This window comes from Mirounga leonina, unplaced genomic scaffold, assembly GCF_011800145.1.
Source record: "Mirounga leonina isolate KUSES-001 unplaced genomic scaffold, KU_Mleo_1.0 Mir_177, whole genome shotgun sequence".
Lineage (NCBI taxonomy): Eukaryota > Metazoa > Chordata > Mammalia > Carnivora > Phocidae > Mirounga > Mirounga leonina.
Genome location: NW_023270459.1, coordinates 6906618 through 6978706, shown reverse-complemented (window position 1 = coordinate 6978706; position 72089 = coordinate 6906618). Strand labels below are relative to the sequence as shown.

The following is a 72089-nucleotide window of genomic DNA, read 5'->3' as shown; positions in this document are numbered from 1 at the left end:
ATTTAAAGCCCAGGAGTAAGCAGGACACTTGGGAGTTTGGCTTGGGGCAAACTGAGCCAGAGGGGGTGGAGCAAAGAGTAAGGAGTCAGAATTCAGGAACAAAGGCATTTGACTTCAGTAATCCTGATTATAGATGAAAAGTCATCCTGTATAAAAGCACTAGGAAAGTAGGAATTTTCTTCTGCAGGAGATAGAGAAAGCGCCATCTCCAGAAGAAGTAGTCTGTCCATGGACTCTCTATTGTTTGTCCAAATCTTAAAACCAAGCCAAAGTGATCCTGAGCATGCTCAATGAAGATCCATTAAATCCTACCACTTACCTTGAAAAGTCTGTGGCTTTCCTCCCCACATTCCTCCTACCTCTTTCCGGAAAACTGCACATTAGCTTTGATACCAACAAGTGCTCAGTCATGTGTGTCACTGCTCCTTTTGCAATGGGACACTTGCTGGGTAAAATAGCTCACCTTCAAACCTCCTTGCCACAAGGTCAAGGCAAGGAAACTGGTGATCACAGTCTCTGTGGAAGATGAATCTTGGTGCTCCGAGTTTCAGTGAGAACTGCACAGAGCTAATCAGAACCACCGGGCTCCTCAGAGGGAAATGATAAAAGCTATACTCCATCAATGTACGAAACTTCAGTGACAATAATAAAAGGGTTGGGTGGCAATAATAACTAGTGTTTTTGACTTACAATGAAAATTAAAGGCCTTCTTAGCTTGGAGAAGAAGACAGGAAAGAATATGTATGCACACGTATACATACGTGTTTGTGTTATGTGCATACATGTACAAGAGCATTGTGTGTGTGTGTGTGTGTGTGTGTGTGACACCTTCAAAGTACCAGAAGCCAAACCATCCATTGATTTTCTGACAAGGTGCATGGTCCCTTTAAATTACCAAAAACAGAAAGATGACCATGAGCTGGAAAATATTGTCAGGAAGCTCAGGAAGTGCATACCCAGCCTCCCTGAGCGCCTGATTCAACTCACATTAGCAATTGATCACAGTGAAATTTCTGATCCCAGCACAGCAAAACAATCCTCCCAAGCACTGTGGCCCCTTAGGCCAAGCCCAGAAGTTGCAGAGCTCATTGGTTTTACACCAACATGTGCACATTGAAAAGTTGCTCCCCGAAGAGCCATGAATTGTTTTTACATGTTTTGTGATCTAATGTCTGTGGTCTAATATTTCAGGCAAATACAGTCACTTTCCAAAAGAGGATATTTCCCCAATGTCTCTCTCAAAGAACCCAGTATTAGCAAGCCATTTGGGACTTATCTTTTGTTTGGTGATGTGTTTGCGAGATGATTCCATAACATATAAAATAAGCTTTATCAAGGCAATATGTGGCTTTGTGAAAATTGACAGACAAGAGCTGCCCTAGAGTCCAACACAGAGGACTGGGTTACAGCCAGACTCCCAGCTCCAAGAGCATCCAGGGGGCAGGTCAATTCTGAAATTTATAAATACATATAACTGCCCATGCCATTCGAAGAACTCATCTTGTTAGACCACTTCACACAAATATTGTCCAACATAGTCAGCCCCCTCAAATGGATGCTGTCACCAAAATTAAATCAATACTTCTTGTGAAAGATGAATAAGTATCTAATAATCAACTTATTTGAGATTCACAATGCTGGTTGCTATTACCAAAAGACATTTTTCAATTATTTACATTTGACTATACATTACTTTGATCTTTGTATCAGTTGCATTTGGATAAAATTTGAGCTTCTAATTTAATTTTGTTTTGGATTTCCTATGACATATCCATTTATGCCAATTGCCCAAGAGGAAAAGACCATCGGTAATAACAGTAGTTATGGAAAACACTTATTGAGCACTTGTAACATGGCAGACTCGGCTCAAGCCATCCCTGGGATTGTCTACTTTAATCTTCAGACAAGTCTACAAGGAAGCCATGATTGGTATCCCCATTGTAGGGATGATGAACTGGGTCTGAGACATTAAGTGACTTACCCCAGGATTTGACCCAGCCAGTCTGACTTGAGAGCCCTGCTTCCAACCACTACTTGGCTCCACTTCTTAGCAGCACGAGTAATTCCAAGCGGAGATGTCTTTAAGATTCCTTTCTACTCTGAGTTAGCCAATAATCAGAGGGTCATACTAGAATGGACCTAACAGATGACCAGTCCCCAAATAAGGTCAAAGTCACTTCTCTGTACTGTTTGCAGTGCTTCAGTTTCCCTCTGTCTAGGATGTTTGCCCCTTCTCTAGGAGTGTTGTGTAAGAAATGACGCAGCAGTCCACCTTATTCTTTAGACAAAGGGTATTTTCTGAGTGAGAATAAAGGGGGAGGAAAGGAACACGTGTGTGTGGTATGGCATGCGGATGAGGAGTGCCTGTGCAGAACTCCCAGCTCATCATCTATTAACTATGTGTTCTTGGTAAGGGTCAAGCCTCTGCACCTCAGTATTTTTATCCGTAATATGGGGATGGTCATAATTCCTCTGCAACATGGGTAAGGGGGAGGGTTATAAGAAATAACACATGGAAAGCACTCACCAAGCACCTGATATAGAGGAAGTGCTCAGTTCTGTTATATGAGCCATGATCACCCACTGAGACCCCCATCCCCACACCCTGCATGACGCCTGCTACGAGGCTTTGTTTACACACTTTCCTTCTCCACCAGCCTGGGTTGTGTCTCATTCATCTCAGGATCTCCAGCCCCCAATACAGTTCCCAATCCACCACTGGTCTGTTGAGTGAGTGAATGGTTCCATATATGCACTTATTCCAATGCCTGCTCACCAAAGAGATGAAGTAATTGAGGTTCAGAGAGGCCAAGCTTCTAATTGTGGCAGAGCTGAAAGGGGGGATCCAAGCCTCTTGACTTCCACCCCAGTGCCTGCCCACTACAGCAGAGTGCCTCAACTTGGCATTTTCTTAAAAAGGTTTAATCAAGGGGCACCTGGGTGGCTCAGTTGGTTGAGTGCCAGAGTCTGTTTTGGCTCAGGTCATGATCTCAGTTGAAGGAGATCCAGCCCTGCATCGGACTCCATGCTCATCGGAGAGTCTCCTTGAGATTCCCCCTCTCCCTCTGCCTTTCTGCCCCACCTCTTGCATTAGTGCCCTTGCATTCTCGCTCTACAAAATAAACAAATAAATTTTAAAAAAAAGTTTAATCAAAGACCAAGACCAAAGCTATAACTAGAACATCATTAATGTTATCAACTAGGGACACATTCAGAATCTACTTCTCCAACTTCGTATAACTTATATGTCAGTTATATAATCCACGGCATAAAAATGAAAAAAAAAAAGTTGCAAAAACATAGGCCCAAACATTCTTAGTGTCTTGCATCTTAAGTAATTATACAGTAATACTATGATAACCTAATAGCAATTGACAAGACTAAAATGCATAGTAATCATGTATTGTACCTGATACAAGCAATAGTATATCACCTAATATCCTGCCTTTTACACAACTATTTCATTATTTGGAAGCTCCCTGGTAATGAATATGCTATTTAGCAGCTTTTTTTAATTTGCATGTTTCTCTTATAGTGATTCTTCAATAAATTTTTCTGTCTTCCTTCATATACAAGTTTCATTATTCCTCATTATTTAAGAAAACAACCACATTCTCCTTTCCCGAAAGGATACCATATATTAGATGACCTTCCTATATAAAATCATAAATGAAAAAGAGCCAGACACCTGCAGGAAAATAAGTCATCAGACAATAGGGACCTAAATACAGTTGGGCAGACTTAAGGCATTACAGTATAGTTCAAGTCTAAAAAAGAATACTTGACAATTCAAGGAATCAAAAGAGGATTTAGTTTTACCAGAGCAGGAGACGAATCCCAGCTTGTGCACAATTTATCACCGATTTCTTCATTTTGTTGTTTTAAACATGCTTTTAAGACATACTGGATAACTAGTAAAAATTGTATACAATGCAAATGACATTTCAGATAAGTTTTATTGACTTAATGCTCCAATAATAAAATTATAACAATCAGTATTATTCTGATTTATTGCAATTTTTACTTTCACTTTGTAAGGGACTTGGTGCATCACAGAATTGAATGTAATGTTGCTGCCACCTCAAGGTCACTCACTGAAAATGAGGTGGCTCACTTCAGTCCAATGCACTAAAGCAAGTAAGTAACTGAGGGCTTTAAGGATGAAAATATCACATTGTGGTCATGTCACAGTAAATCTAAACTTATATTTTCAATGAAACAATGGGTTTTATATGCCATTTGCAATGGAAACAGCTCCAGGAATGGGAGGATGCCATTGTGAGTACCAGGTCTGCAAGAGGAAAGGCTCTTCTATCACAGTCCAGGGGAAGAAATGTCAATTCATCAACTGTAGAGGCATCTGTGCATAACGGGCATATTGACGGGGCATAATCCAGACACAGTGGTTTCTTTAGAAAAAGAAATAGTCCTGGAGTTTATTTTTCTTCCATAAAGCTCACTTGGCTCTTTTCCTCTCCTTCTTAAATCTTTCCCAGCTGGTGACCTCTATGAACCTGAGTCTCTTCCAAATGGATTTATCAAAACTACCCTTAGCATGAACAAACAGTTTACAGAGAAGGAAATGCCAATGAGCCGACTCACTCAGAGAGATACATGTTTTGCCTAACAGATTGTCAAAGATCAACTTTTGATCACACTGGTTTGGCAAGGTGGTATGTAAATTAGAAGAGAGGGAAATGTGGTGATATTTTTCAAATCTTAAACTGCATGTACCCTCTGACCAGCAATCCCCTTTCTAAAAATTTATTTTTCAGATATATACAGACATGGACACAAAGATGTCTATACAAGGAAATTTATTACAGCAAAAGATCGGAAACAAACTAAACGTCCATCAACAGAAGACTTGTAAAGTAAATTATAGTAAATCCATAAAATAGAACATTGTGCAGTCTTTAAGATCAACAAGGCATCTCTATACATACCAATATGGCATGATTTCCAACATCATATGGTTGAGTAGAGGGAAAAAAAAGCAATGTGCAAAATAGTGTGTATCGTATGCTTTGTGTGTATGTATTTGCCTAGAATCTCTTTGTAAAAAATACAATAAACCATTAACAATGGTTCCCTCGTGGAAGAGTTGGGGGGCTAGTAACAGGAGCAGGGGAGACGATTTTCACTGTATACCGATTTTGTCTTGAATTTTATACTGTATATATGTATTAACTACTTTAAATGTGTAAATAAAATTAAAATGTTTTAAAAGCTGCTTCAGATTGCCTTTCAAAGGAAAAATCAAAACCAGTGAGGAAAGACAAAGGAGGCCCCCAGGGGAGGAGGGAGGGAAGAAGGGAGCCCCGAGGGAAGGGCGGTTAAGGGAAGGTGCGCTGGGGCCAGGGGCTTGCTGGTTTCCCTGCTTTGATCCAGCCCAAACCTGCATTCCTTCTCTGGTCTCCTCGTACCTTTCAGTCTCCTCTAACCCTTTAGATAATTCTCATTTCAATTTCTCTGTGATTCCTTGGATTCTGTCTGTCTCTTTCTAGGGACCCTCTGCCCCCATAGTCCCCAACTTGAGGAGGATGAGAGCCAGCCCTCCTGCTCCTGGTGCCAGCACGTGGCTGGGCTTGCCAGGTCCACGCTGTGTGCACTCGAGGTACACAACGTGAAGAAGCAGCATTGCGATGAACAGCCCCAGCAGCCATCTGCCCTCTACTGGAACTCAAAGTTCAGCAGAGAATTGTGGGCATTCAGCTCCTTCCCTACGCCCAGGTACCACAACGATGAACTCTCTATCTGCCCACTAAACAGCACTGGCCAGGATGCAGAAGAAACACATTTGGGATGGAGTCTGGAAACCTGGAGATATTCCATAGTCTGGGAGAAGGCAATGGGGTGGGGAGTCCACCTGCTAGTTCTCGGATATGGACTGGGGTCACCCAGTACTAACTGGCTGGCTACATTGAAGCTCAGTAGAGGTAGTGTGGAGGGCCTAGCTTAGAGAGAGGGAGGCAAAGAAAGGAAGTGGGTGTCTCCAGCTGTTGAGCTTCATGCCTTTATTGGATTTAATTTGCCTTTCCCTTTTCCTTCTTTTATGAAAACAAACCTCTTGCTATTTTTAAAACTCCTTTCAATGACAAATCATTAATAGGGAAGCCTGAATTCTATTTGACATTGTTTAATCATTCAAATTTCATCAAACATCCATCAAAACACTAAGCCACGGAGTGGCAGCATTTTAAAAGCATGCCCGTTTCCCATCCAGACCCACATGTGGGCTGGCTAGCTTTCTTTTGGTGATAATTTGAAATGCTACGGTTTAAAAGATCGGGAGTGTTCCTGCACTGACCCAGTGAATTTTACAAACTTTACCCATTTTGAAAAGACACCATCAGGTTTTTTTTTGTATCCAGAGGTTATGGAAAATTTAGAGGCGAAATGATAAACAGGGGTTATATAAACAGGGATGCTGTATGGAAATCCCCCTCCCCTGTCCTCACAGAAACACATGGAGAAAAGAGGAACACGCTTAACCCTGCTGCACCGTGTGAGAGGGACCCACCAGGAAGGAAGGTGGTGCGGGACCTGGGCTCACATCTACCCTGTGATCCCCCACGGTGGCCCCACCTCACTGTCCTTCACATGCCTGAGGTCCTTCGGCTTCAAAAGTCTCTAGCATTCATTCTGAGATAAACGGTGAAGGCAGAGAAGGAAGTGAAAATGGAAAGAAATGGAAACAAGAGTTCGGAAAGCTTAAGTCAAGCCTGGGCCCCGCCAGAGTCAGGAAAGAAGCTTCCATTGTCTTCCCTCCCTCCCTCCCTTCTTCCCCTTCCTGGGGTTCTACACAGATAGGAATTAAGCGGGCCATTTTACTGAGTATTTTTGTTTCCAGATCCCTTCCTCCATCTTCTGTGTAATTACCTGCAATCAACTCAAATATATAAATAGATACATTTAAAAATACCCCCACCTCATTAGGTGTTCCCAACTTGGTTTCAAGGTGGCATTCTAGAAATCCAAGATTTCCTGAGGACACGAGACCTGTCATGGGTTGAGGAGGAAAGGGAGCAGATCTGGTCTCAGGAAGCTGAGCCCTTAACCAAGTGAGCCAGCATGGTGACTGTGGAATTAGGGTCCCTGGGAGAAGGGAAAGGCTCCTGAAGACAGAACTTGGGGTTGAGGGAAGGAATTCTCTAGAAGGGAGGAACTGAAGTCAAGGACTCCTTGGTGAGGCACTGACCCCATCAGCCAGGAAATCCAAGGTGAGGCCTGTCATAAATAACACTGCGGATCACAGATCTGACGTGTGGGCCCCCTGCTGACTACATCCCAGCCTTGCACAAAAGTGGATTGGACAGGACTAATTACTGCAACTGTTGACGTTGTGGGGTTTTGAAGACTTTTATTCAGCATTTAAGAGACTTACAGGAAATCTCCAGGCAGTTAAGGCAAGGGGCTGAGTGTGTCTTTCAGCTGGCTCAAAGCCAAGCATTTGGAGGGTAACTTTAATTCCTGGGATATGGAGTCATACAGTCAGGAAGTAGGCCTGACCCTAGGAAGGTCAGTGTCGTGGCCAACTACCCTGGGCTCAATTTAGAGACATAACTATGGCAACGACTGTGCCCAATCGGTTATTAGAGGAGATTTATTGACGGATATGCTTGAATAGCAGAGCCATTAATTGCAATTACCAGACAAGACACTTTGTTCATCTCGGGGAACTGGATGCCAAAACGCCCTAACAACTTTAAAATCCCATTTGCTCTTGGGCTCTCACCTGGCATCACCACACCTGCTTCAGCCTCCCAATACCAAAAGGGAGAGGAGAAGGGGTTTAGCTTGATATGGCACCAGCTGCAGAAACTGGCAAGTGCTGGGCGCCAGGGCCTGAGCTGTAGGCACCTCTTGCAGCCCCCACAACACCCTTCACAAAAGTGGGGGCGGACTGCACGAGCAGACATGCCTGTAATTTTCTTCAAGACTCGCCGGGTTGCCTCGTGGCCTTCCTGAGCTGGGTGTAGCTCAGCCTGGGCTCTTTCACTTTGCGCTCCCCCAATTCCTGGATTTCATCCTTCTGGTCTTCCTCCGGGCAGGCCCTCATGAACACGCCATTTCTCAAAAACAGTGACTGACTCCCACTCCCCGTGCCTTCTACCCTCCCACTGCTCTCTCCCCTTCCTCGTGCTGTGGCCATGCTACTTACTGGTCTGCCTGATTGCCTGTCTGCTTCCATCTCCCTCACTCAATTCCAAGGTCTACAAGAAGAGAGATCTGGTCTGCCCTTCCCACCGCCATGTTCCTAGTGCCTAGCACAGCCCCTGGCACGCAGTAGATTCACCCAAGAAGTATTTGTTGAATGAATAAATGGAGACGATATATTCTGCTCAGAGGTTGTGCTGAGAGGGTCCTCCTCTCTTCAACTAGATAATGTCCCTGAAAGCAGAGATGCTCCCCTTAGCATCTTACTCAGCACCGCGTACACCTTAGATGCTTTAGAACTTACCCAAGTGAACGAGAGAGCTTGCAAACCACAAATCTAATCCATGCATCAGAATAGGCAAAAGCACATCTCCTACCACTTCTCAAGGAATCATCATAGCCAACATGGAAATAGTGCTTTCTGCAGGGGCACCGTTCAAAGGTCAGGAATTGGGGCACAGAGAAGTAAAGTGATGTGCCCAAGGTCACACAGCTAAGTAAGTGATGGAGTCAGGGAGGAGATGTAGGCAGTCCAGCCCAGACTCTGAGCTCCCTGTTATGCCATTTCTCTTGACTTTAAAATCTAGGATAAATACAAAAAAATAATTAGAAAGATACCCCATGGGAAGTCTCTGGGCACTAACACTACGTTTCCTTGAGTTGACACCTATTTTTCATTCAAACTAGATTACAAATTACAAACCTCTGCTCCAAATCAAGATGTCACTTGATAATCTTTCCCTTATAGATTAAACATCAAGACTATACTTAACCTGAGGATAGCAAGGCAAATGATTCAGAAAATTCTTTCTGTGAGGGAGTGGAATGCAGTTCTTCCCTAGAGCTGAGAAGGCAAGCCCATCTGGGGCTCTGCCTGGGTTTGGATTACGAGAATGCTCAGCTAACACAGATGAATTTCCCCATCGATGCAAAACTGGCCATACCAGGGGCCCTTTTCTTCTACATCATTTCAGCGTTAATGTGCAGGAGGACCTTTGATTAATGAGACTACTGAAAGAACTGGAACCTTCTATACTCAACATTGAGGCCCGGTAACATAATGTGAAGTGTTCATTTAAATCAAAATGGGCTGAGGAACCCAAAGCACCACAAGAATCTCAGTCACCTAAGACAGACTCCACTACACTCATCATTCATTCACTTATTCATTCATTCATTCATTGTTTCTTCATTGGCATCTACTAGCACCAGGCACCACACCAACACGTCAGATGACCTCACCGAATTTGCCATTTATGGAAGGGGGTTGACGTGAACGCAACATCCACACAGATCAACTATAGCTATGGTAAGAGCTGCAGTCAAAGGGCACGAGGCACCAAAGAGAGGGCAAATGCATTTCACCTGTCACGGAGGTCAGGGAAGGCTTGCCTGAGACACTGGCTCTTTGCCAAGACCAGGAGAGGACAGGGAAGAGGTAGGAGGACACCAGGCTTGGTGCAGCTGGGAAACCAAAAAACACCCCTGAGAATGGGGGGCTGTGAGGGACTGAGGCTGGGGCAGCGGCCGGGAACATCAGGTCGGACCCCCAAGGCTGGATAAAGGTCTGGATCTTTGTTAGAAGCCGTTGGAGATCTAGGGCACCGCCGGAAAGGAAAAGAACCAAGGACTGTCAGAAGGTTCCACTGACAGCCCAGGGAATGCATCACTTCTGTTCGCTCTACTCACTTAAGGCAGGAAACGCAGTGGAGACACTAAGAGAGAAAAGAAAAGGTCAACAGCAAGGGTTGAAACAAAAAGGGTTTTCCGGCCCATCTTCACATCATCAGAAAGTTAAACGGCGGGTGGGGCATTGTATCCCCACAGGGGGACAGTTAGGACTCACTACCCTCCGGCCACCCTGTACAGTTCTGCAAACCAGAAACGACCCTCACAGCTTGGTAACATTGAGGGTCAACTCATACTCAACCAGAATTTTTCCAATGTGTTCATAGATGTTTTCATGTATAATTTATTTCCTATTAACATGTATGTTTGGTGTCCCTTAAATAAATTGTTTTTCATGGGCTTAACCTATGTATATTGCCTTGTAGGTCCCTCTCATTCCCACCTGAACCCCAGTAGGACACATGCAAACTACACACACACACACACACACACACACACGAGTGTACCCAGAAGGTGCTCAATCAATACTGTTAGTTGACTGACTAACTGACAACAGACCAAAGGCTGCAAAAACCTGACAATTAAAGCCATAAAGTCGAGAGAATGATCCAGCCCTCACTTAAAAAAAATCTGGTAAACGGGGCACCTGGGGGGCACAGTCGGTTAAGCATCCAACTCTTGATTTCAGCTCAGGTCATGATCCCAGAGTCATGAGATTGGGCCCTGCATCGGCTCCATGCTCAGCCCAGAGTCTGATTGAGAGTCTCTCTGCCTCTCCCTCTGCCCCTCCCACTTATGCACGCACTCTCTCTCTCTCTCTCTCTCTCTAAAATAAATAAATAAATCTTTAAAAAATATATTAAAAGAATCTGGTAAAAATATAGGGTAGAGATGAGGTGAACTGTCAAAGACTCCTTCCACTGGCTCATCAAAGAATGGGAACAGAAAAAGCTGGAAGGAGCTAAAACCTGGGGCCCCAGCCCCTCCCCATGCAGGGAAGGCAATTCTGTCTTCCACAGGGAAAAGTGGAACACAGTGTATTTCTGGTTAAAAGGTCAGGGAGGGGAATGAATATATAAATGAGTATATTAAGCAAAATGAGAGGTTTTGCAATTTTAGAAGAAAAGTAGGTTTCTTAGATGACAGCAGAAACCACTTCCAGATTTTTCTTTTCTCTGATCCATCAATGTTGCCCTAGCCATCAGCCAAGTTCACACAGTCCAGACATTTTGGATTGAATCAACATCATTTTGGATTGAATCAACATGTTAGCACCCTCATTCTTCAAAATGCAGAGGCTATATATCTAAGATTAAACCTGTAGAAACCAACCCCTAGATGTCATTGTTGCTGCTGAAATATCAAATCTTTGAGTCTTTGAAATTTTAAATCTGAAGAGATAGCAGTGTTAATCTGAATAAGCCACTTAAATAATGCAAATTCAATTCACTTTCAATTTTTCAAAGCCAAGTCCAAAGTCTTCTGGACTTCTTAACCAAAATGTAACTAAATCTTAGGGTGTTAGCACGCATTCCGTTGCCAAGAAAATCCGCGTTTAGGAAAAATAGGCTTAAAACCCACGTAGTCATATGTGACATGACTAACTGGGCTCACATCAACTTCTACAACTGATGAGCTGATTTTAGAGTAGCTGGATGATTCTGGCCTCTTCTTTCCGTGTGTCCCCCGACTTCTGTGCTTGACTCTGTTATTGGTGCTGGAGCCAAGAGCTGTCTGTGCTTCCCACTGAGGGTGCACTGAGTGAACAGAGATGCTCACTGGCCCTCCACTTCACACCCTGTTTCCAATTTGCCTTGAATGCAACATGTTCTTCATTCAGTGTCCCTTGTCTCTGTCTCTCCCTTCCCATTTAGTATCATTCCAATCTGAACCTTTGCAACAATAATACTTATTGTTTACTAATCATTTACTAGGGGTCAGGTGTATCAGGGTTTCCTATGCATTCTGTCCTTTAAACTTTTCAACACCCCTGTGAAATAGGTGTCACTATCCCCATTTTACAGATGAAGTAACAGAGGCACAGAGAGGTTAAGTAACTTGCCCTAGCTCACACAGCTAGTGAACACTTAATAGGTTTTGAAGTTCAGGGTGAAACCCAGGGTACAGCCTGGATTCTTAGGGCTTCTCTGAAGCCAGCTCTCAGGTCCCTAACTGGATGCTGTCTTTCTTCTCTCTCCCAAGCCCTTGGTTCTCAATCTCATGCGGGATCTTCCCAAAAGACGGCTCTCGAGTAGCTCCTCAAATAAAGTCCACACCTAGGAGTGTGTCTGCTGAATGAAGTCACTTTTTTCCATTCAATCAATGAATGGGTATTGAGTGTACCTATATTCCAAGCCCTATTCTAAGCCAGGGGGGGAATATCAATGAACAAGACTAACAAGCTCCCTGGGCTCTTGGAACTCATTCTCCACCAGGGTAGACAGATGGTAAAGCAGGGATTACATATGTAATTAATGACCACAGAGCTCAGTCCACAAAGATGTGTGAAATAAGACAAACGGAGTCCCTAACACAGGGCCCTGGCCCAGGAAGGCCCTCGACAGATGCTCGATGCCTGCCTGTGCCTGGGCAGCCCCGGCCCCAGTGTGCCTTTCTAGCCAAAGCTCTCCCTGCTCCCCACTGCAAGCCCCCCATACCAGGCAGAGCTGTCTCCATGACCCAGACAGATGCCCTGCATCCACTCCCACTTCACACCTCCATTCATGTTGGTCCATTTCCTTCCACACACTAAGCGGATCCATTCAGAAACTTAGCTCAGCCAGCTTTTTCCCTCCCATCAGCTGGTCATGGGGATCTCCTTCCGTGTGGCCCGGATGCAAGAGAGGTGGATGACGTGGGAGTCTTGCTACCTGCTCAGGAAGCTCACTCCACTCGTGCCTGATTCTGAAGGTGCCACTTCCAACTCACAACGGATTGCAACTGGGCCTTCCCAACCTTACGACTTGCTGGAGCTTCATGGCCAGAAAGGGCATAAAAACCACAGCATGGACGATCTCTGGGAGCCACACACATTTTCCCTTTCTTTTCTCGCTATTGTTTCTTTGTCAATGAAAGAAGCCTCCCACGGGGCGCCTGGGTAGCTCAGTTGGTTAAGTGACTGCCTTCGGCTCAGGTCATGATCCTGGAGTCCCGGGATCGAGTCCCGCATCGGGCTCCCTGCTTGGCGGGGAGTCTGCTTCTCCCTCTGACCCTCCTCCCTCTCATGCTCTCTGTCTCTCATTCTCTCTGTCTCAAATAAATAAATAAAATCTTTAAAAAAAAAAAAAAAGAAGCCTCCCGCAAGGTCAAAAACTAAGCAATGTTTTTTATGCTTGGTTTCCCATGGTATGTGAGGAGCTTGGAGCTGGAAGACCCTCAAAGGGGGATGACTTGCTATCTATGGGTGTCCATTTACTGACGTCTTCAGGAAGCAAGAAGAGGAGCTCTCAGCCAGCTAATGATCATGCCAGTGGCCTCTCCTAGTCTATCACCTCAAAAGGATCTGTCAAAATAACAAAGGACACACTTTCCGGTCACAGGATTACCCCTTAGCCAGGCCCTCCTGGTTTGATTAGCAGTTACTTTTCCTCTTAGTGTCCTTCTTCATCTTCTTCTCCTTCTTTTCATTTTCTTCCTCTGCCCCTCTCATCAATAAAGGTCACTGCGTTAAGGAAATCGCTTCCCTGAGAAGAATTTAACAGTATCCTATTATAATCACGTTGTCCTGCTCAGAAGCAGGTGGTATTACCTGTCAGCGGGGTTTTGGACGTTGCAAATAGCTGCCACCCACCTCAGCTGAGGCTCCCAGGCAGATAAAGTGACCAAAGGAGACAGCCCTCCGGAGGCCTCAGAATCTCATTTCCATTCCCCTTGTGGAAAAGAGACTGACTTTATTGACAAAGACGACTGAAAATTGCTTGAGCGTTCCAATAACCAGTCTGCGTTGAAGCAGAGAGACAGTCTGGCGGAGGCGAGCTCCCTGCTCCGCGGCAGCTCCACTGAGCCACGCTGTGCCGCCGCCTGTGCATATGCAGACCAGACTGGAAGGAGCCTCCCGACGTCCTCAAAAGCAGCCCCTCTTCACCTCCACTCCCAGCCTGCTGTTGCCTTTCCTGGATCCCAACCATAAGTCAACATGAATTCAGGGAATCTCTGCCAGAAACCAAACTCGTAGGCTGATTTGGGGCCCAGAGGTCGGACCTGGGTGAGCTGGACAAGGCTAATGTCCCACTTCCCACGGGAGTGCTCTGTGGCTTGACTGCACCTTCCAGGTAAGCCACTAGGTGTCCCCACCATGGATTCCTGTCCTTATTCCCAGGTCCTGCATACAAGCCAGTCCCAGGGGCTAAGGGAAGCCTACACAGAATTCCACCTGGAATGCGGGGCTGCCTTAGGTGCTAGGACGGTCTGAGCTCCTCGCAGGCCTCTTCTAAACCAGTCGGTGGCTCAGACCCCAAACAGCTGAGCTGAAAGTAAGTATGAGCAATGTTAGCTGGAGTAGCCCCTAACTCTCACAACGGGTGCCCCCTCTAATCCGTCCTAGCCATCACTGGCCATTGGGTATCCTTCTGGCTTTATTCAGGTCCTCGGTAAGAAATATATTAATATGTGGGCCTCATAGCACCAGAGATTTTAGATGTCAATGCGCTGCGGAAATAATGTAGGTCTGTGGCTTTTAGCAGAGAATGAATGACAGATAGATAATTTATGATGATTCTCGAGATCTGAACTGTAATTATGAAGTATTTCTAGGTGTATATTCAGGATGCAAAGTGTAAGGAACCTAGAGCTAATGTTAATTTATTACTGACAGCTGTATGTATAATAATATATCATGTCTTTTAATCTTACATGCCTTCTGACTTACATCAAGCAATCCTTTCATTCATTAATAAAATCAAGCCTTGCCATTATTCTTAATGATAAAGTCGCATTTTGAATCTGGAGGGCTCCTATAATTAAACTCTGTACTTCCATATACCAGACATCTGAAGCTCAAAAAAAAAAAAAAGATAAATTGAATGAACTTCTTGTTTTACAGGCAGGATGAAAAAACATCAGAAAGATGGAGCCCACCTGCTCACAGTCCCACTGGAGCTAAACAGAAAGTCGGGGGAAATGTTTGTGTTTATCTTCTCAGTTCACACCACTACTCTTCTTTTTTTCTCTCCTTTTAGTCCCCCTCCCCCCTCCTGCCACCCCTCCACCATCTTTCCTTTTTTGAGGCAGTATATTCAAAGGATATTTTTTTAAAGGTCAAGATAAAAATTACAACTAAAAGAAATACAGGCTAACATGTCTCCTCCAATTTTCCATGCTGTGCCAAAGACTTACACGATTAATCCTGTCAAAGGAAATCTAATCTAATCTTATTACACCAAAGACAAGGTGTCCTTTATAAGTATCGTGGCTGGGAACAAGTTGGTCTTCTCAAGTTTCGACTGGTTCAGTGTCTCATTTAGTTTACAGCCAGTCATCACCGTGGCAACTCACTCACTGCACTGCCCTTAGCGTTCCCAAAATTTAAACAGGGTTCTTGTTGAAGTCATCAAGCACATACCACGTATTATCAGACTCCCTGGTCATTTTAGAAGATACAGACCCATGATACTTGTAGAAGCAAAACTTTTAACCTCATCCACTAATTAATGATCACAAAGTGGAATAATGAGATACGTGGAGATAGGGATCCAGCCATCTCTCATCTGGAGACAGAATCAGATTCCAGTGAGTAGGTGCAAGAGAACTGAGTAAGCAAATTTCCTATATGTGACACTAAATCTTACTATGACCAGTTAATTAAATCATGATAAATAACATTCTGTGGCAAGTGGAAGGCGCTCAGAAGAGTTCAGTGGGATGACCACAAACTCAGTGGCTCAAGGACATTCACTACATCTGAGTGTCTCTGCATTCCTCTGACTTAAAAATATTTACTGTAATTCTCTGGAGAACTCTCGTACAGGAAAGAAAAATACTGAGGTTTTGCTCCACCGGCTTTTTGAAGTTGCTAATGTTTTCCTATTGGTTCTGGGTCTTCTACCTTCTCTGTCTTCAGGAATGAAGGTTCTAATTCATTAACATCACTATCTGACTGGTTTCTTTCTATTGGTTCTGCCTCTTCCTGTTACCTCAGTGTAGGGAGGAGGAATGTCAGTCAGCAGGGGCCATGCCATGCTGCAGTAACAAACAGCTCCAAGGGTCAGTGACTTCCTCACCCTTCATATCCATGGTGGGACAGCTGGGGGCCTGGCTCACCGTTGATACTCTAAGATGGGGGCTGACGGGATGGCCACCATTTTGAACATTGCCAGTCATCAAGTCAGCAGCAGGAAGACAGTACTCTGGAAGCAACGTCACTGGCGATCAAATACTCCAGGATGGAGATGACACCTCCACCACACACAATTCATGAGCCAGGACCAGTCACAGGCCACACCTCAGAGCCAGGAAGAGGGCCAGGAAGTTTTATCTAACGTTGTCCTGCAAGAGGGACGTTGGAAAATAACGGTGTATTCCACAGAATTCTTCAGAATTCTACAGAAACTTCAGACAGGTAAGCTTATCTTCTTTCTCTTGTTGAGAAGTCCCTTATTTTCCCTAGATCACAATTTCTCCACTTTGTTTTTGCCCTCTTTCCTGATCAAATAATTCTCTGACTTCTATCCACTTTCAGATTCATGTACATTACAGTTATTACTAAATTTTCTCTTCAGATAGCTATAAACTAGGATTATTCATATAGCGCAAAAAAAGGAAAGAAATTTGCACATTGTTCTCGTTTTCTCCTTTTCGTGTATTTCTGGTTTTCCTTATTTTTTTTTCCTTCCCCTCTTCCAGGGTCATCTCCTGCTCAATCTCTTTTCTTGAAAAAAACTGTTCAACACTTTATTTCTCCTTCTTCTTAGCTATTTGGTCCAACTGGCAAAGGAGTCTGTAGATTAGCAGAAATCTAACTTTCCTGGTTTCCTAACCCCCCCAATTCAGGTGAATTTGTATCCTGAGATACAGTAAGGAGAATTACTGACCTGTCTGAAAGGTTCCTAAGTTTTGCTAGATATTTCTCCCACTTGATAATTGAGAGCCCAGCCTGCTGCAAAGACTTCTAAATATATCTGGAAGTCCCCCAAGGGCTATCTCAATGAACAAGTCCAATCCATTACCGTGCAGGGAATCTTAGGTTTGCTCCCTTCCTACTTCTCCTGGCCCACCTACTGAGTCCAGACCCAAACACCCTGCTGTGTAGTTCCTAATGTACCAAAACAGTCCAGCATTCTCTGTGAAGTTGGATGAAGTGCTTCACTCCCTTTGTATTTTACTCTGTTCGCAGGGGAGCAAAACAAGGCTGCTTATAACCCTGGCGTATATGTCATGAATAAAAACAGAGCCAAATGACAAACACCATGGTGCCCTCAGAAACACTGAGGTTGTGTTACCGTGTGGAGCTACCAAGTCAGGCCATAACCCCTACGATGAGTTCTTTCCCTGAAAATCTTCTGTCTTTCAAGCAAATAGATTACCCAGGGCTAGCCCTGCCCCTCACCAGTCACACCTTAAGTCCAGCCACAAACCTAGCTGGGGCCTCTCCATTTTAGCCAAGAATACCACAAAAAAACATAGTCCAATAAGCGCAGGTACAAATTCATAAGCATAGGGCTGAAAAGAGTGCCAGTGCTCATGGTGAAAAGCCAACTGGGGAGGAGATGGAGTGATGAAGCTAGCCCACAGCAGACAGGAGCGACGTGGGAAGACACACCGACTTCTAGGCCTAGGCGACCACTGAGAGGGCAACGTACACGCCTTGGGAGGCCGACGACCCAGACCCGAACCCACCCGGGACCGAGGCTACCCCGCCCCGCCAGGGTACCTTCCTCGCGCCCGCCCAGCCGGAGTGCCCCAGGATGCCCGTGGGCGGGGCCTGAGCATCGCCCCGCCCCGCCGCCCGCCACTCGGGTCACCTGACCTGCCCGCGGCTCACGTGATCCGTCCCCAGCGCCGCCATTTTGGAGCTCCGGATGAGGAGGGGAAAAGCGGGGGAAAAGAGGGAAAACAGCCGGGAGAGAGGTGGGCGAGGACGAGGGCGAGGGCACGGCCGGGCTCTTGGCCGGCCAAAGGAGGCTCGCGGAAGCAGCAGCCGCCGCCCGACCGCAGGTACCGCGCCCCGGGGCCGCCCCTCCGCCCGCAGGTAGCGCCGCCGCCGGCCATGTGCGTCCTCCCCTCAGGCCTCTACCGGCGCCCGCTTCCTGTTCAGCGGGCTAACACCGCCCGGTGCTCGCCACACGCCCCAAGTTCCGCGTCCTCTTCCAGCGCTCTGCGCCGCCCACAGCAAGGCCTGCGGAGACCCCGGGCTTGCCCTGACGAGGGGGGTGGGGGGGAAACCTGCCGCTCTCCGCATACTGTCACCAGCCTGGTCTGCAGGCGGGCCTGCGAGGCGTTGGTTGCTTCCCTCCCTTCTGCAGATGTGAAACTGCTTTAGGCCAGCCGGGATAAAGCTCACGACGGTGTCCTCACCGCATCTCCTGATTGCTGTTCTCACGCCCCATCTCCCCAGCCCTTTAGCCAATTCTTGGTGTAGAAAAAGCTAGTACAGGAAAGCCTCGCCTTCTGCCCCTATTACGAACCTTTTCGGTGAACTGGTGTCCCCAGAGATCACTGAGATCAGTGGGAAAAGCTCCTACCTTTTAAGAGCTGCGGGCATCCGGAGGGAATGGTTTGTGTGGAAGGCCTGGATGATTAATTAGGCGGAGGCCGTCATCCCAGCCCGTAGGCGATCTTTTTAGTTACTGCGGTGGGTTGTAATTTACTATCAGTCTGCATCTCTTTTATCAGGCAATTACAGGATTTATCACCTCCTTGAGCTTGTACTTTCTTCAGTACTCTGCCTTGACTCGGTGTATGGGTTGCGTTATTGATTAAAAGAGAAAGCCTGGCCGTTCATTTCTTTACCTCACTAACTCGTTTAAAATTAACTTCAGGGAAGGGACCAAAGACGTGCTTTCTGCCCTGGCAACGAACTATTAACCACAATCGATAAGGTAGCTGCGTTCTAGGAGAAATGAATAGGCATTATTTGATTTTTGAGATTCAGCCTAGCTAGTATAAGGAACAGTAGCAAAGAAATGTTAAGACCAGGGCAGGAAACTGCATTACAAGATATATAGGTCAATCTACTGTGTCTTCTCTTTTCATGCCCACTGTGCTTGCAGAACTGTTTGAAGTTTGCAGAATCATCCTTTAGATTTATTTTTGGTTAAGATTAAAATAGGAATATACAGTTTATTGTTCCTTATTCATTAGAAAGTGATATCAGTAAAACCAATAGTATTTTGAGTCAATTAGTTAAATTCTGAGCTAAAACAAAATACACAATTATTGGGAGAAGTTTCCAGAGCAGTTTTTTTCTAACTTGTGCAAAATCATAGTCTTCTTGTTAGAGAAATTATGTAAATTTGCATCACATGATTGGGTTGCATGAACATTCCTCTGAATTTCTTTTTGACATAGAATATTGGGAAATTTTTCAGTGCCAAAAGAAATCATTACTTTGTTTCACCAAGAAAGAGAAATGTTTGATACTATATACTTTCATTCTTGGCCACAGCTGAATTCTGAAGATTGATCCAAGGGGGACTGTGTTAATTTCAGGAATTGATTTGAAAGACATTGGCTCTGCCACTTAACAGCCATGTAACCTTGGGTAAGTCGCTTAAACCACACTGAGTGTTTCCTTATGTGTAAAATTGTGTAACACCCACCTGGCCTGTTCCAAAGCGTTATGAAGATCAAACACGCTAACATGTTTGATACAACCTAGCTGTAAGGGGCTGTTACTCTTTTCATTATTGATTCTTTATACATATTTGTTGTCGCTGAGATGTAAGAGGGAAATTGGTGTATTAAGAAAGGGGATTTAGAATCAGATAGGCCTGGATTCCAATTCTTAAGCCAGTTACTACCATACATCTGTGAGCCTCAGATTCCTTACCTGCAAAAAAGAGGCTACTATTACCAGAAATAACATGAATAATACACAAAGTCTACATAGGCACTGCCCCCTGGATGGTGAGCACTTCAAGGGCAAGGATTTCTTCTTACTTACTTTTGTAGTCTCCAGCACTGTGCTTGGCACATTATAGGTGCCCAATAAATGTTAAATCTTAATATTGGTTAATGCTAGTTAGACCTTATGTCTTCACCGTGGCTGCCAAATTAGAATATTCTCTCAGGCTAGATGCCAGCTAAGAAATTGTAGATTATGAAATTCATGTACTTGCGATATTTATACTGTTTTTTCTTAGTGGCAATTAATCAGATGAAGCTAAGGAGTTTTTTTTTTTAAGATTTTATTTATTTATTTATTTATTTGAGAGAGAGAATGACAGAGAGAGAGAGAACATGAGAGGGGGGAGGGTCAGAGGGAGAAGCAGGCTCCTCGCTGAGCAGGGAGCCCGATGCGGGACTCGATCCCGGGACTCCAGGATCATGACCTGAGCCGAAGGCAGTCGCTTAACCAACTGAGCCACTCAGGCGCCCCGCTAAGGAGATTTTGATTCAAATAAATTATAGCTGACAGTAAGGTAAATCTATAAATAATGTGTAAGCAATCTCGAGGTAATTTTTTATAGACAGTTTACAATTCGGGGACATGAAAGTTCATCCAGTACCAGTCTCTTGTTTTACATCTGGGGAATCTGAATAAAACCCACAGAAACAGTGACTTGCCTAAGGTCACGCAACTAACGGTATTCTAGATCAGAAACTTCTGCCATTTGGCTGGAGCAAAATGTTTTGTATTTTAGAATTGGGATAATCTAGAAGAATAGGAAATTGGCCATACTTCACACAATCTTTGTCTAGTTGGAAAAGAACAAATTCTTCATTTGAAAGAAAAGTTTCTTTATAAAATAGCAAACTGCCTTTGCACACGCACAGAAAATGACAGCCTTTCTCCAGTACCCCTCAGGCCCACAGGAATTGTTCAACTTGATTTTACTTATCCTAACCCTACTCTAGAACTGAAAGGAACTAATTAGATGTACAAAGAAACCAAGCAGTAAATTATAAGGAAAGAAAGATAACTGAAATAATTTGGTTCTTTTCTTGGGAAAGACATTAATTAGAAGCTTTTGCCTGTGGAATACAGGTCTCCCCCACTTCTCAGTTTGCTTTCTGCCACTTTGCTTTTATGAAAGACCCACAATAGTACCTACTTTCTCTAACTGAAAGTACTGAAAGAAACCCGAAGATTTCATTTATACAAAAAAAAAGACAAAAAGTGAAAGTAGTTTTCAATCTTTGTTTTGCAGTGAGCCATTAATAGAGGCAGCACATACCCCAAGCGGCAAGAGTGGCCCCGCCAAGCTCCTTCCCTGCCCGGGAACTGCACTCAGCGTCTCAGCATCAAGGCGGCACAGCTTCGAACTGTGTCTGTGAGCATCTGTGCTTTATCTTGATTTATTTTGTGCATTCTTTAGCAAGGTGTGTCCTGAGGTATCAGGAAAGCCTAAGAGAGGTTATTTTTTGGTTTGGGGAACACGCAAAACTTCTTCCATATAAATTAATGGTAATTCCTTATGCACTTTACATCATTTCGGCTTCTAAAAGATTTCATAGGAAGGTTCTACTTTCGGATAGCCGGGGAAACCTGTCCTGTTGCCTAGGAAAGATTTGAGACTGGGTGGGAAGGATTGTTGAACTTTTCTGGTTGGGGATACAACTTACAGTTACTTATTTGTAACAATTTGGTATATTTTGTCTAATGTTATGTCTAAAGATTCCAAACAAGAAGCTCCCTACTTTGGTGATGCCTCTAGTCTTTCCTCTTTCTGTAAACCTTTCCCGTTCAGCCATATTGATCTTTTCTCTAACCACTAGATAGCAGGTTTATTCTCATTTATGAAAATATAATAATGTTGCGGTTCTTTTCCTTGTCGGTCTTACCCTTGTGTTAACAGAATTCCAGAAGAGCAACTGAAGCACTCTAATTAGGACAATTCAAGGAGGATGTATTTACAAAGTTACTCTTAATAAAGATGTAGGACTTGTATCGGCAAACCACAGGGACAGTGCAGTTACTTGAAGCTAGCAACATCAGGAGAAGGAAGAGGTACCAGAACCAGGAGAGTCTTGTAGAGCCCCCTCGCCTAGAGAGAATGGCCTTCCATTGAGGAACATGGCCAATCCCAGGTGACCTAGAGGGAGGGAATCAAGGACATGAATATCCTGATCTCACTCTGCTACCTCCCTCTGATCGCCTGTCATGGCTCTACATTGGCAACCAGAAACCAGAGGGCATGTTAGTCTAATGATGTAATACCTCCTGGGGAAGAGAGCACAGTGGAGAAAAGGAGACAGTGAGCCCAGAGGGGCAAATGGTTGACCTCTGGCATAGCCGTCTTTTGGAATACAGTGCACCTCTTACCTCTTCAAAAAGTCTTTTCTTACCTTCCTAGACCAAAATTAGCTCTTCAGTTCTTATTAGGATTTGGTCATTGACTGTTGGCCTTCCGACTATTTTACCTTGTATACTGTTTCATTATTTAAAAGCTGTTAATTCTTTTTAACTTCTAAATATGTTTGTCCTATCCAGTCAACCCAGTTTTAAACCATGAGTACTGTGATTTTTTTTCCCATACTGTATTTTGCTTAATGCCTTGTACATAACAATTTTTACTATAACTTTTTATTATGAAAAGTTTTAAACATACAGTAGAAAGAATAGTATAAGGAATTCCTAGATACTCATCACTCAACTTCAATTACAAAATTTACCAATCCTACTGTATCCCCCCTTCCCTCCCCGACCTCCTTGACCATAGTTTTTAAAGTTGCATTTACATTGATCTCTTGAAGGCCATGGATAGTATGCAGATGTTCATAATCCATGTTGTCGTCGTTATTGAGCCACTGGGATTGTATTTGTACTCCTTATTTTCATCTCTTTTTTTTCCCCCCCCAAATTTTACTTCACTTGACATGGAAACCCATATATATGTGCACATGGGTGACCTAAGTGAAATTTTTGTGAAAATTTAAAAGGTTGGGCCTTAAGGTCAGCTTAACTCCCTCCCTGTGTATACTCTATTATGAACTGTTTATCTAACCTTTCTAACAGAGACTTTTGTTTTAACGAGACTTAACTTGTATATTGATTCTGCCATGTGGACTCAAACTGGTTTTTCAGGTGTTTCTTAATGTATTTTATGTTGTCATATCTGTTTTATAGCTGCCATTTCTGTACTTATCCCCAAATGTATGCAGCCTCCAAAATGAGGTACTTACATAAATGTTCAGGGAAAATTGGAGCATCTGCTGCAAATTTCCATTAGCTCTTAATGCCTGAGCAGACACAGCTTTTAAAATCTGAATGTTTTGTCAGTTTCTTTTGTATTAGTCTTTTTCTTCAGATAAGATGAACTCCTTCTCCTCTTCATTTCACTTTCTTTTTAAGGTTACACACTGAAATATCCACAGGGAGCAATTTGCACTGCTCTCTTTCCTATTCTATCATTAAGTAGAAGAGGGATAACATGAATCAACTTTGTAACCCTGTGGGTATGCAGTCTGTTGAGCAAATAGTCACTTGTTAACCTGCAGACTATCAATCAGCCTACATGGATGTCACATTTCATGGAGAAGGAGACCTTAGATCTACAGTAGACCACCAGATCTTGTGCAAGAAATTAAATGTCCAAGGATTCCTGTTATTAACAATTACTTAACCAATTTGCATTTGACAATTGTTATGAAAGAAATAAAGCCTTAAGTGAGTGACCTTAAAGGGAAATCAGTAGTCACAGAAAGAGCCACAGTGCCCTTTGGCCTAAAAATGTGAAACTCTCAGACAGTAAAATGACTTACGAAGTCACAAAGGATTTTCCTAAAGAAACAAATTGTTCCCGTACTGGTCCCTTCTTTAGTGACTTAAGATTGAGTGTAGAGATTTAAAAATACTGATCTTCCTACTTGACAAAGATGGAAAGGAACTCCATAGTCTTTTTAGAGGTAATGCCCTCAGGCTGTTTAAGGGAGAGAGTGGCTAAAGGGCCAGTGGTCTGGGTGCTGGGGTAACAGTCACTGTTGTAATGGCTATAGAATGCATTCCCTGCCATGAGTGCAGTTGGACATGGAAAAGAAAAGAAAGCTGATCACACTGGACAGATTATGGGGGAAGGAGGGAAGAAGTAGTACTAAAGAAACCGAGAATAAAATGTTTGCATTTTTGCCTGATGTGGACCTAGATATAGAAAGTTTGTGTGCCAGAAAGAGCAGAAAATCAGAGAGGAAAAGCCATCACTGTTGCCAAGAGTAGATATGGGAGGACTGGCACCACAGCTGGTCAGAGTGCTGGTAGGGTCTAGCAGGAGTTAGGTTTGATCTTGGCAGGGGCTGAAGGGCCCTTCCATGTTGATTCAGCCACCTGGGGGGAGAGAAGCCATTATTCACCTCCTAAAATAAGAATTCAGAGCCTGCAACTGAAGTTTAAGAATAGTATGGTCTTTGGTCTATAGCTGGTGCCACTAAAAATTTTGCTGGCATTTATTGAATGTTGTGAGTAAGACTCCAGAATGCACCTAAAATGTGGAAAAACAAAACTTGTTGCTGGAAAAAAGCCTAAACTGAAAAATGTGATCCAAGTCAACAAATTAATCTCACTTTGAGCCAAAGGAAATGTTTGAAATGAAAGTACTGCCAGGAAATAGAGGATTCAAGATTTAGGCAGAAAGATATTGTGAGTATTTTTTGTTTTGTAACTTCCTTGGCTGTAATGCATTGCTAGAACTTACAGAGAACCCCTTTTAAGGACTTTGAATATTTAGACCTGAAACGCAACTACGATATCAGTTGTTTTCCTTCTCTGATGCCCCTTTCCCTTTCAGAAAAAAAAAAAAAATACATGCGTATGAATAGTAGTTGACCACTAATATGGCCTCTAGGAAAAAACCACAGCATAGTTTGTGGTTTATCTTCAGGAAGATAAATCGAAGGAAGTAAAAGAAGGAACTAGATCATTGCTTTTATGTAGTTTCGTTTGCATAGTACTTCTCAAAATTCACTCTGCCCTTTGCAAGAGGTTCATGACTATATTTTCATAATTCCAAAGATTTGGGGAGGAAAAAACAAATTTATGATTTTAATAATAAAACTACAATTATACTTGGTATAAGAAGTTGTCTCCCAAGAGTTGTGTCGATCATGTGTTGGCTTTACAGAGTGGTATTTTGTAGTAACTTGAGGTGGTTCCACATGCCCTGGTAATGCCTGTGTTCCTTCAGTCAAGGAATAGGAGTCCTGATTTTGGCATTGGGCAAAAGAGAGGGAGTACTGATTGGGCCCAGTTAGATGTCTAGGGGAAAGAAAGTGAAGAAAAAGGAGATGCAAATTGTTAGTCATTTCCAAAGAAAGAAATGGATGGAAAGATCATCATCAGTCTTGATATAGGGCACTCCAAAGAGAAGTTGTAAACAATTGAAGTCTCTGTTGGGGATAGCCAGGTGTACTGATAACGGAGCTCCCAGGTCAGAGAATACGGAGATTGGCTTAAACTCTTAGGATTAGCTTTGATTTCCTGTAATTACATACCTGGGATACCTATAACCTGGTCATTTCTTTCTGTTTTATATTATCCTTTCTAGATATGGAAGAAAGCAGCAGTGTTGCCATGTTGGTGCCAGATATTGGAGAACAGGAAGCTATATTGACTGCTGAAACGGTCATCAGTTCATCATTGGAAATTGATGAACAAAGAAAAGTTAAAACAGATCCATTGATCCATGTAATCCAGAAGTTAAGCAAGATAGTAGAACATGAAAAGTCACAAAAATGTCTTTTAATTGGGAAAAAGCGCTCACGTTCAAGTGCTACAGCGCACTCTCTTGAAGCCCAGGAACTTTGTGAGATTCCAGCTAAAGTAACCCAGTCACCTGCTGCCGAGATTAGAAGGGCTGAGATGTCACAGATACATTTTACCCCTGGCTCTCTTGCCCAGAATGATGGGAAGGCTATGTCCTACCAGTGTAGCCTTTGCAAGTTTCTGTCGTCATCGTTCTCTGTGTTAAAAGATCATATCAAGCAGCATGGTCAGCAGAATGAAGTGATATTAATGTGCTCAGAGTGCCATATTACATCTAAAAGCCAAGAGGAACTTGAAGCTCATGTGGTAAATGACCACGAAAACGTTGCCAACAGTCGCACTCAGTCCAAAGCCCAACATTGTGTAAGCCCCTCCAACTCTCAGAGACCCACAGAAAGAAAGAATGAAACCACTTCTGATATCGCCTTGAGTGCGGACAGTCTGCAAACTCATACTGCCCAAAATGCATCCGTGAAGGAGATGGGTAAGAGGAAATGGTATGCATATGAACAGTATGGCATGTACCGATGCTTATTTTGTAGTTATACCTGTGGCCAGCAGAGAATGTTGAAAACACATGCTTGGAAGCATGCTGGGGAGGTTGATTGCTCCTATCCAATCTTTGAAAATGAAAACGAGCCCCTAGGCTTGCTGGACTCCTCAGTGGCTGCTGACCCTGGTGGGCTAGATGCAGTAGTCATTGCTATTGGAGACAATGAACTGAGTATCCACAATGGGCCTTCAGTACAAGTGCAGATTTGCAGCTCAGAAACACTATCCTCTTCGTCTCCTTTAGAACAGAGTGCAGAAGGAGGAGTTCATCTTGGTCAGTCAGTTACTCTTGACCCTAACGAGGAAGAAATGCTAGAGGTGATTTCTGATGTGGAGGAGAATCTGATTGCTGATAGTCTACTTTCATCTGCACAGAAGATCATTAGTAGCAGCCCAAATAAAAAAGGTCATGTTAATGTGATCGTGGAGCGTCTGCCAAGTGCTGAAGAAACTCTTTCACAGAAACATTTCCTCATGAATGCTGAAATCGAAGAGGGAAAAAACCTGAGCCCGACAGAATCCCAGATTGGGTGTGAAGGAAGAGATGAAGTTTATCGTGCTGATAAATGTACTGTTGATATTGGGGGGCTGATCATAGGCTGGAGTAGCCCAGAGAAGAAAGACAGTGAGTTAATAAACAAAGGACTGGCTGCTGATGAGAATGCCCCACCAGGCCGAAGAAGAACAAATTCTGAGTCTCTCAGACTACACTCATTAGCTGCAGAAGCCCTCGTGACGATGCCTATAAGAGCTGCAGAACTGACAAGGGCCAACCTCGGGCACTACGGGAATATAAACCTTTTAGATCCAGACACCGGACAAAGGCAAGTAGATAGTACATTGGCAGCATATTCTAAAATGATGTCACCACTCAAAAACTCTGCAGATGGATTAACTACTTTTAACCAAAGCAACTCTACGTTGGTAGCACTCCCGGAGGGTAGGCAGGAATTGTCAGATGGGCAAGTTAAGACAGGCATCAGCATGTCCTTACTGACTGTCATTGAAAAGCTGCGGGAAAGGACAGACCAAAATGCTTCAGATGATGACATTTTGAAAGAGTTGCAGGACAATGCCCAGTGCCAACCCAACAGCGACACGAGCTTGTCGGGAAGCAGTGTGGTGGAATATATCCCCAATGCCGATCGGCCCTACCGTTGCCGCCTTTGTCATTACGCCAGTGGAAACAAGGGCTACATCAAGCAGCACTTGAGAGTCCATCGGCAGAGACAGCCATATCAGTGTCCCATCTGTGAGCACATAGCTGACAACAGCAAAGATCTGGAGAACCACATGATCAACCACTGTAAAGCAAGAATATACCAGTGCAAGCGGTGTGAAGAATCTTTTCATTATAAGGTGAGCATCAGTTATGAAATCACTCCGAGGACCTGAGAATTTTTAGAGCCAGGAGGGAACCCAGTAGAGAGAGCCCAATCACCTCATTTTATAGATAAGGAAACTGAGACCCAGAAAAGTTGGATAATTTGCCCAGGGGATCCCAACTGAATTAGTATTAAAATTGGGACTGAAATCTGGGTCATCAGAATTTCTGGTGTAGGATTGTTTTCCCTGCCTACCGCCTCAACAGTTTCTGTGTTTACTGCTTTAGTTTTAGCGTGGATATCTTTTTTTAAAAATGTGTTGATTTTAAATTACAGGGTAATTATAAGGGAGTGTACAATGGAGGATTATACACACCTTTGATTTACACAAATGTAATCCGACATCTTCAGTGCAAAAAAATAGCTTTTTTTCATCTTCCGTGGCCCCAAAATATAGGTCATTCATTTCAGCGACACAACCAGCCAATAGCAATCTGTGTCATTGCAGGAGGAAAAATAACCTGTGTTGGACTTAATGAAAGACAGCAAAGTGGAAATAGAGCCACATGTGTTGTTTTATGGGCAGTTTAAGGGACTTTCAAGGATTATTTTGACTGCTTTTCATCTTATATGCTACCTTAAAACCAACAACCAGCATGAGATACTGTTTTGGTAAAGGAAACTGGATTAATTGAATCATTAGTTTTGAACTTTTCTTCTCCAGTGTGCCAGTTGACTATTGGGGGTGGGGGGGGGGGAATGTCCTAAGAGGGTAATCAGGATGTAGACTTTTTCCCTCATTTCCCAGAGTTGGGGGCTAGCTGGTAGTAAAAAGGTAATCAGGAATAAAAAAGCCTTTGAGTCTGAGATTCACTGCCTACCTGGATTGCCCTCATGGAATTCTAAAGTGGCCTCAGGCTACTTGACAAGCAGTGCATCCAAACGGGCAGCAAAAGCAAGTTCCAGAAGTTTCTTCAGCTCCTGCATTTTTGATTGGTGGGGGTGGAGGAAGAAGATACCGTGGAGGAGAGGTTCCACTTAGGTCTCTCTTACACATTTAGTTGATATTGAAAGGCAAAAATTAGCAGGAGTCCAGCAGTTACTGTTTGGATTTATTTTTGTAAAAGTATTGGGTTATTCTGAGTTCCCTGCTCTTCCCTCCGCTGGCAGGCCGGTATGTAAGTAAGTATGCACATGCCATTCATAAGCAGGGGATAGCAAGGGATTCCTCTCAGAGTATGCGAGAAGAACTGCCTTTTTGATGAGATTGTGATTTCCCTGGTGTATTTCTTCTCATAAACTGTCAAATAAGTCAGGTAATCTTTTAGCACATTTGATTTTAAAATATTGGTAATGTGTTCTAGGTACTAGGCCGTGAAAGCAATTAACTGCTTCTACAGTCTCTTAGTAACAGTGCAAGTACATTTATTGAAGGTTACATGTGAATATTTCTCAATTTTTTAGAGTCAGCTGAGGAACCATGAGAGAGAGCAACATAGTCTTCCAGATACCTTGTCAGTAGCAAGTTCTAATGAGTCGAGAATTGCCGGTGATACAGCTGATGGAAAATGTGTTCAAGAAGGTATCGTGCATTTTTTTTGTACAGGCTGCATGACCAGCATATGAAGTTTTCATAAAAAGCCCTTAGTTGTCATGTGGGTTAATTTCAGGACTAAAGCTGCATATATTCTCTCTTTTCACACTGCGGAGTGAATCTTACCTGTGTTCCTGAGGATATCCTGAGGTACTGAATGCAATACTGTATTAGTAAGTACTCAGCTTCGACAGTGTGGGTCGATAATAGGTTGAAATTTTATGCTCTCCTGTAAGAGCCAAGTTCCAGCATAAACCCTTGGGTGACATACGAGCAAGCTGGGGAAGCCGCAGCATGGAAAGCAAGCCCTTCCCTCTCTCAGTACCAGTTAACCCACTGAGAACATAGCAGCTTTTGCAGATGACAGGCCCCCACCTCAAACTTTAAGTGAGGCTTCCTGCTGTGATCTTCTTCTTACCCAAGTATGACTGCCAGATTTCATCTGCATTATTTTAAAAAAACACAAAAAAGCACAAGATCTTTTTATGTACTAGTTAGGTACCAGTCGGCCAAGTTTCTGCTAATAGGAATATTAGAATCAAAAGATTTAATTAGAGTTCCATGAAAAGGCGGATGCCACATCCGGAGAATTAGGGATAAAGCGTAATAAACTGTGCTTCCTCGCATCAGCTCTCTTAAATTGATATACTTTAAATGTCTCAAGTGCGATACATAGTGTTTATGGGAAATAAAACATATTGGGGTGACTTTCCTTTTTAGATTTCCTAAGAATTAAAGTTAGAAACAACTGCAGAGTAAAATGTTTTACCATAATGTTTCATTAAATTATACCCCAGAAAGCATAACTGATTCAAGAATGTTTCTGAAAGAACTGATTTTGACACCACTGTAGCACCAAAATTCCCTTGTCAAACAGATGTCATCCCTGTAAAACTATCCAAAACAAAAGGAGTTTATGACATAGCATCTGTTTCTGCAATAGATGGCTGAGCTAAAACAGTTTTGTTTCCTTTTAACAAAATAGCCCTAAGTGCCTCCTTTTATTTTAATTCATTATGTTTCCATATCCCCCTTTAAAGGAGACATTAAAACATTTGATGTCATTGGACCATAAATCCCTAATGAAGGAATAAAGTAAATACTACTCAGTGGCACCACCTGCGGTTAATACTAGTGGTGGAATATGTCTTTTCTAGCACCATCTTCAAAAGCAGTAACTAATAAAACTGTCCAAATGGGTTAACAAATTAGAACTCACAATTTTAATAAAAAAGATTAAAAATGTCAGCTCAGAATTAAAGTAACCAGTTTGAGCTTTACGGCAACAGCATCTGTCCATCATATTCCATTTTACAGCATCTTTTCTTTGTACATTCTACTCTATTTTTGGGGTTAAATATATGGATTTTAAATTGCTTTTGCCATGTCTGTTTTTCCCTCACTTTGCTCCATTTACTTTTCTCTGTCATAGTAGTATAACACTTCAGATGACTGATAACCTCCTGCATACTTATGCTGATACTTTATTAATTCACTATTAGATCTCTGGAAATCTGGTTGTCAGGCCAAGAAACAAGTGTTTAGCTCACAAAGAAGGTCAAAGAAATTCATGTTTTACTAAAACTTCTTCAGCCATTTAGTAAAGTTAATGAACAAGTTGGGGGATGTGTGCCTTAGTGGTCCCCAGCCTCTGCCCACTCTGATGGCACAGATAACTTGGGACATGTTTTTGACTCCGAGACCCAGCGTAATGGTGTTTCAGACATTCGTTCTGCCAAAAGGCATGGAGTGCCCATCCTGAGCTAGCTGCCAGGAGTCCAGTGAAGGCATCAGTGCCTGTAAGGACCGCAGCTGGGGAGGCAGACAGAATTGTACTGACGGGGATGTCAGGCGACGGCACGGGTGCTCTACTAGAGCCACGGCCAAAGCACTTTCATATGGTGCTCCTTTGTGAAATTGAATTAAATCGTTCTTCATTGCAAACATACAGTTCGCGAAGCCCTGGAAGTTCAGCATAAACAAAACACACAGATCTCTGCCCTCAGGGGAGTCTGCAGCTAGGGACAGGTCAGAGATCTGACACAAACATGCAGGTGACACGCAGACTGCGGTGAAGAAAGAATAGAGAGTTCTCTGCTCACTAAGTAAACCATGCTGAAAGGTTCTAGAATTTCCATTTTGTAGATCAGAAAACTGAGTCCTCACAAGATAAATTGCTTTGTCCATGATCACCCTGGTACTAGGTGGAAGAGCAAGGACAAAGCCCAGAGTTTTGAACTTCAAATCTAATATTCTTTCCGTTGGAAACAGTTGCTTGAAGTAGCATGGGCTCTCATTCTGTGCTATGTTAAGTTTTTTCCATCTGTCGTTTTTATTAGTTGTCATTGATCTGTAATATTTCTCACACAAAACCATTATCCAGTATTTCACACTTCATTTTTTCAGGGTTTTTTAAAAAACTGAATTTGGAACAATGCCACTTACAATCAAGTCCGAGTTTTTAACCTACCAATTAAGAGTAATACTTACATTATAATTATGATTAGTGTATATATTAATGTTGTAGACCTACACCAGGAAATTAGGACATTTTTTTCTGCCTGGCAAAAGTAGTTACAGGCAAAAGAAAATTTCAGTTTTAGAAAGCTTAAATTTAACTTAAGGATTTTCTTTGTTTTGTTAAAATTTCAGCGTGGGTTTCTTCTGTGCCACCAATTTTACGATTCCGCACTGTGTGCCTAGTGTTCTACCTAAGCTTCCTTCCTGCTCTGCCTTATTCTCCAGCTTTCCATGCTTGCTTTGTTTCTGAATATAAAGCCGTCAGGCTGTGAATGGCCTGTGGTCTTTGTGCTTACAGAAGACTAAAGAGAGTGTTCAGGAACAGTTTTACATGATCAAGGCATCCAGCTTGTATTTAATCAGGCTTACCCTCATTAAAATTACCCATCCCTGTTGCTGCAGAGTGAGGGTGGTAACATGGCCTCTTTTCCATTGGATCCACGTATTCTGGATTTCAGAGAGTCGTGTATTCACGTTAGTGATAACACTTGTCCTTGTCACTTGCCAGTTTGCTAGTTATGATTATACAACATTATTTAGCACTGAATAATTTGCAGTGGTTTTTCCTTCCATTGTTGCACCAACAGCTGACTTTCAGTTATAAACAAAGGAAACCCACAGGATAAAAAAGCTTTAGTCTTTTTATCTGGAGTTTGTTATGGAGGCTTTGTAGCCGTACTGTATAATATTGTCTTATAGTATTAAATCACAGCTTGTTGGCAAATCACTGTTTCCTTAAGACAGTGTATCCAGTGTCAATTAGATCAACACCTTTCAGATTAACAGTATATCTCTGGTTAACTCAGCTGCTACACAGTCAGCAGGGCAGCTGGCTTCAAGTTTATTATATTTTAGCATTTTGTACAAGGTTATGCAGAAACTAACTCAATGTATCTATGTTTACAGGTCAGGTGATGTTCAGTTTCTATCTGCTGATAGTCCAGTTGCAGGAGAACCTGGAAAGCCATGTTCAAACTTGTTAATTTTATTAAATGAGAAAGCCTTGATTGAAATGTTAATAGTATGTGTTATAAATACTCATTTACAGTGGAAATTATGTCATTTGTATCTAATCAGTGTATGTCGCTAAAGCTCTCCAATCCCTTGCCTAGGGACTAAGTCTTCAGTCCAGAAACAGTATAGATGTGATGTGTGCGATTATACAAGTACAACATACGTCGGTGTTAGAAACCACAGACGAATCCATAACTCTGACAAGCCATACAGGTAAGTGTGATGATCCTAGGGTTTTAATGCTTGTATTAGAATATTTTACAGTAAAGAAAAAAACAAATAATTAAAGATTCATAACACTTGTTTAAACACAAGTTAGGTGCAAAGAAACTCGCTGCTGGTTTCATGAGTGTTGTTTAGTTTGTTCAGGAATATGAACTTTAAGCTTGAGTCTTAGGACAACTATATTTCATCTAGTTGAAATATAGGAAGATACCTACATCTGTCAGTTTGATGTTCTCGGTTTCACGTGGGTATAAATTATCATAGTAATCTTCAGTGCTTAGAGTACATTTCAGTAATTTGGTGGTTTAACTACTCCATATTCCAACAAAAGATGCTTAAAAACTTAAAAGCAATAAAATTCCCCATGAAAGACTCTTTTTGAAAATTAAGCTATCATTTAATTTAATTTCGTTACTTGATTTTTCACAAAAGCCAAGTCTAATACTTCTTTTCAGGAAATAAAGACATTCTCCCATGAGAGACGATGGACTCTGAGAAACAAACTGAGGGTTCTAGAGGGGAGGGGGTGGGAGGATGGGTTAGCCTGGTGATGGGTATTAAAGAGGGCACGTTCTGAATGGAGCACTGGGTGTTATGCACAAACAATGAATCATGGAACACTTCATCTAAAACTAATGATGTAATGTATGGGGATTAACATAAGAATAAAAAAATAAAATAAAATAAATATAAAAAAAAGACATTCTCAGGTGATCAAGATAGAAACCATTATTTCTTAAGTACACTTCAGCTCTTGAGAATAAGCTGCGTGTTCATGTAGTAAAGGTACAAACATTTTTGCAGAAGTTTGTCCAGCTGTCACAGAGCAATCTGTTCCACTTGCAGCCGTGACGGAATACCAGGTTCCTGCTCAAAGCTGAGCCCGTCACCATGACTAATTGCGCTAGGCCACGGACATGAACTTTTTTAATGGCTTATCAAAACCTGTTTCGCTTTTTAACTTCTCTCCTCAGTCTTTATATAGGTATGACACAAGTGAGTGTGGGAGATTCCCTTGTATTAGTAGCTAAGTGAAAGCTCGACAGACTGTGCCTGAAAATGCTGTTCTTTGATGCTGTATGTTATTTGTTATTTGATGTTGTATGTCTGTATATGTATGGTTTTAAATTTATAACATTTGTTTAGTTTGCAAACTTATTTATAATCACTCTTCAGACAGTATATTCATTTGCAGAGTCTCATTGCTCTATGGAAGGTGTTTGGCCTTGCCTGGGTGTGTTTGTTTTTATTTCAAACATTTTTAAAACTAGGATCCCTAAGAAAGATTTTTCCCCAGAATACAATGAAGGCCATTAACCATTATTAATAATAATTCCATGCCAGAAATTACAGCTGAGGAGTGATAGGGGGTACTTAGCATGTATCATTTATGATTTACACTAGGAAGTATTTAGAAGAACATGATGGAAACAGGGAACACTAGTTCATCTGATAAGAGGAGAAAGTTTTGCCTTTATATTTTGGGTATCTTTTTTTTTTTTTTTTTTTTAAAGATTTTATATATTTATTTGAGAGAGCAAGAATGAGAGCAAGCACATGAGAGGGGGGAGGGTCAGAGGGAGAAGCAGACTCCCCGCTGAGCAGGGAGCCCGATGCGGGACTCGATCCCGGGACTCCAGGATCATGACCTGAGCCGAAGGCAGTTGCTTAACCGACTGAGCCACCCAAGCGCCCGGGTATCTTTATTTTTAAATGCAATAACATACCGTGCCAAATTCATGTGATCCAGGCAAGAATAAAATAACATTTTTGGGGTCTAGAATTAGACTCTTCATTTAGATTCATTGAGAAGTATTTATTGAACAAATACTATGTTCCAGGAGCTGTGTTAGGCTCTTAGAATTTAGTCATGATAAAAAGGATATTATGCCGGGCGCCTGGGTGGCTCTGTTGGTTGAGCGACTGCCTTCGGCTCAGGTCATGATCCTGGGGTCCCGGGATCGAGTCCCGCATCGGGCTCCCCGCTCAGTGGGGAGCCTGCTTCTCCCTCTGACCCTCTCCCCTCTCATGCTCTCTCTCTCTCTCAAATGAATAAATAAAATCTTCAAAAAAAAAAAAGGGGGGGATATTATGCCTCTTTCATGAAGTTTATAGATAAACAGTAAATAGGTGAACTCTCAAGTATACAATTATGATAAGTTTATGAAAGATTCTGGGTTTATAGGGGAGAGTTCCACATCTACCTGAGTAGATTACTCTTATAGCTTAAAGATGAAATTTGATAGTTTTCGGTGTCCTAGAGTTCATGTTTTCTTATGTTCTTAAAATATTCACAGATTCCTAGGATTGGTTGTGATTGTCCTAGGGTCTTCCTACCAGTGGGCAACGCACGATGAGAACCCTCTTCCTCTTACAACAGAGCGACTTCCGTGTGTTACTTTCCAGGTTTATTCACACTACACTTCGTCACTGGGTTTGGCCTGAGTGCTTACGTCTTAGGAGAAATGTCATATGTCCCCCTCCCTGTAGTTATACCCAACATTTTCTCATAAGTCTTATTTTCAAACTGTCAAATCTTGTGACTCTTTTTTTGACCTTCTTTAAATACTTTAAATCCACATGAGATTGTGAATTAACACACTGTATTCTGGTATGCTTCTAGGACTTTCTCTTCCTTGGCAATACTGCTTGCCTTAAGTTAAGCTAGTTAGCATCACCTTCTTGAGATCTAATTTAATCTAAGTAATCACCATAGTCTTTCTAGCTAATTGCATATATGCTTCATTCAGTTTTGCCACCTGTACACTTACTGGTCAGAGTTTGGGCTTCTTTTCTCAGAATCCATGCCCTACACATTTCTGATTACCTACTTTTTGTTAAGAAACATGCTCACCAGGAGCAATGATGAATTTCTTCCAGAGTTAGAGTGCCTTGTTGCACAACTTCTAGTCTTTGCACAAGGGCAGAACAGGTGCATTGGTATTTTAATGTGCCTGTTAGGTAACAGATTTTCTGCAGTATGTATAACTATTCTCTGCTCTTGCCTTTCCTTTTTATGTTTCCATTCCAGTCCTTCACGGAACCCATTTGTGTGATCTGGGCAGTTCAGCTTCAAGTACTGGTTAAGAGCCCTGGTTCCAGGGGCAGATAGTCCTGGGATTGAATCTGAGCTCTCTGACTTATGCCATTTATTACCTTGGGGAAGCTATTTCACCCTGCTATGCTTGGTCCTGTCTTTTCTAAAATGAGGGTAATTAAGGCACCTTCTTTACAGGACAGGCATGAGGACTAAATTAAATACTATGTGTAACATACTGGCGCAGACTAAGCGCTCAGTAAGTGGTGGCCATCTAATACTCATTGGGCCCAGTTTCAGTCCTCGTCCTCTCACTAATTCATTGCGTAACATCACCTCCCCTACCCCCCCCCCAAAATGCTATTGACCTCTCATTTCAGAAGCAAAGAGTAATCTTGTTTCTGGATAGACAGGCACAGCTTATTTCTTTTACAAGAGAGATGCTACACCCAGGTAGAAATGCTGTCACAGCTGAGGTCCTCGTGCTGTGTTACCTGTCTTAGAGGCAGCCCAGTGTCTTGGGTAGTGCTCATGCTTTAGTTTAGAGCCTCAGGCCTGGGTCACACGCCTATGCCTAGCTGGGTGACCTTGTGGATGTTATTCCAGGCTTAGCCTTACTTTCCCATTTGACCCTGGCGGGAATACTGCCTACCTCATAAAGCTTTGTGAGGACTGAATGAGGTCATATGTATTAAACACACCAGCATGTTTCCTAGTGCGTCAAAGGGACTGGTTTTCTCCTGCTGCTCCTGCGCCTGTATGGTTATCTCGGAAACTCTTGTCCTTGTCACAGAAGGAAGAGAGCTATTTGCCATCCTGTGTGTGAGGACAGGGAAAGATGAAAAAGGCATCATCCCACCCCAGTCCTACCAAATGCAGCAAACTTGGTTTTTCAGTGCTTCATTAAGGAACTTCTGTGTAAACCACATACCTGATGTTTATAACATTGACCCCACAGTTGAAGGGCTCCATTCAGAATTTTCAAATAGAACATCATCCTGTTTAGTTTAATATTGCAGTTTTAGAATTCCCCCTGGTTTACATCCCCCAATATCACTTTTGTGACTGACTGGCTGGAGATGGAAGATGGGATGACAACACATTCTCCTGAAGTTACCAAGTTTCCTTCTAACTGTCTAACATTGAGCTTTTCTCCCTTGGAAACACACTTGAGGGGTACCTGGGTGGCTCAGTCAGTTGAGCATCTTGACTCTTGATTTCAGCTTGGGTCATTATCTCAGGGTTGTGAGATCGAGCCCACGTCGGGCTCTGCACTGGGCATGGAGCCTGCTTAAGATTCTCCCTCTCCCACTGCCCTCCCCCCCCCCAAAAAAATTAAAAATTAAAATAAAAAAATAAACACACTTGTATTGGTCTTTATGTTTTGAAACTACACCATGGCATGGTGAGAGGTGGTAGGGGCAACATGACAAGGAATGGTCTTTGGACTAAAGTACTCGGTACACTACCTGGCGTGTATTAGGTTCTCAGTAAGTATTGACTGATAGTTATCTGTAAACCTCAGTTTTTCTTACCTATGAAATGGCTCTGGTTCTATTAAGTTGATTGTGTTTTGAAAATAAATGTATAGTGGTGTTACTATGCTTTTTCTTCTTAAGGAGAAGAGCTGCCCAGATAGGTATGTAGAATTTTTTGAGTCCAGTTTTAGTACCTAGGCCAAAAATACCCAATATTTCCCTAAATGTTTCAAATATACTTTCAAAGTTAGTTTGTTCAAATCAGGAGCTAAACAAGGTCCAAACATTGCATTTGATTGATAAGGCTCTTAAGTCTTTCTCTCTTTAAAATTTTTAATACTTTATAATTTAAGGTAGTATATATCCTGAAAATTACATAAACTGTAAGTGTACAGCTTGATGGATGGGTCACAAATTAAACTGCTCCTTTTAACTACTCAGACCAAGAAATAAGCCCTTGCCAGTTCCTCTGCGGCGCCGTCTTCTTGGGGCCTTGGGACCTTCCAGGCACTAACAGCCTTTCTCCTCCCCTACTCCCTCACCCTCTACCCCCTAACCATCTTCACTTGGGTCACAACCCTGAGATCAAGACCTGAGCTGCTATCAAGAGTCAGGTGCTTTATCTACATATTCAATGCAATCCCCATCAAAATACCATCCACTTTTTTCAAAGAAATGGAACAAATCATCCTAAAATTTGTATGGAACCAGAAGAGACCCCGCATAGCCAGAGGAATGTTGACAAAGAAAAGCAAAGCTGGCGGCATCACAATTCCGGACTTCTAGCTCTATTACAAAGCTGTCATCATCAAGACAGCATGGTACTCGCACAAAAACAGACACATAGATCAATGGAACAGAATAGAGAGCCCAGAAATGGATCCTCAACTCTATGGTCAACTCATCTTTGACAAAGCAGGAAAGAATGTCCAATGGAACAAAGACAGTCTCTTCAACAAATGGTGTTGGGAAAATTGGATAGCCACATGCAGAAGAATGAAACTGGACCATTTCCTTACACCACACACAAAAATAGACTCCCAATGGTTGAAAGACCTCAATGTGAGACAGGAGTCCATCAACATCCTAAAGGAGAACACAGGCAGCAACCTCTTTGACCTCAGCCGAAGCAACTTCTTCCTAGAAACATTGCCAAAGGCAAGGGAAGCAAGGGCAAAAATGAACTATTGGGACTTCATCAAGATAAAAAGCTTTTGCAAAGCAAAGGAAACAGTCAACAAAACCAAAAGACAACCGACAGAATGGGAGAAGATATTTGCAAATGACATATCAGATAAAGGGCTAGTATCCAAAATCTATAAAGAACTCATCAAACTCAACACCCAAAGAACAAAGAATCCAATCAAGAAATGGGCAGAAGACATGAACAGACATTTTTCCAAAGAAGACATCCAAATGGCCAACAGACACATGAAAAAGTGCTCAATATCGCTCGGCATCAGGGAAATCCAAATCAAAACCTCAATGAGATACCACCTCACACCAGTCAGAATGGCTAAAATTAACAAGTCAGGAAACGACATGTTGGCAGGGATGCGGAGAAAGGGGAACCCTCCTACACTGTTGGTGGGAATGCAAGCTGGTGCAGCCACTCTGGAAAACTGTATGGAGGTTCCTCAAAGAGTTGAAAATAGAGCTACCATATGATCCAGCAATTGCACTACTGGGTATTTACCCCAAAGAGACAAAAGTAGGGATCCGAAGGGGTACGTGCACCCCGATGTTTATAGCAGCAATGTCCACAATAGCCAAACTGTGGAAAGAGCCAAGATGTCCATCAACAGATGAATGGATAAAGAAGATGTGGTGTGTGTGTGTGTGTGTGTGTGTGTATATATATATATATATATATATATATATATATATATATACACAATGGAATATTATGCAGCCATCAAAAGGAATGAGATCTTGCCATTTGCAACGACGTGGATGGAACTGGACGGTATTATGTTGAGTGAAATAAGTCAAACAGAGAAAGACATGTATCATATGATCTCACTGATATGAGGAATTCTTAATTGCAGGAAACAAACTGAGGGTTGCTGGAGTGGGGGGTGGGGTGGGAGGGATGGGGTGACTGGGTGATAGACACTGGGGAGGGTATGTGCTCTGGTAAGCGCTGTGAATTGTGCAAGACTGTTGAATCTCAGATCTGTACCTCTGAAACAAATAATGCAATATATGTTAAGAAAAAAAAAAGAAGAAGGTAGCAGGAGGGGAAGAATGAAGCGGGGGAAATCGGAGGGGTAGATGAACCATGAGAAATGATGGACTCTGAAAAACAAACAGGGTTCTGGAGGGGAGGGGGGTGGGAGGATGGGTTAGCATGGTGGTGGGTATTGAGGAGGGCACATTCTGCATGGAGCACTGGGTGTTATGCACAAACAATGAACACTTCATCTAAAACTAATGATTAATGTATGGGGATTAACATAAGAATAAAAAAAAAAGAGTCAGGTGCTTTAACTGACAGACCCACCCAGGCGTTCAGTTGACTTTTAACATCATAAATTAGTTTTGCCCTTTTTTTGAACTTAATAGAAATGAAATCATACAGTACATATTCTTTTTTTTTTTTTTTTTTTTAAGTTTATTTAAGTAAGCTCTACACCCAGCATGGGGCTGGAACTCACAACCTCAAGATTCTTTTGACTGAGGGCGCCTGGGTGGCTCAGAGGGTTAAGCGTCTGCCTTCAGCTCAGGTCATGATCCCAGGGTCCTGGGATCGAGTCTCTCATCGGGCTCCCTGCTCAGTGGGGAGCCTGCTTCTCCCTCTCCCTCTGCTGCTCGCCATATTGTGCTCTCTCTTTCTCTCTCTCTCTCTGAAAATAAATAAAATATTAAAAAAAAAAAAAGATTCTTTTGACTGCATCAGCCCAACACCCCAGTGCACATTCTTTTATGTCTGGCTTTTTTTAACTCATCATCACTGTGTATAATTTAATGTGGTATAAATGCATTCCTTTTCATTGCTATATGATATTCCATTGTAAGACTAGCAATTTATTCATTCTACTAGTGATATTTGGATTATTGCCATATTTTCCCCTTATTGCAAATAATGCCTTTTGAACATTTATATATATATATATATATATATATATATATATAAGATTTCTTGATTTATTTGAGATAGAGCATGAGCAGGGGCAAGGGGCAGAGGGAGAGGAAGAAGCAGACTCCCCATTGAGCAAGGAGTCCGATGGAGGGGCTCAGTCCCAGGACCCTGGGATCATGACCTGAGCCGAAGGCAGACACTTAACCAGCTGAGCCACCCAGGTGCCCCCGAACATTGTTTTACATGGTTCTCGGTGTATATATAAAACGAGGCCATTTTCATTGGGTTTATGCCTAGGAGCAGAATATCTGGGTAATAGGGCATGCATATATGTTCCACTTTGGTAGATACTCTCAGCAATTATCCAAAATGTACAGTGGCTGTACCAGTCCATATTCTCACCAACACTTCATATTGTTAGTCTTTAATTTTGATCATTCTGGTATATGTGTAGAGGTATGTTATGGTTCTGATTTGCATTTCCCTGATGATTTATGGGGTTGAGTATCTTTTCATTTGTTTGTGTGCTATTGTCTATTTCTTTATTGGGTTGTCTGCCTTTTTCTTACTGATTTGCAGCAGTTCTGTGTTCTGAATACAAGTTCTTTGTTATGTATATTGCTGATATCTTCTAAACTACGGCTTGTTTTTCTGCTCTCTCGGTGATGTTTTTGACAAACTTTAATGTAGTCAAATTTATTAATCTTTTTTTTTATAGTTAGGACTTCTGTGTCCTTATACTCTGAAACTGATGTCAGTGTTTTTGTGAAAATGTGTGCTCATAGAATAATGATTCTGATTTTCAGGGGTGCACATCAGCTGGGTCTAAAATATTGTGTATTTTTGTATTAATGAGCCTAGTTTTCTAATATGGCAATAAAACTAAAAATACCAAAAAAAAAAAAAAAATCCAGGAAAGTTTTAAGCAATGGGAGTGACATTTTGGAATGATGAGGTTACCACTTCAGTCATTGAATAAAACCTGGTCTTTTTATAAATCTAAAAATATTAGAAAGTATAGTAACGGTTAACATTTTTTTAGAACATTTTTCATGGGCCAAGCAGTGTGCTAAGCACTTGATTTTTGTCAGCTCACTTTTAATCCTTATAATAGCCCAGTACTTAGAAATATTACCAATTTCATAGATGTGCAAAGAGGAACTGGGTAGATAAAACTTTCCCCAGGTCTCTCAAGTCTCAGGTATGCCAGAAAACTGTGAGGCCTACCACCACTGCATGCCAAACCACCCCCAATTTAGTGGTACAGAACAGCTGCAGTTTTATTAAGCTCAGGGATTCAGGAAGAGCACTGTAGAAATGGCTTGTCTGTGTTCCATTGGGCCTGGGGCCTTAGCAGCGCAGACTTAAAGGCTAGAGTTGACTCCATCTGAGGGCTCCCTCACCAGTCTAGTGGTTGATGCTGGCTGTTGGCTGGGGCCTCAGCCAGGGCTCTCAGCTGGAACACGTGCACGATTTCTCCATGAGGACATCCCAGCTGTGGTAGTGCCCCAAAGTGAATGAATGCTCAGATTACAAGTAGGCAAGCACTGTATTACCTTTTATGACCTACCCTTAGAAGTCACAGACCATCACTTCCACCAGTTATAGACTTCTTCAGTCTCTCTTAATCTGAAGGCATGTTGAATGAAGTTCAGTCAGTTTTCTTGGCTTGGGGAAAAACTCAAGTCTTTTAAGGAAACATAGCAGATAGTTTAATTTGAAGGAAAACAATATGTTTTGTTTTAAAGGGTTGGACCAAAGGAGTTTGTTTTTCACAGCGGTATAAAGACTTCTTGGGTTCTTCACAAAATTTGGCCACTTCTCTGAACCTTAGTTATTCCTTTGAAAACATAGGAAACAAATGTGGTAAGACAAACCCTACTGCAGAATTTTTTTATCGAAATCTTTTTGTGCATATTCAAATCCTACTCATGTCACTTCAAATCTTGTAGAACATCCAGGTTCTGCTTTCTTCTGCCTAATCCCTCAAGGCAGTTGTTCCTAGTTGAATCAGACCTGGAGTGAGGTCCAAGTAGAATCCAAGACCAGGGAAATAGGGTGTTTGAACCACATTCTTATTTTCCTGGGGTTCTGGGACTAAAGTAACTGACCCACGAGCAATAGAAGAAAGCCTATAGAAAAATTCAGTCTTTGGTTTTTTAGCCAGATCGTGAGAAGCATTGGGTTTTCTTATGTGTGTTTTTTCTTTTTTTTAAGATTTTTTATTTATTTATTTAACAGAATTAGAGAGCACAAGTAGGTGGAGTGGCAGGCAGAGGGAGAGGGAGAAGCAGGCTCCCCGCTGAGGAAGGAGGCCAATGCGGGGCTCGATCCCAGGACCCTGGGATCATGACCTGAGCCGAAGGCAGCCCCTTAACGAACTGAGCGACCCAGGCACCCCGATGATGTGTGTTTTTGTCTACACCAAGCAGTTAACTCAATTCTCAGCAGATACTGACTAGGTGAGGGATCCTACAAATTGAATCTTGGAGATAGCATCAGATCCCACTGGTTAAGGGTTAAGACTGTCCCCACTTCCACGTTGTCACCTGTGCTCCTAACCAACTGACCATAAATCAGAGGTTTGCTAGACCAGCTCACAAAACTCAGGAAACCAGTTTACTTACATTTACCAGTTTTGTTTTGTTTTTTTAAGATTTTATTTATTTATTTGCGAAAGAGAGAATGAGAGAGCACGAGAGGGAAGAGAGTCAGAGGGAGAAGCAGACTCCCTGCTGAGCAGGGAGCCTGATGTGGGACTCGATCCCAGGACTCCAGGATCACGACCTGAGCCGAAGGCAGTCGCTTAACCAACTGAGCCACCTAGGCGCCCACATTTACCAGTTTATTTTGAAGCCTATTATAAAGGATACAGATGAGCAGCCAGATGAGGAGGTTCACAGGGCAAGGCCCCAGAGGGGCAGAACTTCCGTGCCCTCTCTGGGTACCACTCTCCCAGCACTTTCATGTGGTCACCAACCCGGAAGCTCTCAGAACATCCTTTTGGGTTTTTATAGAGTCTTCATTACACAGTCAGGATTGGTTCGATCACCAGCCCCTCTCCTCCCCAGGAAGGAGAGACTGAAAGTTCCAACCTTCCAGTCCCATGGTTGGTTCCTCTGGCAGCCAGCCCCCATCCTTAGGTTACTTGGAAAGGTTCAGAAGGTCGCCTCATTAACATAACAAAAGACACAGTGGGGGTGCCTGGGGGGCTCAGTCAAGCCTCTGCCTTGGGATCAAGCCTGCTTGGCGGGGAGCCTGCTTCTCCTTCCCCCTCTGCCTGCCTGTCTGCCTACTTGTGATCGATCTCTCTGTCAAATAAGTAAATAAAATCTTTAAAAAATAATAAAAATGTCAGCATCTAATATTGTTATAGGAAATACCATAAGACACAAAACATTGTCCAACTTTAAAAAAAAAAAAAGACGGTGATCGCTCTCCTCACTTAGGAAATTCCAGGGGTTTTGGAGCTCTGTGCCAGGAATGGGGACAAAGACCAAATATGTATTTCTTATTAGAAATAACAGTGTCATGGGTTTCTCCATTGGCTTTCTTTTGGTTGCCAAAATAGCTTTCTTGGCAATGGGAAGAAATCTCATTTTTCATACAGATATGGATGTGACTTTAATGGTTGACAGAGAAATAGGGTTCATTCTGGTATTCCAAAGCTTTGGTCCAGCTTTATTCAGAGGCTACACCAGCAATTGATCTGTTAGGGTGTTCGCTTCTTTCCTCATGTCGCACGTATACTTTGCCTTAATAGATGTGAATAATTGAAGTACCAAATGAGATTATTATCAGAGCATCAGGCTGGTCCACTAAAAAAGCAAAACAAAATTGTGATAAGTGATGTCATGTAAATGTGCTCCTGCTATTCTTGTGTCAATAGGGTTTTGTTTTGGGTTTTATTCTTTTTTTTTTTTTTCTCTTCTCCCAGTATATACGGGGTAATTGGAAATAGGGATGTTGATAGTCTGCTGGTAACATGGTTAGAAATGATCTGTTAGACATAGATAGCCCTCTGTTTCAAAACATATTTTTTATGCTTTTTTGAGATACTACATGTATTTTGGTCAGGTTGGTATAGGGTCACCCATTCATTTTCTGACTCGTGGCATTTATACTATGAAGATTAATAAAGGGAAGCTTCACTAGAGTGGAGTTGCAGGTTCATCAGGGGGAGCTCTCACGCCCTGCTACTCATTGTCAGTTGCAGACCCCAGCAGGAAGAGAAGCACACTCTCTCGGAAAAAAAAAATCTCATAGAGATTTACTGACCTTGCAGATGGATACTACTTTACTATCCCAGCAGGAGGAAGAAAGGCTAACCTCCTCACCACCCCTCCCAGCCCCCAACAGCACAGGCAGTGAGAGATGGTCACAGCTCAGCCAATGAGAAGCCACTATGTTTCCAGCTCCCAATTTACCCCAATGGATTTTTTGTTTATAACAGCCTTCCTAACTTCCTGCTTTCCTCTGTAAAAGGGCATCCCTATCCTTTGTTCAGGAGACTTGGTTTTGCCAAAGTTCCTTTGCCCTGGATTGCAGTTCTCTGTTACTCCCAGATAAACCCATTTTTTTCCTGATAAATAACTGGCAGCTTTACTTTTTTTGGGTTAACAATACCTTCATGGGGGCGCCTGGGTGGCTCAGTCTCTGCCTTCAGCTCAGATCAAGCTGAAGGATCGAGCCCCCCATCAGGCTCCCTGCTCAGCGGGAAGCCTGCTTCTCCCTCTCCCATTCCCCCTGCTTGTGTTCCCTCTCTGTCTCTCTCTCTGTCAAATAAATAAAATCTTAAAAAAACAAAAAAACAATACCCTCATGAAAGAAGATAGACAATAAGTAAACAACATAATTTCAGAAAATAAGTGTATAGTAAGCAAGGTGAATAAAACAAGATGATAGTATAATAATAGTTCACTCTCATTTTTGTAAACTAAGAGAATTTGGTTTGCTCCATGGAGTTGTGTAGGGAGAATGCAGAAGGAATGGAAAGTGGGAGAGTAGTGATTTAGCTAAAGGAAACCTGTTCTAATAAAAGCAGGTAGTATAGGTACATTATTTTGAAGTTGACGTTCTATAGTATCCCTCTCCTCTAATCAGTTGAAAATTGTTGTAATAATATTTACCGATTAACCAATATTTTCCCTTTTTTTTCATATTTAGATCTTTCTATGAATATTTACCATTGTGCATGTCCCTTCAGAATAACCTTCCTGCTGACCTAAGGTCGATGCTCCTAGGATTAGGGCTTGGTTATTCCATACACTGCTCTTGCTTTCTCTCTCTCTCTTCCTCTCTTAGATTTTAAGGACTTCATATTAAAAGAAATTGAAGGGGCACCTGGATGGCTCCAGTGGGTTAAGCGTCCAACTCTTGATTTAGGCTTAGGTTATGATTTCAGGGTCTCGAGCTCTGCATCAGGCTCTGCACTGGGTGTGGAGCCTACTTGGGATTCTCTCTCTCCCTTTCCCTCAACCTCCCGCCCGCCCCCCCACATAAGCGCACTCTCTCAGGGAAAAAAAAAAAAGATTTCCATAGTAAAAAATTTTGTTTAAATGGATACTAAATTTCTTTAGATTAAGTTTCAGCAACAACAGTGAAAATATGACTTCTTCTTTGATCCTTTCAAATGGTGAGTGATAATAATAAATTTCCTAATACTGAATTCTCTGTATTCCTAAAATAAGCCTCCCTTCGTCATGGTATATTATTCTTTTAATGCACTGTGGGAATCTCTTTGCCAGCATTTTATTCAGGATAATCTGCATTGATATCCGTAACTGAGATTTGGTATGTAGTTTTTTTTTCAGTTGCCCTTGCCAAGTTTCAGTATCAGTGTGATTCTGACTTTGTAAAAAGACTTTGAACAACTTTTTTAAAAACTTTCTGGAACTTGAAGGCACAACTAATTTGAATACAAAGAAACTGGCTATTTTCTATTGACTTTAGACATTGGACCTGGTAGTCCTTTGAAAAGAATATTGATATTTCATTTCTTTTCCTAATTCCTACTCTAAGTATCTTCTAAAAGAGTGAACGTATACTGGTGCAAACATTAAGAGTTTATGGGCAGTGTTCTCAGTGACTTTTTGCATCAAAAGCCTTAAGTGCCTAAAATTCTTAATATATGACTGTCAACCTTTTTTAATAGTCTTTATTTTTTAAAGCAGTTTGGGATCACTGTAATATTAAGGAGAAGTACAGACTTCCCATATACTCCCAGTCCCACACATTTATAGCCTCTTCCATTATCAACATTCTCCACAGGAGTCATATTTTTCATTACAACTGATGAACCTGCAATGACAAATCACTATCATCCAAAGACCATAGTTTACATTAGGGTTCACTCTTGGTGCTGTACATTCTGTGTGTTTTGAACAAATTTATAATGACATGTATCCACCATTATAGTAATACAGTATCATGCAGAATAGTTTCACAGCCCTAAAAATCCCCTGTGCTCCACCTCTTTGTCATCCCCCCCACACACACACACACACTCCAAACCCCTAGTGACCACTGATCTCTTAACTGATTCCATAGTTGTATAGTGTCACTTCTTCAACTTTGTTCTCCTTCAATATGTGTTGGCTATTCTAGATCTTTTGCCTAGCCATATAAACTTGAGAGGCAAAAACAACAAAATAACTTGCTGGGATTTTTATTGGGATCACATTGAATATATAGATCAAGTTGGGAAGAACTTACATGTTGATGATATTGAGTCCTCCTATCCATGACTATAGAGTATCTCTCCATCTATTTAGATCTTTGATTTCTTTATCAGAGTTTTGTAGTTGTCCTCATAGAGATTTTATACATATTTTGTTAAAATTAAGTATTTCATTTGGGGGGTGCTAATGTAAATGGTATTGTGTTTTTAATTTCAAATACCATCTGTTCATTACAGGAATATAGAAAAGTGATTGACTTTTATGTATATTAACCTTGTATCCTGCAGTCTTGCTATAATTGCTTATTAGTTCCAGGAGTTTTTTGGTCCATTCTTTTGGATTCTCTATATAGACCATAATGTCATCTTCAAAGACAGTTTTTTTTTTCTTTCCCAGTCTGTTTTCTTTTATTTCTTTTTCTTGCCATATTACATTAGCTAGGACTTCAAGTACAGTGTTGAAAAGGAGTGGTGAGAGGGGACATCCATCTCTTGTTCCTAAACTTAGCAGGAAAGCTTCTAGTTTCTCACTGAGTATGGTGTTAGCTGTATGTTTACTGTAGATATTCTTTATCCATTTGAAGAGGTTCCTAGTTTGCTGAAGGTTTTTATCATGAATGAGTGTTGGATTTTGTAAAATGCTTTTTCAGCATCTATTAATAGGATCTTATAATTTTTCTTTACCTGTTAATGAAGTCGATTACATTGATTTTCGAATATTGAACCAGGCTTGTGTACCTGGGATAAATCTCACTTGGTTGTGGTATAGAATTTCTTTTATACATTGTTGGATTCAATTTACTAATATTTTGTTGAGGAACTTTTGCATCTGCATTCATGAGAGGTATTAGACTATAGTTTTGTTTTTTTCTTGTAACGTCTTTGTCTGGTTTGGGTATTAGAGTAATGCCGGCCTCACAGAATGAGTTAAGAAGTATTCCTTCTTCTTCTATCTTCTGAAAGAAATTGTAGAGAATTGGTATAATTTCTTTCTAAATATTTGATAGAATTCACCAGTGAACCCATCTGGACACAGTGCTTTCTTTTTTTGAAGGGTTATTAATTATTGATTTAATTTCTTTTTTTTTTTTCGTTTTATATTATTTTTTTAAGTAGGCTCCATGCACAATGTGGGACTTGAACTCATGACCCTGAGATTAAGAGTCACATGCTCTACCAACCGGGCCAGCCAGGCACTCCACAAATTATTAATTTAATCTCTTTAATAGATACAGGGCCTCTTCAAATTGTCTTCCTTATGTGAGTTTTGGCAGATTGTGTCTTTCAAGGAAAGGTCTGTTTCACCTAGGTTATCAAATTTATGAATATAGAGTTGTTCATATTATTTCTTGATTACCCTTTAATGTCTGTAAGATCTGTGGTGATATCCTCTCTTTCATATCTGATATTAATCACTTGTGTCCTCTCTTACCCTATTAAGTAGCCTGGTTACTTACTGGCTTTTTGATCTTTTCAAAGAACCAGCTCTTGGTTTTGTTGTATTCTCTATTGATTTCCTGATTTCAGTTTCACTGATTTCTGCTCTAATTGTATTGTTTTTTTCCTATTTATTTGGATTTAATATGCTCGGGGTTTTTTTTCTAGTTTCCGAAGGTGAAAACTTAGATGATTGATTTTAGATTTTTCTTTTCTAATATATGCATTCAGTGCTGTCAATTTCCCAAGCACTGCTTTTGCTGGATTCCACACATTTTGATAAATTGCTTTTTCAGTAGTTCAAAATACTATAAAATTTTTCTTCACATTTCTCCTTTGTGTTATTTATAAGTGTGTTGTTTAATCTCCAAATATTTTGAGATTCTCCACTATTTTTGTTATTCTACCTTAATCCCATTGTGGTTTGAGAGCAGACATTGCATGATTTCTCTTCTGTTAAATTTGTCAGGTGTTATGGCCAAAAATGTGATCTGTCTTGGTGAATATTCCATGTGAGTTTGAGAATCTGTATTCTGCTGTTGTTGGGTGAAGTAATCTATAGGTGTCAGTTATATCCAGCTGATTGATGGTGGTATTGAGTTCAATTATGTCTGCTGGATCTATTTATGATATAGAGGTGCTTAAGTTTTCAAGTACAATAGTGGATTCATCTCTTCCTCCTTGCAGTTCTGTCAGTTTTTTTTGTTTTTTTTTTTTTGGTATAATAAAATGTTTATTTAATCCTTTTAAATCTGCAATCTAAGTTAACCATTCAGTTACTTATATCCTCATCAACTCAGATCAATGGTAAAATTAAAGAATGCATACAGACTTTTGATACTAATAAGGCAAATGTGGACTCTAGCAGGGATCTGTTGTTTTTAGCTGCCCACCATCCACTATTCTTATAATTGCACCTGAGTTCCTGTGGTGAACTGCCTGCTCTCCTACTATGGGTCCACGAGGTACACATCTAGTAATCAAGAGTAGTACTTTTCTGTCCTGGTTCACAAATGTGTAATCCCAGGCAGACCAAAGACAATGAGGTCCTGGACTTAGCCAGAACTATTACTCAAGAAGCTCTCATTCCCAGGGGATCAGAAAGCTGGCAGAACATCAGTCTGGAGCTCCTGGTGGCCATCATTTTGCCCGAGAATGAAGTGAACTGAACCCCTCAAAAACAGGTTTTAGAGAGAAGTTTAAAATTACAACTGGGGCACCAGATCTTAAGGCTCAAAACAATAGGGTTTTATCATTGTCAGATTATGATGTTATAACGCCATCTCTGAAAATAAATACACACTTATCCCAGAGTCTCCGAAATCATTTTAGAATCTAACCTCTCTCTAGGAAGTAGCAAAATGAAAGCATTTTTAGTAGTCTGACAAAAGCTGTCCATTATTCTCAACATTAAAAATTGAATGCAATGATTTAAAGAAAAGTAACACATTATTGTTTACCTAATATGTTCAGAATCATGTGGTTTCTAGTGATTAGAATTTCATCATGCTTGGAAAGGAACAGAAGACGGTGGCTGAGAAGCACATCCCCTCATAAAAGACACCTAAACACTATGCTTAGGATGACTAATATTAAGGATTTGAACATAATACAGTTTTCCTCAAAGGAAACAATCTTAGTTTCTAAAGAGCGTTGACTTCTGACATCTCGATTCCTGATTTCAGTGGCTGCACACTGTGTACCTCTGCGTCACACTTAGGACCAGTAAAGTACATGTCAGATAAGAAACTACTCTTCACGCAGTAGTAACAGAAGATACGCTTAAATCCTATGGTGTGAGGCATGGTGGGCCACTCTCCACACAGAGAACACTGTTTGCCGCTGGTGGCTAATGTATTGTCACTATTAGGAGCACCAGGAAGAGGAATACACCATGAAGACAACTTAGCTTTCAACTTCTGGATATTAATAAGTGGTAAGAGCAGAATCAGGAACTCAGCAAAACCATGCCAGAGAAGTTCCCTATTCATATACCCAAAGCCAACTTCACGTATGTTTTGGGGCTTGCAAAATACAGAACGAATGCCTAGGAGACGTTCTGTCAAAGTTGCAAACTTGCCCCTCTGAAGGAAAATCAGGAAATTAATCAGCCCACCTAATTTCAAAAGTCCAACTATGATATTCACACACTGCCTGGCTTTCCCAAATGATGCCAAATGACAGTTTCGAAACAGGTCATAGCAGCGCTCTTCCAGCCACGTCCCACCAGTCGTACACAGAGCATACCACAGCTTCTGATTCTTACTCAGCTTTGGGGAAAAATCATTTTTGTACAAAACGATTGTCCCACGGTGGCATTTTTAGAGTAGACGGTGAATCGCCACAAGAAAAGCCACAAGAACGCTTTCACCTCTGGTTCAAAGTGGGCTAACAGCCCTGGCTTAAATCCATGAAAGCACTGAGAAAACTGGGACCAAACTAGCTGCTCCAGGGCCTTGTTCAGTTCAAGTGCATCCAACTGCCTTATTCTTAGCACTCTGTCCTTTTCGTGTTCTCTTCTCTGGAAGCCATGTCTTCTTTGAAAGTCTCTTTTTCCCCTTCCTACAGCTCCCTCAAAATTTCACAGCTTAGAGCTATGGCAGGGGAGATTTTTGCTGCAAGTTCTGTGAAATCCTTGCCTCATACTAGCCAGGAGCTTATTGACAGGCAGTTAAGGAGGGAGAGGTCTTAGGAGTCTGGGAAACGCCCCTGTTCCACATAACTTTCTGAGACATTCTCTGGGAAGCTTGGTTTCTCCCAACAGAACCTGGATTACCCATGCCTCATACAGTTTTATCCTTTGTTGTTTGGCACATCACGACCGTCTGTCTTAGAGAATTGACCCCCCTTTATCATTATGTAATGCCCCTCTTTTTCCTTGATCACTTTTTTTTATTCTGAAGTCTGCCTTGTCTAAAATGAATATAGTATTCTTTCTTTCAGTTAGTATTAGTGTGGTATATGTATGTCCATCCATCTACTTTTCACCTCTATGTGTATTTAAAATGGGTTTCTTATGGACAACATGTGGTTGATTCTTGTTTTTAATCCACTCCCAACAACCTCTGTCTTTTAATTGGTGTTGTTAGACCACTGATGTTCAAAATTATTGTTGATAACATTGAATTTGTATCTGCCATATTTGTTACTATTTTCTATTTGTTGCCCTTGTTCCTTGTTCCTGTTTTTTTTCTTTTGCTTTTTTTCTGCCGTTTGTGTTTTTGATTGAAGATATGGTATGATTTCATTGTCTTTCCTTTCTTAGCATATCAGTTACACTTCTTTTTTTACTTTTTAGTAGTGGTTTCCCTAGACTTTGGAATATACATTTATAACTAATCCAGATCCACGTAGATAACATTATACCAACTTCATGGGTAGTACAAGTACCTTATAATAAAATAATCCTAATTCTTCTCTCCCGTCCCTTGTATCATTTCTGTCATTAATTTCATTTATACATAAGGGTGTATGTGTGTGTGTGTGTGTACACATATACATAAGCATATGCTATTATTTTGAACAAATTGTTATTAGATCAATTAAGAATAAGAAAAGTGGAAGGTTTTTTAAATCTCCTATGCCTTCTCTGATGCTCTTTCTTTCCGTATGTACATCCAGGTTTCTGGCCTGTATCATTTTCCTTCTTTCTGAGGAACTTTTTTAACATTTCTTGCAAGACTATCTCTTGCTGGTTTGCTGGCTACAGAATTCTAGGTTGGTTGTTTTTTCCCTCAATACTTGAAATATTGCACTCCATTCTCATTTGCCTGGTTTTTGAGAAGTCAGATATAATTCTTACCTTCACTCTTTTATAGGTGAAGTATCTTTATAGGTAAAGTATCTAAAGTAACTAACAAAATAGTTAACCGGCATGATCCCAATTTTACAAATATATGTTATTTTAAGATTGGTAAGCACACATCAAAATGATAATATTGGTTACATCTAGTGGTTAAGCTATAAGTGATTTTTGTTTTCTTTGTATATTTTTGTTTATTTCTAATTTCCTACAGTGAATTTTTGAAATCAGGAAATAAGTTATTTATAGAAATAAAGCAGTTCAGGGGCGCCTAAGTGGCTCAGTCAGTTAAGCATCCGACTCTTGATTTCAGCTCAGGTCATGATCTCAGGGTCATGAGATCATCGAGCCCCACATTGGGCTCTCCACGCTCAGCGGGGAGTCTGCTTGGATTCTCCCTCTCCCTCAGCCCCCCACCCCCACCCTACAAGCTCTCTCACTCTCTCTCTAAAATAAATAAGTCTTTAAAAAAAAAAAAAAAAGGAAAGAGAGCAGTTCATTCAGCACCCAAATCTTGGTTTCTAATACCAATAAAAAGAACAAGAGAAATGGCTTAGAGAAATGATTGATCTATATGGGTAGATAAGTAAGCCTGGAGCATCTTGTGGTGCCAGAAAGTAAGGGAAGTGCTCAACAAACAAAACAATGGGAGTATATCAACAGAACATGGGAGCCATTTGGAGGAGCCCTCAGTGATTTCAGCAATAGAATAAATAGTGCAGTATTGAATTATATCCCGGAGTATAAAATATCCAGCAGTCCATACTGACATTAATGACTGAATAAATAAATGGATGAGAATAGAGAAAGCTCCTGTGCAAAATTCCCGATGATTTATATAGATACTCTGCTGTCAGGAGGTGGACTATAATTCCCACTCCTTAAGTGAAGTACAGGCTGTACGTTGTGACTTTCTTCCGAAGTGTGCAGTGTGGAAAGGGGATAAGAAAGCGTAACTTTCCTGTGGAGAAGCTTGGCCTCAAGGTCAGCATCAACAGTGTTCATGTTGTGACAGTATTATGTGATGAGAATGGCACTATACCCCTTGGTCTTCCTCCCCCCCCAGGAGCCCATTACCCTAGTCTAAACATGAGAAAGACATCAGACATACCCAAATTGAGGGACATTCTACAAAATACCTGACCAGTATTCTTTTTTTTTTTTTTTTTTTTAAGATTTTATTTATTTATTTGAGACAGAGAGCATGAGAGGGAGGAGGGTCAGAGGGAGAAGCAGACTCCCCGCTGAGCAGGGAGCCCGATGCGAGACTCGATCGCGGGACTCCAGGATCATGACCTGAGCCGAAGGCAGTCACTTAACCAACTAAGCCACCCAGGCGCCCCCCCTGACCAGTATTCTTAAAGTCTGTCAAGGTCGTTAAAAACAAAGTCAGTCTGAGGAACTGTTAAAGTCTAGAAGATCCAAAGGATATATGATGACTAAATGTAACGTGGTATCCTGGATAGGATCCTGGAATAGAAAAAGGAGAAAACTAAGGAAATCTGAATAAATTATGAACTTTTAGTTAATAATAATGTATCAACTTTGGCTCCTTATTTATGATAGATACACCTTAGCAATAAAAGATGTTAACAATAGGAAGAACTCAACTTTTTTGTAAAACTGGAAAACTATTCTAAAGTTAGTTTGCTTTAAAAAAAAAAAAATCAATTATTTAACTGAATAATTCACCACTCTTATTTTTAAAAGGTTTGAGTTACATTGGAGATGCTCCATGGGAGAAATTTGCAATTTCTGACATTTGTTTTTTGACCCATTTTTCTCGAAGTATGAAATTCTCATTGCATGAGACTGACTTTCCATTCAGAGGACCGTTTGATGTGCAGCATTCTGTGGTTCATCTGGGTACAGAATTTTCCGGTGAGGTTTCAGGGCAGGAGTCTTAATATATATAAGGAGACAAGCAATCTGAAGAGTCAAGAGTTTGTATATATATCCCCCTTTTCTAAGATAAATATAAAGGTGTATATTATAAATTACCATGGAGGTGTTTGCCCTGCATAAAGGCATTGTGCTTTGTGAAAGTACTGGGTGGGAACGAGTGGGCATCTCTTGGCCTTGGCTGTTTCACTCCCACTTGCTCAGTGTAGGCCTGGGTGCGAGGCCACAGTGGTGCAGGGCAGTCTCTCCTTTCAAGGGACCAGTCCAGAAACACTTGAGCCGGGGACAGTACCCAGAGCACACTCACCCCGCAGTGTGACAAACAAGTATAGTCAGATATGGACACTGAGTTTAATGGCAAGGAGATGGGAGTGATCACCAACTGCCAGCCCTTTTCTAGATATTACTGAAACAGATTTATTGAGATGTGTCAAAAAAGTACTGCATCTCATGGGGCACTTGGGTGGCTCAGTCGGTGAAGTGTCCGACTTGACTTTAGCTCAGGTCTTGATCTCAGGGTCGTGAGTTCAAGCCCCTCATTGGGCTCCACACTGGGTGTAGAGCCTACTCAGGGAAAAAAAAAAAAAAAAGTACTGCATCTCAGATATAAATAGGCAAAATAAAATGATTTAAGGTTAGTTTTCTGTGTGTGGCCAGTAATAAAATTATTATGCAGTCTATAAAGTCTTAAAGAGAATGGTATAACAGTTTGGTATAACAGTTTTAAAGTATCTTAAATGATAAAACCTTTCAAACATCTTACCACATTTTGAAGAAATAAAACAGGGACACGTAAAACTTCTTCTCCCCTTCCTTCCCATTGTCCTGATACTAATATGTATCATTTCCTAGCATTTTTTCAAGACTTTACTGTGTGTGTGTGTGTGTACATATTTGAATGTATTAATATACACTGGTTTTGGTATTTTCACAATTTATTTAAATGATACACCAAACAAATATTTTTGTTACTTTTTCTTTTCACTGATCATTGGTTCATGTGATAAGTATACATCTAGTTCTTTCATTTTAGGCACAGTATAATGTTCCTTTATATGAAAATAAACCATTTTATTTCCATATTTCTGTGGGAAAACAGTGGTTGTGAGTTGCCTCCCCTTTTTTTTTTTTTTTTTAAACTGGTCATGGCTAGGGGCACCTGGGTGGCTCAGTCATTAAGCGTCTGCTTTCGGCTCAGGTCATGATCCCAGGGTCCTGGGATTGAGCCCCGCATCGGGCTACCTGCTCAGCGGGAAGCCTGCTTCTCCCTCTCCCGCTCCCCCTGCTTGTGTTCCCTCTCTCGCTGTCTCTCTCTGTCAAATAAATAAATAAAATCTTAACTGGTCATGGCTACATGATTTTTGTACATGTGCCCTTGTGAACACGCACAAGAATATCTTTAGGGTAGCACCCTAGAACTAGAATATAAGGTCACAGATGTGTGCCTCTTCAGTCTTAACAGAATTACTCTTCAGAGTGCTTGTACTTACATACGTGCAATTTATACATTTCCATTTCTTCACATCTATACAAAAATGGCATTATCAGACTTATTCATCTCTATCAGGCTTATGTGCATGATGCATTTTTCTGCTTATTAATGAAAATTGTACATCTTTTTTATGTTTGAATTTATGGAAGTTCTTCCAAAAATTGCACATTTATTGCCTTTAACTGGCCTGGTATTTCTTGAGGTAAAAGGCCCTTCACTGGCCTTGGACCTGATGCCTCAGGACATGTAATAAAAAGCTAATACTGCTGCATCCATCATAAAGTTGAAGGTGGATTAGAGGGACAGTTAGACCTTGCCTGTTTAATTGTCATATTTATTTATGCATTTTTATTTTCTTTGTGCTCCATTATCAGTGACCATGTCTCTTATTGTTGTAAAGAGTTCAGATAAGTTACCTGATTTCTTAGGCTTCTACTTAAGTATTTAACAAAATTTTCTTTTACAAAATACATTTGCAGGGCACCTGTCTAGCTCATTCGATAGAGCATGCGACTCTTGGTCTCGGGGTTGGGAGTTCGAGCCCCACGTTGGCTACAGAGATTAATTAAAAATAAAATCTTAAAAAAAGAAAAATTTAAAAATAAACAATTTTACCATACACTCCAGCAATTATATTCCTAGGTATTTACCCAAAAGATGAAAATTCATATCCATCCAAAAAACTGCACGTATATGTTTACAGCAACTTTATTCATGATAGCCAAAATGTAGAAGCAGCCAAGATATCCTTCAGTAGGTGAATGGGTAAACAAATTGTGGTACGTCCAGGCGATGGAATATTATTTGGTGATAAGAAAAGAGCTATCAGGCCATGAAAAGACGTGAAGGAGCTTTAAATGCATATGGCTAAATGAACGAAACCAGTCCAGAAGGCTACATACTATGTGATTCCAACTGTGTGACATTCTGCAAAAGGCAAAACTGTGGAGACAGTAAAAGAATCAGTGATTGGGGGGGTGAGGGGTGAATACATAGAGCACAGAGGGTATTTCACGCAGGGAAATTATCCTTTATGATTTGTCATGATAGATACATGACATTATGCATTGTCAGAACACAGAACTGTGGAACACCAATGGTGAACAGTCGGCTGTTAATAATGATGTACCCATTTTGGTTCACCATTTGTAACAGATACTCCACACTGATGCAAGATACCACTAAGAGGGAGAACTGGATACAGGGGAAAGGAGATAAACCTAAAAGTGCTAAAAGAATCTATTCAAAAAAAGTATATATTTTTTTTTTTACTTTTTTTTAAATACTTCATTCAGTTCAGATTTTACCGAGTGTAACTAATTATGTGAAACAAATGTTATTTTAAATAGAAACTTTTTGAAGATTATTAAGTTTTATTTATGAAATCTAAATTGTTAATTTATTCTCAGGACTACTAACATTTTCTGTGGATCTGTAAACAGTTCATGTTAAAATTATTTAATTCCTTTTTGCTTTCTTTTTTTTTAAGATTTTATTTATTTGAGAGAGTGCAAGAGAGCACAAAGCAGGGGGGAGGGGTCGAAGGAGAGGGAGAAGCACACTCCCCACTAAGCAGGGGGCCCGATGCAGGGCTCAATCCCAGGACCCTGGGATCATGACCTGAGCCAAAAGGCAAATGCTTAGCCGACTGAGCCACCCCAGCACCCTCCTTTCTGCTTTCTTAAAAAATGAGTGGTATAGGGGCGCCTGCTTCTCCCTTTCCCTCTCCCCCTCCCCCTGCTTCTGTTCCCTCTCTCGCTGTCTTTCTCTCTCTTAAAAAATTTTTTTAAAAATGAGTGGTATAGGGGCGCCTGGGTGGCTCAGTCGTTAAGCGTCTGCCTTCGGCTCAGGTCATGATCCCAGGGTCCTGGGATCGAGCCCCACATCGGGCTCCCTGCTCGGCGGGAAGCCTGCCTCTTCCTCTCCCCCTCCCCCTGCTTGTGTTCCCTCTCTCGCTGTGTCTCTCTCTGTCAAATAAATAAATAAAATCTTTAAAAAAAAAAAAAGTGGTATAGAGTATGTATTTTGTATATTTTTCTTCCTGTGTGTGGTTAAATAATTTAGAGCAAAGATTTTGTATGTTACTATATTAGAAATCTTTCCAAATACTGCAATAGCCCAGGTAATCTGGGATGTTTGTCATGATGCTAATAAATTTTTTATGACAGAAAATACTTAATTTTATTGATGCTAGGATACCTCTTCTAGGACACTTTAGCCTCCGAAATCAGTACGTCTCTTTACAATGAGTAACATCTTAGATTTAGTGAAATAGGATGTCTTATAAGGCTTCCGGAGAAGGAATTTCATAGTCGTTACAGAATCACTGTAATTCTTCAGATGAGGCTACAGGATCGCTCTGACTCTCACCTGTGTCTTTCAGATGCTCTCTGTGTGGGTATGTGTGCAGCCATCCTCCTTCTTTGAAGTCTCACATGTGGAAGCATGCAAGTGACCAAAATTACAACTACGAACAAGTAAACAAGGCTATCAATGATGCCATTTCACAGAGTGGCAGGTATCTGATCCTTACCCCTTCCCTTTTTGTACGTAAACCAAAGTGAGGGTTAAACCTGCTAGCCTTACATTATAACCAACTGAGGATTTGGTGTGCTTTGTTTTGTTTTTAAGGGTTCTGGGGAGATCCCCTGCAAAGATGCTCTTAAACAGCAGTGAGGAAAGAGCCGATCCTGTCACTGGAAGTTCGGGAAATTTGGTATCATCCTCAGAGCTGATTTCCCAGGCTCCTGGTGAAGTTGCAGGTTGCAACGACAATGAGAAACTGAGCCCTACAAGTAATACCTCATATAGTTTAGAAAAAAACTCCAGTCTGGCGCCTCCTGGCATGGAGTATTGTGTTTTACTCTTCTGTTGTTGCATTTGTGGCTTCGAATCTACCAGCAAAGAAAATCTCTTGGATCATATGAAAGAGCATGAGGGTGAGATCGTAAACATCATCCTCAATAAGGACCACAGCACCACTTTGAACACAAATTAGATTGAATAACTACTTGAAGAGGAACACGGTAGAAGAGAAATCCTTTAAACCACGGTTTCACCTTTGCGCTATCAAGTAACTTACTAGACACAGGAGAAATAGTTGGTGTGGTGTTTGGGTTTTGGTTTTTGGTGGTTTTTTTTTTTGAGGAAGAGATGCATGTGACTTTGGAACCAAATTTGCAGTGTAATAAAAAAATTCCAAGTGGATACACAGTAATGATATTTAAATATTCTGAGTGAGGGGAAGTGGGTTGAGGAGGAAGCAAAGATGTAACCCTGTGTTAACCCTGTTACCTCTTCTTAGTGTTGAGTGTATTTATTATTCAAAGCTTATCATAGTGTAGAAATGCAAGCAAAAGAATTAAGAAAGAGCTTTTCTGGAACTATTCTAAAACTTCTTGTTGTAAAAGTGTCACAGTCTTAAACAGAGCTTAGTTTTCTTCTTCATTCTGAGCTTGGACATGCCAACTCTAGAGGGACGGGCCTCTTGTGAGGGGTGGGGGGCTGCTGTCTGAGGGGTTTTCACTATCACCAACAGAGTCAACAAGGATAAGATACCAGAGGGCTTTGAAATGATCTACCTATCAGTCTTTCCCCAAATCGATAGGATTTAATCATATACTCAGTCTAAGGTACAGTACTTTTTTTTTTAAGATACATTACTTATTAAAAAAGAAAGAGACCTCTGAATCCAAATCCAGAGTATAAATAGGCATTTAAGAAGTACATTATTTGTCTTAAATTTACAGTGAATTTCTTGTGAGCAAAGGAGAAAATAGGTGAGTTCCCACCTGCCTCAAACCAAATCGGAAGGTTCATGAAAATGGGGACTCGTTTAGCACAGCACATTCCCAAAGGCTCTTTTCAAAGTGTTTGACAGAACACTGCAATTTTCTCCATAGCCACACATGCTTTATAGTCCTCTCTCCCAAACTAGACCAAGCGTGGTATTGCAAAGGTCTATTCAAGCAACAAAGTATGAAAATTTGCATTTGATCATCAGACCTTGGAAGTACTTGGAACTCTTAAATAAAAATCATTTGGGGGAAGAGGGGCGAAATTCAAAAGCCCCTTAGAACGAGTACTGCTGTGGAGATTTTATTTCCGGGAGTTTATTAATCTAGTTGTACTTAGCATAAGAGGTATAATCAAATGTGGCTAACCTATAGTAAAAATTCAGGTTGTTTATAAAACTTTTAATAACAAACAACATTTGGCAAGCCCACAGGGTTTCTCCTATCTAGGTTATTCCATTTTGTCAGTGTGCAGTAGGACATATGGAAGACCAACTACCAGTGCTTTCACACTAAAACTCACCATCGCATACATGTGATCTTCTCATTAATTACACAGTTTGTATTATAATGTGTTTCAAAGCGAAGAGACGAGGGGTGTTTTTGTTTTTGTTTTGGCTTTTGTTGTACTGATCATTTATTTTTGCATTGTTTTGTCAAAGTAAATTCTGCGTACAAGTCAAAAGGCCGGTGCACCATGCAGTGCACCATCTTCATGGTGCTCTTTCTGAACTTGATTTCTAACATCTTCTAGTGCTGAGGCTGTGACTCTGATAAACTTAGAAGACATTGAAAACAGAATTTTTTGAGTGGACTACTTTGTAGACATATTTTAGGATAGAATTCCCTTCCCAAAGTCCAGGTACGGATTGAATGAATTAGTATTTTTAAGGTCGCATCAGGAACTACTTAAGTGGGGCCAGGCCATCTTGAAACATTGTTTAAGGGTTTTTTTTAAATCTAATGTTGATGATGATATTTAAACAAACGATTGATTGTAACTTGGCGGCTGTTTGATTTAGGTAGCTTTAATTTATTTATGGGAGTTAATACCACTCTGATAGGTGATTTTTAAAAAAGATAAAATGAATTTATATATATACACTAAATTATATCACCCAAATTCACTGCATGTGGATATATATTTTCTCCTGTTTTCAGAATTAAAACACAATTATACTTCGTTTCAAATTTAAATATTTTAAATGGTTCCATTTTTATCACTCATTCTAAAAATTAACAACCTTAGTAGCAGGATTTTGTTTTATAAAGTTTCCTTGGTTTTAATTTCATGTAATCAGTTGGAATATATTAATAACCAAAAAAATCCCAAAAACATCAATAGTGAATTTTTTAAATTACATTCAGTTCCCTAAACCACTTCCATTGATTGTTACATAAATTTCCCATTTGGAATCATGGATTTAAAATTTACCTAACTCATGGAGAAAAAATTAACCCAGAGGTTCAAAACCTTTAAACATTCATCTGATCCTAGCCTAGAATATCCTCAAACGCTTTCCCCGGGGCTGTAGGAGGAACCATATACCATGGGTGTTCTGTACCTTCCTGTTACCATTTCGTGGCAAGCCTTAAGTGACCACTGTCTCTACCAAGAACAATTGAACACTCTAAAAGTAATAATGAAGGCTAAGTATGCAATTTTAATTGTAGAAGAGATAGGTATTACACTAATCAGTAGGAATTATCTTTGTAGGAATAACATTTTACTTGTAGTAGATCTTTTGCCATAATAAAGCTCATAGTATTTGTTTCCCACTCTGAACACTTTACACAGTTCTAAGATTTGATAGTAAAAATAGTTTTTAAAAGAAACATACTGGATGTGAGGCAAAGGTGGGGAGGGGGCAAGACGATGCATTCTGATCATTATAAGTAATACTTTCCAGGGGGCCAACATTTTCGCTCCTCCTCTAATAACCCAGAAGATGGTGGGCAGCCCCAGTGTTCTCCCAGTGCCCTGCCTGTAGATTTTAGTTCCGTGTCCGGCCTGCGGAGTATACGGAGACTGACGGAACAAAAGCCTTTGTTCTAGATCTCTCATCCTATTCGAGGTAGCTCTTGGTGGCTTCTTTATTTTCTTTGTCTTTTCTCACAAAGCAGATGGTGGGCACCCATGTTTACATTGTATCTTCCCACAATGTACTTGGCTTGACAAAGACAAGCAGGCTTCTCTATTGAGACTTATTATATTTTTAGTTTTCATAGACACTTATTTAATCTTTTTTTATTGTACAGCAAGGTGCTCTAAGTAATATTCTATAAAATATATTTAATAGAAATTTGAGTTTGATATTCATGGACATGAATACATGTATTTTTTTAAAAAATGAGTATTGTGTAACACTATGGCATTGCTTCTATAGCCAAAGTCTAAAAATTTCTGGAACACTGACATGTAAAGACTACAGTTAATTCTGACACTGTATCTTATTAAAATAGGATGATTTGCATTTTGTAAAATTATCCTGCACATCGAGCTGCATGCCTTAAAAGCCTAAAACTCTAGGATTGTGTTCATGGTAGGACAGTTTATCTGTTCAACAAACAGTGAAGCAAGGTCTATAGTGCTTCTTTAACTACCTTTGGAAATACTGTACAATGTTAGAATAATTTATTTTGCTTTACAGGAGTTTGTCATGTATTGACTTTAATATTGTATTTTGGTAATAAATTTTTTGTTAAAAACACTTGCCTCTATGTTTTATTACCAAAAAGTTCTATCCGGTTTTATCTTAGAAATGTTGATTTGGTCACTTGGAAAGTTAGGTTCAAATACTGACGAACTTCCCAAGGGTTGAATTTACGATTATGGCTTAAGATTACCCTTTGGGGGGCACCTGGGTGGTGCAGTTGGTTAAGTGCCTGCCTTCAGCTCAGGTGATCCCAGGGTCCTGGGATCGAGTCCCACATCGGGCTCCCTGCTTGGCGGTAAGCCTGCTTCTCCCTCTCCCTCTGCTGCTCCCCTTGCTTGTGCGCTCTCCTCCCTGCCCCCTGTCAAATAAATAAAATCTTAAAAAAAAAAAAAAAGATTACCGTTTGGTAACTTGTTAAATTATCGCCAACTAGCATTAAACCCTGTTACACAAAAATGGAAGAGCACTTAGTTCATTTTAATCATTTTAAAAATTCAGTCTACTTTCGAAGCTTTTTTTCCCCTTGCTACACGGTTCTCCATTTTATCTTCCCAATCACATTTTTAGACACTTTCAGTTCTGATACAGGGACAGTGCGGAAGACCAGCTGTGTTAAGGACAATTAGCATTCTTTATTGAAGGCCAAAAATTGGAGTGATGTGTGCACATCTTGATCATTTTGTGGTCTGTATCAGATACTTTTTTTGAATTCGATTTGTTTGTTGCATTGACACGTGAAGCTAACATCATCTGACTGTATCATAGCTCTAATTACCCATTTGTGCCCCAGCATCCTGGGCCACCTCAGCTTAGAGTGTCTGAGGCCACATACCTCTTCCCAGTAGCTGTAATCCCTTGGCCTGTCTCCCTCGAGGCAACATAATTCCGTCCCCTGTCTTTGAAGAAGCAAATGCCAATACTTCGTCACTACACCAGACTGGTTGTAGAAATCCCAGCATGAAAGTTCTAGAACATAATGCTGCAACTTGGCAGCCACAAGCCACGTGCGGCTGTCGAGCACCTGAAACCTGACTAGTGCGCTCTGAGCATACAGCACACAACAGTTTTGAGAACTTAGTACAAGAAAAGGTAAAGTGTATTATTAATAGTTTTTACGTTACATGTTGAAATGATACTTGGGGTTAAATAAAATAGACTATTAAAATAATTTTACCTGATTCGAATTTTCTAGTGTAGCTACCAGAAGATTGTGAATTACACATGTGGCTGTTGTAATTTTCCTGTGGGACAGTGCTGGTCTAGAAGACCAAACTGCAGCCCTGGCCTGCCACTTGTTTTTGTAAATGGAGTAAAGCCATACCCGTAGGTTTCCGTGTGGCACGTGGCTATTTTCAAGGTACAACAGCGGCGTCGAGGAGTTGAGACAGAGACCGTATGGCCCACGAAGGCCGAATTAGGTACTCTTTGTCAGATAGTAAATAGTTCCAGAGAAAAAGTTGGCTGACCTCTGAGCTGGAACAATGGTATGACCCGTGCTTTAAAGCTGCCAGAAAGAAAGAAAGAAAAAAAAAAAAAAAGCTTTTTCTAGAAAAAGCTTTTTATAGCACTGTTTTCTAGCTAAATCGTATTATTTCTCCCTCTGTAATTTTTATAAAGTCTTCCTGTTCTTCCACAGCCCTTATCAATAATTTATGACTTAACCTATTTCATCATCTCTGCTATTTAAAGCCACACATAATTTGTTTTTAAAATAACAGTGCACCGGCGCCTGGGTGGCTCAGTTGGTTAAGCGACTGCCTTCGGCTCAGGTCATGATCCTGGAGTCCCGGGATCGAGTCCCGCATCGGGCTCCCTGCTCGGCGGGGAGTCTGCTTCTCCCTCTGACCCTCCCCCCTCTCATGTGCTCTCGCTCTCATTCTCTCTCTCAAATAAATAAAATCTTTTAAAAATAAATAAATAAAATAACAGTGCACCATTAAATAAGAAAATAATGCTGCACTAAAAAGTCCTGTCTTGTTTTCCTCCCGACAGCCCGACAGTGTCGCCGGTCCCCTGCCTGCTTCACCCTTTGGGCGCCCCGGGCGCTTCAGCTGGTGTGGCTGTTTTACCCGCACCCCCGACCGCTGTGCCTGGTAACCTGGTAACCGGGTCACTGTGGAGGCCACGCCCCTCACCCTGGGGACCGCTGAGGGAATAATCCAGGGTACACAGAAGAGAGTCTTTGATGCACCTCTTTGTGGTGGATAATAGCTTGTCTGAGTCTAAAGCCACATTCACGGAGGTTGTAATTGGCTTCAGTGTAGATCTGTTGACCAAACTGGCCGAGGGAAGAAAAAGTCACAGTACTTTCCTTCCTAGATGTCTTCCACATCCGCTGGCAAGGATGTAAAACGAACATTTTCAGCCCTGTAAGTTCTTAGAAAAGTTTGTAATATGACCTGAGCCATATGACGGGCTTACGTAGGTAGTGTGTTTGGGTTTATAGCTCAAAATCCAAATGACTGTAAGTAAGGTGCTTGACCCATTTCCAGGTTCCTATCTGTGCAGCAAGACCCAGTTTGACTAGACCTCATTTTGTGGTGCTGCATTTTCCTATTTGAACCCTAGTGTTTGTAAGATGATGACATACTTGGTTTTCTTGTCTACTGAGTATTTTTTCCATTAATGGGTAATCACTTTCACTTGTTTGCCTTACAAAAGTAGATGATAGTAGATCTTCCTTTGTTAAAATTAAAGAGTTTAATTTTAGGCATTAATATAAATTCTTACCATTACCTAACTAAATTTATCAAATGTTGCTGTCTTTTGGCTTCCTAATTCAACGACATTTACATCGATTGTCACCTAATCCAGATAGTGAAGGCACCATTGAGTAACGGTTTGCAAAACTGAATGTAAGTCAGGGACTTCCACAATAATACTGAGGTACCTGGGTCCTTTGTTTGGAAAGGACATTGCATGTTAGAGGTAGATGGGAATTTGACTTAACACAAATCAGAAGAAAATGAATCTTGACCATGAGCTCAGACTTACCTAGTTATTTCATCTTTCTGATTTCTCAGCTTTTATCTTTTGTTAAAAAGAAAAATGAATACTTACCCATGTCATTGGCACTGGTATCAATAATAATGAAATGGGGTTTTTAATTATTAATCTTAAAAATCATGACCTAGGGGCACCTGGGTGGCTCAGTTGGTTAAGCGACTGCCTTCAGCTCAGGTCATGATCCCAGGGTCCTGGGATCGAGTCCCACATCGGGCTCCCTGCTCTGCGGGGAGCCTGCTTCTCCCTCTCCCACTCCCCCTGCTTGTGTTCCCTCTCTCGCTGTGTCTCTCTCTGTCAAATAAATAAAATAAAATCTTAAAAAAAAAAAAAAAATCATGACCTGAAGAGATGCTCAACAACATAAGTTATTCGTTTTTCAGGTCTTTTATTAGTACCTAATAGCGTTATTTAAAGGTCTATTATCACTACAGTGCACATCTCCAGATTTTTGTATTTTCCACTTGTCATTTTGTCAATTTTTGTATCTGTATTTCAGAAATAATGTGGCTGCATTTTTACTGAAATAGGCACATCAATCCACATCTTGCTCTTTTTGTTTATATCTGCAGTCCTATTTAAATTCAGTATTTCCAACCACAAAAGGTGTTAGAAAATTCTATTTCAGGCTTGAGAAAAAGTACAGCAGGACGTGGTTCAAATCTTGAGCTGTATTTATTTCTGATCTTCTACAGCTCATGTTGTACAAAAAAATAGTCCTGCCGGAATAATTAAATAAATAAACCCAGTGTTTTCAAGGTTACCTTCATTGTTCCAGCCCTTCTCCGGTGTGAAGCAGGAGAACACAGTTGGTGAGGTGGTGTCTTTCTAGAATGCTGATACTGGAGTCCATGCAGAGTATCACCATATAGGTCAAAAAAAAATCTGAAATAAGGCTCTTCAGAACCTGTGCCCAGCAGGAGCCTCCTTGTGCCTGGTACATGGATGCTGATGAAGCCGCCCCAGCAAGCTGCCTGACAATGTTTAAAACTAAACTTTGTGGGGCGCCTGGGTGGCTCAGTTGGTTAAGCGTCTGCCTTCGGCTCGGGTCATGAGCTCAGGGTCCTGGGATCGAGTCTCGCATCGGGCTCCCTGCTCCTTGGGAGCCTGCTTCTCCCTCTGCCTCTCTCTCTCTCTCTCTCTGTCTCTCATGAATAAATAAATAAATAAAATCTTTAAAAAAAAAAAAAAACTAAACTTCGTAATAGCAGGGGGAAAAAAAAAGTGTGACTTTTCCTCGTGGGAAAGCGGTGCCCGCATTCCCATCTGAAACCAGGGGAGGAAGGTCTGGGCGACAGCCCACCAGAGCTGCCCGCGGAAGGGGTGCTCCTGCCTCCGCCAGGTTGGAACACGGCCTGGCTTTACCCTTTCTAATAACTTTTTTTTTTAAAGATTGTATTTATTTATTTGAAAGAGCAAGAGAGCACGAGCAGGGGGAGCGGCAGGCAGAGGGAGAAATAAATACAATCTTTTTTTTAAAGATTTTATTCATTTATCTAACAGAGAGGGACAGCGAGAGAGGGAACACAAGCAGGGGGAGTGGGAGAGGGAGAAGCAGGCTTCCCGCCGAGCAGGGAGCCCGATGCGGGACTCGAACCCAGGACCCTGGGATCATGACCTGAGCTGAAGGCAGTCGCTTAACCGACTGAGCCAACCAGGTGCCCCCATTCATTTATTTTATTTTATTTTATTTTTTTAAAGATTTTATTTATTTATTTGAGAGAGAGAGCACATGAGAGGGGGGAGGGTCAGAGGGAGAAGCAGGCTCCCCGCAGAGCAGGGAGCCCGATGCGGGGCTCGAACCCAGGACCCTGGGATCATGACCTGAGCTGAAGGCAGACGCTTAATGACTGAGCCACCCAGGCGCCCGGCTTTACCCTTTTTAATCTCTTAGAAGTTCAGCTATTTCTTCGGCTTTCTGAAACGTAAGCCTACCTCACAGAGTCACCTAGCTCAAATGAGACCGTGTCTAAAACAGTCGAGTGCTGACACAGTTCTGGACACAACTGGGTTCGAAGCCATGTGACCTTGAGGAGGGCATTCTGGCTTTCTTGAGGCCCCGCTTCTTCATCAGTAGAACAGAGGGTACTACTGAAGCCTCGCAGGGCGGCTGCGAAGATTAGTAACCGCACGAAGACAGGGCCTGGCCGTCTAGGAGCTTCGGTGGGCGCATTAACTGTGAGGGGGGTTGGAGACGAAGCTTGCCCTTAGAAATCACAGTAGCAAAGATTCTTGTTACAACCTTGGAAAGGAACCTGGGAATGCTGCTGGCTTGTGTTTTGAGGCAGGATACTCAAAAGTATAAAAATCATTTTTATTATGAAAATAGAAAGGTAACAGTCCAAGAGAAAGTGTTAGAACATCACTCTGTGGCCGTCGCGTTAAGTTCATATCATCTTTTTCTCACACCTATCAAGTGCCATTAAGGACCGGAGACCGACCCCTTCCCTCAATGAGCCGGGGAGCTGGCAGCGTTGGCGACCCTTCGGCCCAAGGACAGTGGATCGGACTTAGGGCTGCGTGCGCTCCGCATCATCAGCCAGTAACTGTATGGGAGCGAGCGCATGCGCTGGACCCTCTGGGGGGACGGAGGTGCTTGGGGATGAGGAGACCTGTCCTGCCTCAGACCGTGCAAGGCCCTCACACCTAAGTCAGTGTCCCCCCATCTCCCGGGGCGGTTCCAGCTGCGGGACTGTGACACGAGGGCAGTCCCGGTTCTGAAGCGCAGCCTCTTCCCCTGGGGGTCTGTCCTCAGGGCCCAGGGCCCAGCAGTGCTCGTTCCACCAAGGGGGGGTTGTGATCTGGTGGGAAAGTGACAGAAGGGGCAGAGAAGAAACCAAACGGCGTTTGTGTTTAAGCGTTATCCGCTGGTTATCCGCTGGTCTAACTCGCTCTTAAGAATAAACAGAATAGGGCGCCTGGGTGGCTCAGTTGGTTAAGCGACTGCCTTCGGCTCAGGTCATGATCCTGGAGTCCCGGGATCGAGTCCTGCATCGGGCTCCCTGCTCGGCAGGGAGTCTGCTTCTCCCTCTGACCCTCCCCCCTCTCATGTGCTCGCTCGCTCGCTCTCTCTCTCTCTCTCTCTCTCATTCTGTCTCAAATAAATGAAATCTTAAAAAAAAAAAGAAAAAGAATAAACAGAATAAAAGCTTAAGGAGCCGTGTTTCCAGGTATGAGTTACCCCTTACAAAACAAAAGGATATGTATGCAAGTGAAATACAAAGGGCATGATTTCCAATTAAAACCTTAAAACGATGACACTCATTTTGTCTTAAGCAGAGATGCAGAATGAAATTCTAGCTACACCCATACCTTGTTATTAGATACCCCTTGGGGTTTGTGTCTGAAATTCCAAGAAGACACGAAATCTTACCTATACAGTGACCTGTAGCACCTTTCAACTGATTTACTCAAATACTTAACAAACATCTACTAATTTTTTTAAGTGATTTTTTTTTTAAAGATTTTTTATTTATTTGACAGAGAGAGGCACAGTGAGAGAGGGAACACAAGCAGGGGGAGTGGGAGAGGGAGAAGCAGGCTTCCCGCGGGGCAGGGAGCCCGATGTGGGACTCGATCCCAGGACCCTGGGATCATGACCTGAGCCGAAGGCAGACGCTTAACGACTGAGCCACCCAGGCGTCCCTAAAGTAATTTTTTAAGTAATTCAAACTGACTGTTCCTAATGCCCCCAAGTGAGCTCTTCTGGTAAAACCTATCCCCATAAGATCAAATTTCTGGTTTTAAAAAAAAAAGAAATCTATGGGTTTCCATAAAGCAGGGGCCGCCGGGGGGACTAACAGCTAGGGAATCCTCATTTAGAAGCCATTTCGACAATCAGGTATCCTTCGGATCGAGTTGGGACCCTTCAAAATACACGTTAACTATGAGTTACTTTGGTTCTGCTTCATGGTTGTGAGCCATTCCCACGCTCTAGCTTTCGAGAAGGATTCTCTACTGCCGGTGCTCCCGGAGTTTGTGACCATCAGAGACGAGACTAATGCTGTGCACGAACCAGCGCACGTTCAACCTCGCCCCGTGGCAGAAAGTACTTCCCACGTGGGCTGTGACACCCACTCCCTCCCACGGCTGCAGGGTTTCTAGATGCACCCACATGGCTAGCCGGCTTCCCCATCTCCCTAGCGGCTAGGTGAGGCCATGTGACCACATGAAGGCTAATGGGGTGTGCGCAGAAGTGACCTGAAACTACTGGGCTGAGCTCCCTCCCCTTCCCTTCTGTTTCCTACTGTCTGTTTTGTGACCGTGGTGACGAGCCCACGCTGACTGCAGGAACAAGTGTGACATCCTGGGGAGAGCCCTGCCACAGACCCGGGGTCCTGACACTGTGGAGCTGCGTTGCTTCCATGACAGAAATAAATGTCTTGTTGAAAGCCACTGTTTTCTGAGGTGTGGCTTTAGCAATCCAACCCGTATCCTGATTAATACTGAATCCTCAGCCATCATTTCTAGCGGCCCCCCCCCACCGGCCCCCTTCTGTGTATAGAGAAAATCCAGCAAAGGGAAAAGCATACCTCCAGGTTGGGAGCAGGGCTCCGGCCACCGAAATTTAACCCGTATCAGTGTCTCAACCTTTTTTCTTTCATTGTCACCCCCTAAGGATCTTTTTTCTCTAATCAGCGCCCCCAGTCCCTGAAACTTGAATACCTTAGATATACTGTAGATCTGTGCTTGATACATAAAAAGAGTAAGATTTTTTTCAACCCCCAAGACCAGTTTCCTCCCTGTCAGGGGGAATATTACCATGGAGAGGGCAGGCCTTTATATAAATGACCTGGTTGATGATCATTGTCGAGAGAGTAAGATACCTACAAACTGTTTTCTGATATCCAGACTGAAAATTCAAAAGGTCATCAAAAGATTTTGAGTAAAAACGTCTCCGAGGGGGCTGTATCTGCTCCCCCATCGTGTGGGGATCACTAAAGTACTGAATTCACCCAGTACACCGTCCACCCAGCTGCCGGGGGTTGCGTGAGCCCTGCCTGGCAGGCCTGGAGAGCTGCGGCCACACCTGTGAATCCTTACACAGAAGGAGTCCTTCCGGCTGGCTTACCAGTGCTCATGGGGGACTCAGGAGGGTTGCAGAGGAACACTTAGTGACGAATCCAGCCCAGTGCTAGATTAGCCATAATTTAAGGCAGGATAAAATAACTTAGTTTGAGAGTGTTAGAAACATATACATTTCTGGCTCAAAGTCTTCTTCCTACGGAAAAATACTCCCAAGCCAGACAATACGCTTTGGCAACCGTTGGTAGGAAATGTGTACTTCTAGGAGTTTAGACACCTGTTGTGTTTTAGGCCTGTTGCAGGGAATGACATTAGAGCAGTCCAAAGGGACAAACTGCGAAGACCAGCCAAGGCCACTGGTTTGTGGACTAGAACAGCCAACATCTAGGAATCATCACATTTGGCAAAAAGCTCATATGATAAAGCATCACCATCTGCTTTAATTGAATAACTTGACTATTCATGTCCTCATTTTTTTTTAAAGATTTTATTTATTCATTTGAGACAAAGAGACACAGAGAGAAAGAGAGAGAGAGAACATGAGCAGGGAGAGAGGCAGAGGGACAGGGAGAAGCAGGATCCCCACTGAGCCAGGAGCCCAATGTGGGGCTCGATCCCAGGACCCTGGGATCATGACCTGGGCCGAAGGCAGACGCTTAACCATCTGAGCCACCCAGGTGCCCCTCATGTCCTCATTTAAAATATGTAAGTCCAATGGTTATTCTAACCATGGAAATGAAAAAAGAAGGTATCGGTGGGAACAAGAGACAAGGAGAGGTATGAGTAGCAGGTATTAAGAAGGAAAATGAAACAAAACTGGTAATGCTAAAGTACTATTAACTTTAAGAGTCGGATAATTGCGCACTTATGCTGATCTGCCTATGAGTTTCACTATTTTATTTTATTTTTTATTTTAAGGAGCCTCCACACCCAACACGCAGCTTGAACTCACAACCCCCAGATCAAGAGTCACATGCTCTACCAACTGAGCCAGCTGAATTCAGGCGCCCCTGAATTTCACTGTTTAAACCACTACAAATCTAGTTAGTACAAAGTTGATCAAAGGAAAAAACAAATCAATACTAACAATATTTCATAATGCCTTTCTAAAGAATCACACAGGGAAGGAGCCATATACTGACAAATATCTTCATTTTTTTTTTTTTTAGAAATAGAAAGAGTGCCCTATGTGTACACAAGCGGGGTGGAGGGTGGAGGGAGAGGCAGAGGGAGAGGGAGAGAGAGAATCGTAAGCAGGCTCCACGCCCAGCATGGCATGGCACCTGTCCTGGGGCTGCATCCCATAACCTGAGGCAAAATCAAGAGTCGGAGGCCTAACCAACCTAGTTACCCAGGCGCCCCTATATTGACAAATGTCTTAAAGGAGGGAAGAACCCCAGTGTCAGGTCAATTCCTGTGCAACTCTGTAATCATCTGTAAGCACTGAGGAAACGTTCCCTTGGACTCAGCAATGGTTCCCAAAGACAAAGCATGCCAAGCCAGACTCAGAGGAGCGCTGCAGGCATGGCCTGTCTCTGTGGTCTCTCGTGTGAGTCTTACACAAGGATGTATAAAACAATCCAGTGGAATGCACACAGAACATACTAGCATTTCCATTTGTATTTACTTTAGCTAAATATATGTAAGTATATACAATTCTTATCCGATAAAGGTATGAGAGCAAAAAGTCTGCTCTTTTATCAAGACACTTGAAAAGTCAACCCTTGTGGAAAAATATGAATTGGGTGAAAGCACTGTTAGAAAAACATAGGTGGCTGGCCAAACTGTCTTCAACTGAATACATGTTCCTATAAAAGAATACCCAGTAT

The 72089-nt window shown here is 41.8% G+C and overlaps 1 protein-coding gene and 1 pseudogene across 3 annotated transcripts; one reads left to right on the top strand and one right to left on the bottom strand.

Moving 5' to 3' along the window:
* Positions 1–17790: 17790 nt before the first annotated feature.
* Positions 17791–61383, top strand: ZNF507 (zinc finger protein 507). Of its 3 annotated transcripts, XM_035023535.1 has the most exons (8): positions 17822–17940; positions 19391–19486; positions 21096–21218; positions 25425–27553; positions 28984–29101; positions 32746–32860; positions 58165–58299; positions 58413–61383. In XM_035023535.1, exons 4-8 carry the CDS (start codon positions 25427–25429, stop codon positions 58777–58779), a joined length of 2862 nt encoding a protein of 953 aa, XP_034879426.1. In that variant the 5' UTR covers positions 17822–17940; positions 19391–19486; positions 21096–21218; positions 25425–25426; the 3' UTR covers positions 58780–61383. The 3 variants fall into 3 exon arrangements, with proteins under 3 accessions (XP_034879425.1, XP_034879426.1, XP_034879427.1); XM_035023536.1 differs by lacking the exon at positions 17822–17940 and having other exon boundaries at positions 18994–19486; XM_035023534.1 differs by lacking the exons at positions 19391–19486; positions 21096–21218 and having other exon boundaries at positions 17791–17940.
* LOC118022747 lies at positions 50229–51117 on the bottom strand (annotated as a pseudogene).
* Positions 61384–72089: the final 10706 nt, after the last annotated feature.

Excerpts from the sequence above, each read along its gene's own strand:
- ZNF507 (XM_035023534.1), top strand. The coding sequence starts at position 17,805 with ATGAGGAGGGGAAAAGCGGGGGAAAAGAGGGAAAACAGCCGGGAGAGA. Across the intron at positions 17,941-25,424 it reads CAGCCGCCGCCCGACCGCAG|ATATGGAAGAAAGCAGCAGT; the intron begins GTACCGCGCCCC and ends TATCCTTTCTAG. Across the intron at positions 58,300-58,412 it reads GCCATTTCACAGAGTGGCAG|GGTTCTGGGGAGATCCCCTG; the intron begins GTATCTGATCCT and ends TTTGTTTTTAAG.